The sequence below is a fragment of the Coffea arabica genome, chromosome 4e, assembly GCF_036785885.1.
Source record: "Coffea arabica cultivar ET-39 chromosome 4e, Coffea Arabica ET-39 HiFi, whole genome shotgun sequence".
Taxonomy (NCBI): domain Eukaryota; kingdom Viridiplantae; phylum Streptophyta; class Magnoliopsida; order Gentianales; family Rubiaceae; genus Coffea; species Coffea arabica.
In genome coordinates, this window is record NC_092317.1 from 45,831,130 (window position 1) to 45,903,218 (window position 72,089).

Below are 72,089 nucleotides of genomic sequence, written 5' to 3' on the forward strand. Positions count from 1 at the left end.
TGGGCTCTTCAATTATTCTTTGTTTTTTGTCCAGCCCAGATATTAGGTTTCAAGCAAATCCATGGGATGTTGGTACGAGCTTCGAAGTCCCGAATCCATAAACCTTGAGTTTTAGACCTTGGACGTTTTCCATTCCATCTAGAAGTACGCATTATTAGGCTTATACAAATTAGGTGTACTAGTTTAAAGGCGTACAAAACAAGAGATACAAACAAGTCGAGCTTAAACGACAAATTCGTGAGTTTGCTTTTGAGCTCGAACTCATGTTGATTCAGTTTGAACTTTTCTCAATATATCCTAAATTTCTTTTATAGTTATTAGTTTAAAATATCTATCATATCTTTTGTTTAAAATTAAGTAAGACATTAATTATATTATCTAAATTCAATTAAACTCGATTAAACTCGAATTCGAGTTCAAGTATAAATTAAAATTAGAACGAACTCAAGTTTAAGCTCTTCAAGCTCGCGGAACTTGACGAGTTTAAGTACAAGAATTTTCGGAGTCTAGTTCGTGCTCAACTTCGAGTGCATTTGATAACTTATCACTTAATTTTGGGATCAAGTTTTGTCTAAGAAATTCAGTGCCATTTAATTAATTCAGACGTTCAATTTTTTGTTATCAAACAATCTGAATATGTTAAAATTTGAATCTATTAAATAAAAATATAGAATTGAGTTATCAAACAGGAACTTCATTCGTTTACACGCTTATACAACATCTATATTCGACCCACACAAAACCCCTAGTTCCGACTCATATATGTGTAGTGTAATGATTCGTCGTGAGGTGGAAAAATGACAGACACGAGAGGGAGCTTAAAGCAACAATGCAGTTAGAAGCCCAAAAGAAAAACCCCCAATAAAAAAAAAAAAAGCTTTTAGAAGACGCAAAACATCTTTTTGATTCCTCTCTTCTGGTTCAAGAATACATATTAGAGCTAATAAATAAATATAGAAATCTAAAAAGTAAAGTAGCATTGTCTAGTCTGAAAAACATATAATACTGGTATTCCACATCATAAAGTCTTTCTAAAGCTACACCGTCAAGAATACAACTTTAGCCGACATTATGCACAAATATTAATGTGTTTAATCAACCAAACGACAGTAATGTTCTTTCTTTATCTAATTATCTTCTAGGCTGTGCATAAGGGAGTTGGCCAACTTTTTCGTACTACAGAAAATTTGGTTTGCTGGTTTTGCTTCAAAAAAAGAACACTAGCACGTGAAGCTTTTATCTAATGGCACCTGGTCTAAAGAGTAATGTCCTGTCCGCTATTATTACGTTTTGATTAGCAGACAAACTTCCACAAATTAAGGTTGGTAAAGAAAACCAAAATTTATGGCACATTTGAAGTTGTAAAATAATGTCCATCATAAAAAAGAGAAGAGAAACCAAAAAAGAAAATAAAAGAAAAACATTAACAATTGTTAGAACAAAAAATTACGCAGCGGAAGTAACATTAAAATTTTATAAATAATAAAGAAATATTAAAATTTTACGAATAATAAACAATAAAAAAGGCGCGAGAGGAAACAAAATATTCTGTTTCAATTCATTAATTTCTCTCAACTACAAACCTAGGATTCCAAGTGTTTAGATAGAGAAACATAACTACAAATTCTATTTTAATTATAATATCAAAATATGACTCAACTCTATTTTCTAAACAAACAATGATACCAAATCTAAGGGAAAATACCGGTTTTCATCCCCAAACTTTGGGCACAAGACACATTTCGTCCCTCGTCTTTCGGGCATGACACATTTGGTGTCTGAATTAACAATTTTTGACCAAATGTCATCCTCAGACGGCAATTTAGCCAACCTTTAACGGACCGTTAAGTAAATGTGGCTATCTGAAGCAAAATCAGGTGAAAAATGCCGTTGTCTTCACTTTCCCTTTTTCTTTCACTTCAACAACTTCCTCTGCAAATTTCCAAGACTAAGCTCCTACAGCAAATTTCTCTGAGAGTAAACCCCCTCTTCCAATTATAAATATATAATTATAATTATATAATACATATAAATATTACTTATACTAATATTTTATATAATTATAATGTATATTAGATATTAAATCTAATCATTATATAAACTTATATTCATAATAATAAATATAATTATAATTATCTAATTTATTAATATTATATACACATATATATTATAAGGGATAATTTCAGAAACCTCCCCTAAATTAGCTTATGGAAAAATGGGAAAATGGATAATTTATGGAGAAAGTCGTAAAGAGCTGGTGTTTTATTGGAGAACTGGTTTATTTTTATTTTATCCGATAAATAAATTTGTTTATGAAAAAATGGGTACTCTGTTCTTATAATAGAGGAAAGCCATCAAGAGCTGAAGTTTTATTGGAAAATGAGTTTATTTTTATTTTATTCGATAAATATATTTATTTATGAAAAAATTGGTACTCTGTTCTTATAATGGAGGAAAACCCTAAAGAGCTAGTCTTTTATGGAAAAGTGATACTTTATAGAAAGTGACCGCGATTTGGTTTATGAAATTATCCAAAAAAAATTAGAATGAATTTGTTTATTTAATTAAATAATTATTATATATATTTATATAATGCATTATATAATTATACTAATATTATTATAAAATATATTATTATAACTATATTATATATATAAATATTAATTATACTAATATATTATATGATTATAAAGTATATTATATATTAATTATAATTTTTAGTATATATTAGCATATTTATAATAATAAATATAATTATAATTATATAATATATTATTACTATATACACATATATATTATAAATATATGCACATACAATATACATTTATAAATATATATATATAAATATATTATAGTTATTACCCTAAATATATTAGAGTTATTAGGGTATAGTTATTATAGTTATTATAGTTATTACCCTAAATATATTATAGTTATTAGGGTATATACCCTAATAATATATTTATATATATTTATAAATGTATATTATATGTGCATATATTTTAATATATATGTGTATATAGTAATAATATATTATATAATTATATTTATATTTATTATGATAAATATACTAATATATACTAAAAATTATAATTAATATACAATATACTTTATACTCATAAAATATATTAGTATAATTATATAATGCATTATGTAAATATATATATAATAATTATTTAATTAAATAAACAAATTCATTCTAAATTGTTTTTTGGATAATTTCATAAACCAAATCGCGGTCACTTTCTGTAAAGTATCGCTTTCCCATAAAAGACTAGCTCTTTAAGGCTTTCCTCCATTATAAGAATAGAGTACCCATTTTTTCATAAATAAATTTATTTATCGAATAAAATAAAAATAAACTCGTTTTCCAATAAAACTTCAGCTCTTTATGGCTTTCCTCTATTATAAGAACAGAGTACCCATTTTTTCATAAACAAATTTATTTATCGGATAAAATAAAAATAAACCAGATCTCCAATAAAACACCAGCTCTTTATGGCTTTTCTCCATAAATTATCTATTTTCCCATTTTTCCATAAGCTAATTTAGGGGAGGTTTATGAAATTATCCCTTATAATATATATGTGTATATAATATCAATAAATTATATAATTATAATTATATTTATTATTATGAATATAAGGTTATATAATGATTAAATTTAATATCTAATATACATTATAATTATATAAAATATTAGTATAAGTAATATTTATATGTATTATATAATTATAATTATATATTTATAATTGAAAGAGGGGGTTTACTCTCGAAGAAATTTGCAGTAGGAGCTTAGTCTTGGAAATTTGCAGAGGAAGTGAACACAACGTCATTCTCCATCTGATTTTGCTTCGGTTAGCCACATTTACTTAACGGTCCGTTAAAGGTTGGTTAAATTGCAGTTTGAGGATGACATTTGGTCAAAAATTGTTAATTCAGACACCAAATGTGTCATGCCCAAAAGATGAGGGACGAAATGTGTCTTGTGCCCAAAGTTTGGGGATGAAAACCGGTATTTTCCCCCAAATCTAATATAGTTACCAAATAACAAATCAATTTCTAAAACTATTGAAATTCTAAATATGCTTGGTTTAAAATACGTCAACAACAATTTTGTCCGTGCTTTTTTTTTTTCCCCATTTGGAATCTCCAAACTTTACAAAGTGAAAGAGAAGATTTGAGAGTCGAATCCAAAGTCATGCTGCTATCTTGTATGTTTCTTTCTTCCAACATAGTTGGACATGAGGGAGATAGTATTGGTTCATCATTGCATATTTCATAGACTTTCTTTGATGTAAAACCAAAGGCACAAAAGTATTAGGAAACTGAAATGAGAAAAGATCTACTATTTAGATATTGAGCGGAACAATAAGTAGAAGTTCCTTGCCAAGTGCCAATTATCAACCCGAGTAAAATAGAGAACAATTAAAAAAAGGCACAAGAATTTCTTGTTAACTAATACTCATGAGAAATATACATACCGAACTCTTCTTTAATCAGAAACTTAAATCATACTTCACCACTCTAAAAAAAAACTTGTTGATTGGTTTTGCAAATCATTGTATCAACTTGTCATTGGGCCATGTTGTCTAGTACATTTTTACCACATTTAATTTTTTATCCAAATTTGGCTAAGGTTTCACCAAAGGCAACCTACAATAAGGACCATGCACTAAGTTTGCATTGAATTTCATAGAATAGTCCCCTTTCATAATCTTCAATGGCATATGCCATCCAGCCACCAAAGTACATTGTTGGGGTAACCACCTTGCTGATAAATGCAGACAAGTAATGCAAAATAATTTGTTTTGCAAAGCAAGTTGCTTTCCAAATTGTACATTGTGCCACAACTAATTATGTACCTTTGTTACATGACAATATTCACTGAACCTGGTATTGCCACTGACTACTGTCACAAATTAACACGGCCTTATTGGCTATATCCATGCAATTGAGAAGAGGCCATTTACTTCCTCTTGGAATCAAACATGTACTAATGCCCAGCATCACCTGATTCATTTATGAAGTTTCAACAAACTCAATTCTCGTACTAGTTGTCTAAGAAACCAACTTCCTCTAGAGGAGTTGACCACCACGTTAATTGTGGGGTGGGATCAAGGGTTCAAATCTTAACTCCCATCAATGTGTCTCAATATGACGTTTGTCCTAAATCCATACGGGTGTGTGGTGCACCCGTTTGGTCTGATAGTGGTTCAGTTCCCGTTAGATTCTCCCGACTTATTTGAACTCCCTATAGAGTAGATTTCCCCCTCCTCCGCCCACTTAGGAGTAGGAGTAGACTAGACATGTGCCGTTACGACAAAAAAAGTACTAGTTGTCTAAGATGTCAGTGTACTTACATGTGATTCGGAGGATTATATGTGACTTGTTTAGTCTAATAATGTAGTCTTTAATTATTTAACCCATGATTTGTGAGTGAGTTTGTAATATTACTGAGTTGTGGTTTGTCTGTGTTGATCCCATAATTGTGAGTTAGATGCAATCCTATATATATATAAAAAAGTATTCAATACATGAGAAAATTGGAGGCAGTCAAAATAGTTTTTATTTTTTTTCTTTTGGCAAATAATATTGCCGCAACTTAAATATTTTATGCATAGCAATTTTGATTAAAATGACAAAACTACCCCTTTCAAGTTCAACATGCATTTTAGCATAAGAAGGGCAAGTTTGAGTATTTACTACGAGAACAGCTACGGCAATAAAATTTGGCATTAGCAGTTGCCTCTTGTTTTTTTTTTTTCTTAAAAATTTATCCAAAGAAATATTTACTACAGGTTTTAAAGATTGAACTCAGGAGTAAAAGCAGAAACCTAATAGATTTATGCACGCGCATCGCTCGCATTAAGCTGGAAGATGCGCTGTCAAGTGATTCGAACAAAGCGTGCGCATGTCTTGACAGTTCAAACGAAAAGCGAGCAAAAGCCCACGATTCAAAAAACAAAAGGATATATCTTACCAAGCTAGCTTTTCTTCACAACTTAACATTTTAAAATCCTCCAACCAACTCATAATTACGTTGAAATCTCATAGAAAGGCAAAACCTCAAATGAATATAAAAATATGGAAAATACCATAGTTTTTTTTCTTGGTACTGTATTCAAAATTCTAATCCAATTATATCTTGTCGCGTCATCTGGTGAACAAAACTCTTAAAAATTATCTAAAAGTTGATAACTCTTATTTAACATCTAATGATGAATTAAATCTCATCAGTACAGTACCCAAAATAGATTATAAAACTCTCCAACAGGATCAATACACCTAACATGAAAGGCCTTCAATAATAGAACTCAAAAAAAACAATTTTGTGGCTGGTTGAGATTTGTTATTTAGGAAAAAAATTTTATTTATTTATTTTTAAATATATTTTCCATTCACGTTCCTATTGTGGTTGCTTAATTTCTGCCCCTTCGAAAAATTAAAAAGCAATTGAGAAATCACATTTTTCTACAAGATAAAAGTTTGATCTCTAGAGTGATAAATTTGGCCTAATTAGTGTTGGGATACTTTCAACTTTGGAGGCACATCAATCATCAAATCATGGGGACAAAGTCAGGTGTGTCTTTCCTGGTTGTTAGCTATTGATTGGTTTTGATTAAGAGTAATTATGCAAAATAGCCAGAATCATTGACAGCCATTTCAAAAGTAATTTTGATGCTGATAGGCAAGAAAGCTAAAGGAAGAAGAAGAACAAGTGTAACAAGTTTCTTTCTCTCTTTGTCATTTTTTCTGCTGGGAGAGGAAACAACTTTTCTATATTAACTCATGAAAATTTTCATCTTGTACCAAGTGTCAAGGTGTCCACCGTGACGGAAGGAACCATGTTTTCTTGATTGTCCCCAAATACGAAAAGAAAAAGAGGGTTCGTTCACTAGCAAAAGTCAAGCTAAGTACCACTAGCTAGCTTTCACATTCTATAATCTTTTGTTGGATTTTCTTCGTGGATTTGACGGTGACCAGAGCCTCAAAGCTCAAGGGTCATAATCCATAAGATGTACAATAATTCTAGTTTTTTTTTAAAAAAAAAAACCAAGTATAAATTCTAGCTTTAGTTTGAGAAAAGCCATTTGAATGTAACAAATTTCCTTCACTTTAAAACAATTTGAGTAGTCAAAGAGTGAAATTCTAGTAAGGGCTGATATTAAAGATTTGAATATATTACTGAAACTTAGTCTAGTAAATGTTGAGATCGTGACCTAAAGAAAAAAAAAAGCTTGATAACATGGCATGGAAATTAGGGTAATATGTTTATTCTATTGCTCCAATAAAATTCGGTCAAAAGAAAGTGTAAGACTCTTTCTTTTTCTGAGCAAATTCTTGAAAGCACACTTATTATTGGTTGAAAATTGAAATGTGAAGCGGGAACTGCTTTTACAGTAGTCATAGTGCGAGGGAATTGGTGAAACAGAATTCATGCAATTTTCCAATGTCTTGGTTCCGCCGTTCTATGGCCGTAATATAATACTCCCTCCGTCCCACTTTAATAGTTCTGATTTTTTTTTTCACACAGTTTAATAAAAAGTAGTTAATTTTGTTGGAACAATCAATTTAGGTATCTATTTTCCTAAAATACCCTTACATTAATTAGAGTACAACTTTATGAGAACTTGAATTGATGGTAAAAAAAAGAATCAACTCTCATTAAATGGGATAAGTTTATATTAACAACAACTTACATTGAATAAGGGTATTTTAGAAAAATTAAAATACAACTACATTCTTCAATTAGAAAGTGGACTACAATTTGGGACAGACAAAAAAGGAAAACAAGACTATAAAAGTGGGACGGAGGGAGTAAGATTCTTTTCGAAATAAAATTGCTCTTTACCAAGAAACAAAAACTAAAATGGACTAAAATAAAAGGAGTAAGTGTTTGTAAAGAAAACAAAAAAAAATTGATCATTTAGAGGTTACATTATTGGTGCACCATGCCCTAAGGGCCATTTATACATTTTATTCTATGCTAGTAAACCAAAACTAGTATAAAATAAAATGAAAGGAGTGAGTGTCTGTGAAGAAAACCAAAATAATATAGATTAATGTTTATTTTATAGGTTATATAATAGGTACTGCACCAAGGTCTAAGGACCATTTATTCAATTTTGGTTTTCTGAAAATGCCATTTATGTCTTCTTCGAGAGCTTTTTAAAAGTTTCCTTGTGTTGTTGGATCAATCACCTTCAGTCTTGTACACGACTTCCACTCTTTACACATAATATTGCATAGGTCGAACCATGCAATTAAGCTATTTCATGTATTTGAATAATCTAAATGGATCTTCCATTTCATATTTTATTAGTGAACTCAAAGTAGGATTTACATGTCATATTCCTACAATTTATTGCTTACAAAAAAATCCACGTTTCCATTAATACAAAAGTTTTTAAAAATTAGATGGTTCAATTTCTTGCATTACTTTTCCTTCTGGAAAAGTTTATTTGTGGTTGAGTTTGTCATTCTTAATTCTCAAAAACAAGTATGGAGTACTTACATGGTTATATCTCCATTCTTTGCGTGTCAGTAATAAAAAAAAGGGTAATTTACTTATTACTCCCTATAGTTTTACAGAATGTTAGATGGCTCCTAAGGTTTTAAAATAGCTACATAACCATCATATGGTTTCATGTAAAGTGAAAAATGAAAGAAATATACAATTTATTACGGTGTTTATACCAAACGCACTTTAAAAGCACGTGTGATAAAATCTTACTATCAATGCAATCCCTTTATAATTTGTATAGATATCCACTTTACTCCCTTGTGATTTTTGCATTTATCTATGTAATCTCCCTATACTTTAATACAAGGTGGTTAATCCATCGATTAATTTAGCGTTTAAGTAAGGGCACTATTGGTATTTCAACTAATAACGTTATATAGCTATTTTCCGTTAATTTTTCACTTTATGTAAAACTATAGGGGGATGAAGTAGATATTTTGAAATGTTAGGAGGGTCATGTGGCAATAAATAAAATCACAGGGAAGTTACATGTAATTTACCCTAAATAAAACTATGAGAATCCTTTTTTTTTTTTTTGGAAATAAACATTGCAAAATAAAAGGAGAACAAAAAATGTGTAGCAAATATTATTAATCAAGAGTAAAATGAAGTGGAATTTCCTCCAAATGATAATTAGCTGTCAAACTCTTTAATGAAACACATCAAAATTTAGTTTGTTTTAGTATACCGAGGAAAATAAACAACCATATTATACTATCCTGTAGTAATATTATAAACCTAAAAAGCAAATTAGAGTATAAACAATAATTTACCAGTCGTGAATTTCAAAATTCTTTCCTATAAGTCAATTGTTTGAAAAATATACTTGTATCATAAACACAGTTCACAACAACCGTAAAGATCAGTAGTTATTTACTAGGTTAGCATATAAAGCTGTTCGTATTACTTGAAAATTGAAAGTATTTTGTGCTTTCTATTTTTCCTTGATTATTTCTCATTATGTGGAAAACTTTTCTTACTTTTTGGTCCATTTTCTTATCAAATAAGTTTTGGTGGTAACCAACAGACCAAATGGCTGTTGGCAGTATTGGTAATAGTTTGTAATAAGTATGTAGAAATTCATTGTCCCACATTGAAAGAGGATAAAGTGCATGTTGCCTATATATGAGTCATTGTCCTATTCCTTTACAAACTTGTTCCAAGATATTAGTTTGGAGGGAAAGTTTGGTGGGAAACTTATTTCAAGATATATAAAATCTTGACAAGGGCACTTGGGCACTTGGGGCCTGATAGTGCCTTGAATAGGTGCTTCAATCCTTTTAAATAGTAGGATTTCGACAGAATTAAATCACTTTACTTTTCATTTGATAGTTCTTAGACTTTGTTGTATCCTAGAGGTAATTTGTCTAATAGAGGCAAATAACACCTTAAGGAAAGTGCTTTCACGCCTCAAAGTCTCTGTATTTGTCTAGTATAGTTTTATTATTTACTACAGTTTTCTAACAGGCAGAACTGATGGTAATCACAATCAGTAGATTAACACAATCTTGCAAAAGTTATGCACAACAGATTTTGGCCTAAGACCCCACTTGAAACTTGAAAACAGCCCTACAAATTTATATTTTTCAATACTGTAATTGTCATATCTTCAGAATTTGTCGTGTGCATTAACGTATGATTCTTTTCAATCGGTCGTTATCGGTTTTTTGCAAAATAAATAAAGGCCGAATAAATTTGGGAACAAAATGACAAAGTTGATAACATAGGCAACGGCCTACGTGCGATCCTATAAAAAACCATTTACGTTTTCAAGTTGGCTTTCTTGAAGCAAATCGACGTTGATGCTAGCTTTTTCCCATATAAGATTTTCACTTTCATTTTTTTAAAATGACGGGGAAGTATACTTTGAACTTGAGCTAATACTATTACTTTTCAAACGTTGGGGACAAGATCCAGATTGTTTTGTGGTTGTTAGCTATTGAGTGGTTTTCACGCATGCATATGAATTTTTATGGTTGCCAGATTGGGTATGGAAATTGAATTTTGTGACTTGAGGATTGCATTTTATTCAATTAAAACTTACAAGCTCCTGAGAGGCAGATTCATGCACACAAAATAGTAAAAGTATATGAAAAGAAGCTCATTTGAAATATTATTAGAAATAATTACTGTTGTGCTTTTTGTAGTAGATAAAACGTAATTGAAAAACATGTTTATAATTAGGATTGCTATTGAGTCGAATCGAGTTCGAATAATGCTCTATTCGAACTCGTCAAATTCTTCAAAGTTGAGTTCGGACTTGTACTCCATCAAATCAAGCTCAATTGAGCTTAATTGACTTCAATCAAGCTTTCAAACTCGATTTTTAGTAAATTTAATAAATTTAAAATAAATAATTAAAAATTATATTATAAACACACAACTTGAAAAAATATGACGAGTATTCGAGTATTAATTTTTTCTACTTGAACTCAACTTGATTATCTTATCAAGTCGCTTGAACTCAATCAACACCAAGTCCAATTAAGTCTTTGATTGAGCTACTCGCGAATCCGAGTCAAGTATTTTGGTCAATTCACATCCATCTTTATGATGCAAACAAAATAATACTTACGAAAAAATTTTGGTAGTTAGTTAGTGTCTCTATGTGCACGAATTATTTGAATTACATCAAGAAAAGATTTCAATTAAACGTTCACGTTTGTATTTTTATTTTACCATGAATAAATGTTGGCTCTTCCATAATGAAATACAATTGATACGATGAATCGAACATATTGTCATTCTACATAATGTACAAGCAATTCTTTTTTTTTTTTCGTCATATTGTTTACTGTTATTAGAGGTGGCAAAATGGGCGGGATGGGCGGGATTTGCTTGGGTTTGTGATGGAACCGAGTCATATGGGTTTGGGCCCAACCTTACCCATATGTGTTTTGGGACTAACTTGGGCGGAATCACTTTGGGATGGGTTTAGATTGATCCCGCCCAATACCCAAATCTATTTTCTACATATTTTTTTTCCTTTAATTCATTTTTATTTTTTATATAATTTTAATATTTTTGATTTATTAAATTTTTTTTAGTTTTATTAAATAAACATGCAAGTGCTTTATACTCAGGATTCCCATAAAAAATTGGATTAACAAATAAAGGAAAAAATAGATATACAGTCATATTCCAACATATATCAAGATGACCAAGGTACTTAAGGTGTTGAATATTTATCCTCATCATTGTCCAAAGATGACAGGTCTAAATTGACTGAAATGTTGAAAATTCTTGTGGATAATGACTAGGAAAACTACTAGATTATATTCTCTAGTATGACTATAAAAATTATTAAAGATAATTTTTTAATCTAAGACTCCGTTTGGATTGGCTATTTTTTCAAAAAATAAGTTTTTCAAATATAATGTTACAGTAATATACAATAACTAAAAAAACATCCCATCCATATTAGTATATCAAATATTTCAAAAAAAATTTATAGTAAAAATTTTTCATATACACTGCTATAATAAAATATTTCAAAAATACCCCCCAAAAATAGCTAAACCAAACAGAGCCCTTGTTATTTGAGCCCAATAGGTACCCAAGTATTTCCCAAGTATTCCCATCAATTAATGGGTACAATTGGGATTTGTCCCATTTTAAACCCAATATCAAAATCCAATACCCATCCCGCCCAAAGTCCCCATGGGCATGGATAACCCATTGGGACTTGGGACAAATTGCCACCTCTAACTGTTATTCCCTTTATTTTTTATTTTGTCGTTAGGACAAGCATGCACAATGGCACTTTGTACAATATTTATCATCATTGTTGAATTTTTAGCAAAGAAAAGCTCTAAATAGAGAGCAAATTAATGGGGAGAATGAATTGTCTACACTTTTAGTTAATGAATATTTACTTCATAGGAGTACATGAACAGAAAAAAGTTTATAATTAACCTACCAAATATCAAATGTAACTGACTGTAATTCAAAATAAAGTTTTATTAAACTAGTCACAAAATTAACATAGGTCCTTGCTCTAATTGTAACCACTGGATTAATTTGGAGTCATACTTACCCGAAACTATAAAAAATTACAATGAAAGTACGTTGCACATCCCAAAGATCTTTCATCAAAAACAATATTATAAAGGGAAAACAAAAACAACACAGAAATGAAATACAGTAAATAAAGAAAAGAAACAAAAGAATACAGCAATAAAAGAAAGTAATAAACCAAGAATATGGTAAAACCAAAAAGGTCCAAAAGATAGAAAAGAGAGAGGGAGGGAACAGCCCTGCCGAAGATGGCAAAAGAGATAGTGGCAGTAAAGCAGCAAAAAAGAGGCAGAGGCGGCAGCTCAAGTTGAGGCATGGGCGCCTAGCCGCTCATGCGGGAGGATATATGACCACTCATCATCACGAGCCGACTCTTTTCTTCTTCTTTTTTTAAACTTATTAGTTCTTTCTTTTGGCTTTTGGGGATTTGATATTCAAAATCATCACATGCCATGCACCATAGCTAAGGTTGCAGCCTTTTGGAAATGAAAAATATCAAAGTTGATATTCACATTCTAGACTCTACATAGTTCAGGCATCAGCAGTTAGTAACAAGTTAGCCACAATTTAAAACCCGAGAGCAGCTACTATTCTTTCTTTCAAACCCGCAAGTGGTCTATGCATGAAGGCCAGATTGGAGTTCTACTATAGTTTCAAAATTGACAATGTTAAAATTGCTAATCAGCATTTGTCACAAGAGCAACACATTATTAAAGAATACTGATTATGTTTTTCAAATACTAATTTTATACTTATAAATACTTATTATTAACTTTTCAGTATTGCTTGACAATTCGACCGACACATCCTTTTCATTAGGCTTGAAACTTGTCACTGAATATTTTCAGTTGAAATGGTGACGATTTTTGTCAAGTTTGCTGAGTAGGAATGAAAGGGAACGCAATTGTTACACTATTAATCAATCTACTCGACTTTAATTTTGTAAGATGTGTATCGAGAAGATGACTTTGCCAATTTCACAATCACAACATTTTCTTGATTAAAAATAAAAGAAACAAAAAAAAAAAAAAGAAGAGATGCTACATATCTTGGGTTTTCCTTCCAACTTATGACAACTAACAATGACAGCTCTCTTATCATTGATTAGTCATCCCATACATCACCCATGTGCTTGTTATCTTGCCTTGCCCTACCCTTTTTTGGTATATCTTCTACTTGTGACTTGTGCAGTGTGCTTTGGTTTTTGTTGGACTGGAATTGGAGGTGTAATGTACGTAACAGAGAGGAAATTAAATGGCAAGATCACTCCTGCAGATTTTTCTAGCGGAAATAAATGAGTCAAATTTGCTGCTACAACTAGTCTACTAGTATTAATGTCATTCCCTATTTCACACTTGCTGAGGTCTCAATAATCGGCTCAACAACCAAACATCGGAGTAAATGTGCTATACTTACTAGTACTACGACCGCTGGAGTGAGAGGGTTTTGGTCGGTCAGACTTGGGGAAATTCAATCTCTTGCTTTCATTCTATCTTGTTGAATGAGGAGACTAGAGGGGGCACTCTTAGTCAGCTTAAACTTGAATGCGTAGTTATAAAATTTGGCCTGGTTCAGTAGTCGAACCGATCAACCCAGTAAACTGACCATAGAATCGAGTTGGGATGCTAATTAAATCAGTGAAGCAACAAGTCTGTTGGCCAGTTAACGGCCCGACAGTTCAACTGATAAATCAAGAAAAAGTCGCCGATTGAACTGCCAACTTAAAAATTTTACTATTTTTATAATTTAAAATACATTATTATATTGTATAATATAACTATTGTGCAACCCACAGTTGAACTACTCAAGTTGCAGTTGAACCGGTGACTCGATCACTTTTTCGGGTTGAGTTCTGAGTTCGGTTTTATAACTATCTTTGAATGATAATTTTCAATAATTTTTTATATAAACCGCAAAGATAGCAACCCTAAAAAAAATAATGCAGTTGAGCAATATTAATTTCACTTGTGAAGTGTAATACTTGGGATTCTATAAGATTGATACAATTGTAATTTGATACCCATTATGTAGAGGTATCAAAATGGGTGCCTTGGTTTAGATTGGGCAGGTTATAATTTGGTAATGAGCATAATTGGGTCAACCCATTTAATAAATGGGTCAAAATGAGCCAGTCCATTTGCATCCATTTAATAAATGGGTATAGGCATACCCTATTACTCATTTATGTTTTCTTGAAATTTTACATTTTTTATTTTTTTGGCATTTTGTTTGACAAGAAATAATGATATTTTATTATTATCATATTGGTAAGAAATTTAATTTATTTGGTTAACACTAATTGAGTTTAAATATATAATTATTTTTAAATGGATTTAAATGAGTGAGTCGATTCAACTCACTATCCACCAATTAAATGGGTTTAATGAGTGCCTATTTAGACACATTTAAAGTTTATTGTATACCTAAATTCACTTATTAGTGAGCGAGTTTGGGTGAGTCAATATAATTGAGTTGTAATTGACATCTCTACTGTTATGAAAAGTGTGTATTTAATTATGAAAATAAAGATTTTGGGTTCAAGTCTCAATATATTTAAGTTTTTTCAAATGTAATGTTAATATTTGTCCCTCTATTTATAGGTTAAGTGGTAATATTATAGGCTAGTAATCTATTTGTGTTGCTTGGATCACGATTGTGGATTCGCTGTAGTGCATCACACAAAAATTGTAAAATTATTTGTCAATTATGTGGTCCATATTATGGTTTATCATTACAGGTGCTACGACCGCAAGAGTACTAAATGTGCTACACTTCTGGCATGACGACAACCAGGGTGCTAAGGATTGGTCGGTGAGACTGGGAGGAATGGAATCTCATGCTTTCTTTCTCTCTTGTGGAATGAGGGTTTATTCTTACTCAGTAATCTTGAGGGGTAATTAATTTCCAATTATCTAATATAATCCATTAAGAAAGGAACCCTGAAAAAAGAAATAATTAATAAGCAATTCAATCTACAAACTTTCATTTGTAGAATGTAACCCTGGGTATTCTACAAGATTGATACATGATTTGATATGCAGAATGGAAAGTATGCATTTAATTGTTAAAGGTTATGCATTCAAATCTCACTATATGTGAGTTTTTTCTAACATAATGTAAGGCTTTGTTTGGATTGCATTTTTCTGAATTTTTTTGTAGAAAAATTACTGTAACAATTTGATATATGTGAGATAAAAAGGTAATTGAAAAATATTTTTACGAAAAACGAAACAATTTTTCAAACAAGGCCTTAATTGCTGTCCAAACAAGGCCTTAATATTTGTCCCCGGTGCAAGTTAGTTTGTAAATATAAGCTACTAATCTGGTTGTGTTCTTCAATCATTGTGGGTTACTAATAATTTTATCCAAAAAAATTGTAAAATTATTTCTCAATTATTTGGTCCGTGTTATGGCTCTCTCTTCTAATGCAGCTGTTCACAGTTAGAGCATCCACAATGCTATTACACCTTGTGAAGTGTAATCCACATGCCACATCAGCATTCCACTTTCTCCTCTTTTATTACACTTTCACTCACAATGGATTATACTCCATAAGGTGTAATAGCGTGGGTCCACAATCAAATCAAATATTTATTTTAATAATGCATAACTCATATCCCATAAATAAATAAAGTAATTTTTAAAAATAATTTTGTTATTTTTAAAAAATAAAGTACTAACTTTCATTAAATTTTTTACATTTTGAATTTTTTATTTTCTAAAAATGATATTATTAATTTTTAAGTTTGAATAATATATCTTTTTCTATCTTTCAAAAATAATATATTGTTTTGTTTTCAAAAATAATTATGCAGGAAATTAAACAAATATTTGATACCTTAAATGCGAAGATATCATAATAATCCATACTTAATTAATAATTCGGAATGTAATTAGTTGAACTCCATAACATAATAGGATTACATTTAATCATGGATCCCACCTTCTAATGGGATTACACACATCATATCCATGATGCGTGTAATCTCCATGACACGGCTCCAATGGGAGACCGTGTCATGGAGTGGTGTAATGGCCCTCCATTGCACCCGCGCTGCTGTTGCTCTTAGTTGCAATACAGGGTGAGAGTTAGATTCATCTTGTGACCACTGAGCCTAGCATCATCATGCAATCCAATTGATTTTTTTTTTTTTTTGGCTTTAAACACCGAGTATCCCGACCTTCAGTTAGATTAATCCGAATTCAATCTGAAGAGCGCCTACAAAGTTCGACTCCTGCTCAGGAGTGAAGGTCTGACCCAGAGATTTTCAAAACGTTACAAACAAGAGTCGAACTGTGACGTTTCATTGGTATTAGTAACTCACTTATCAATTGCCCCGAACTCATGTGTTAATCCAATCGAATTTTACCATACAAAAGGAACAGTAAACAGTAATTGACAATAATGAGACAGCAATGACGAGGTTCCAAACCGCTTGGTTGTAAGTCAAAAAAGATGCCTAGAACACAAACAGAAATAACCGCTTGCACCCAGTTTTGAGTCCCCGCCGTACACAGTGTGAAGACTGAGGATTTTGGTCCTATTCAGCCAAGAAAAAGAAGGTAAACAAAAGCAAAAAGCTGAAAAAAGATAGACTATGATGTTAGCCATGCAATGCCCTGCCCCTGTTGCCCCCCTCTCCCCTCCAATGGTCTATATATATCCATTTCTCCCCAGCTCAATTTTCCTCACACACTCTTTCACTCTCCTCTCTTCTTTCAGAAAAAAGATAAGCAACTTAGCAAGCATCAAGGTTAATATTCTCTAATGAAAAAAAAGAAAAAAAAAACGTTTTTCTCTTTCTTGATTTTTATGTTGAGGGATCATAAATGCTCCTAACAACTCTCATTTGAATTGTTTTTTTTCTCTACAGAAAATGGAACTTCTTGGTTTTCTCATCATTGGCTATCTTTCCATTTCCTCGTTTGTTCATGGATATGACGAGGGGTGGACTGATGCTCATGCTACTTTCTATGGAGGTGGTGATGCTTCCGGCACAATGGGTAAGAATTCATCACATATTCCTCTTCAATCCTTCTCATAGTCCAATTATTAATAAACTTGTGGAGAATAATTAAATTCTTTCTTTATCTGCAGGAGGGGCTTGTGGCTATGGAAATCTATATAGCCAAGGTTATGGGACAAACACAGCTGCTCTGAGCACCGCATTGTTCAACAATGGACTGAGCTGTGGAGCTTGCTTTGAAATCAAATGTATGAATGACCCAAAAGCTTGCCTTCCTGGTTCCATTATTGTCACAGCTACCAACTTTTGCCCTCCTAACAATGCACTCCCAAACAATGATGGAGGCTGGTGCAATCCACCTCTGCAACATTTTGACCTCTCTCAGCCTGTTTTCCAGCGTATTGGTCAATACAGAGCTGGAATTGTCCCAGTCTCTTATAGAAGGTAGATTCTTGCACCTTTTCATTCCCTTTTTCTTCAGTTTCATGTAGGTAAATAAAGTTCTATCACCAGCACAACACTCAAGACTAATTTTCCTGTCAAAGATTGGATTCTGACAACATAAATATGAACATGTAACAACAGGGTGCCATGTCAAAGGAAGGGCGGCATCAGATTTACCATCAATGGCCATTCTTACTTCAACCTGGTCCTAATCACAAATGTTGGAGGTGCTGGTGATGTCCATGCCGTTTCAGTCAAAGGGTCAAGCAGTAATTGGCAACCAATGTCAAGAAATTGGGGACAGAACTGGCAAAGCAACTCTTTTCTTGATGGACAAAGCATCTCATTCAAGGTCACCACTAGTGATGGTCGAACCGTGGTCTGCAACAATGCTATGCCTGCTGGCTGGTCCTATGGCCAAACCTTCACTGGTGGACAATTCACTTAATTGAATCACTAGCGTTATGTATTAGTTTGGTAAATGAATTTTATAGGTGATGGATGAGTCACTAGAGATTGCAATTTTCGTGTCAAAAAAGAAAAAAAAAAAGAGAAAAATTGGGGTAGGGCTTGTTTTAAAGGGCCCCTAACCATTTTTCCTTAGTTGTGTCACATGAAGTTTGTTTCTGTCTAGGTCTTTTTAGGAAGGCAGAAATAGGGCAGTGGTAGGTTACGGTTCTAACCACCCGCCAATTAATACTTCATGGTACTATCTTTGGTTTGATTGGTTTAATGTCTTTAAGTTGATTAAGGCAAGAGTATTATTAAGGGTGAAGTTAATGTTATTGTACTCAGCTAAAGCTGATTTTTTTTTTTTTTTTTTTGTGGTGGTGTTGCCTTCTGGTAAAGGCGTGGTTATTGATAGTATCTGATTCTATCAGACTGCAAACCGTTAATGTTGTCTGCTTCCTTTTCTGACAATCGCCATCAATAAAAGGACTTGACACCTTGGGTGCTGAACCTTAAATTGAACTTGTGTCCCTATCTATCTCAATGTCTACATGTGAAATTTGTTTGGTTGTATTTGCTATTTAATTTTAATTTCAGCATTTTTTTTAAAATTTCTAAAACTCATGTAGTATAGTATTTCTTTTAATACTATTTGTTTTTTCACCTGAGCTTTTATGTCACAATAAGAAGAAGACCTATCCACAAGCATTAGTTCATATCCTTTTGGATAAGTATTCCCAGCCCAGACCTCTCATTGCATTTTTTGATACTGGTGCTGCTTATGACAATTTTAGTCTTGGCAGTAAAAGCTCCATCACACATATACAAAATTATATTCTGTTTTGGCAGAACAGAAATTAGTTTCTAGTAGAGTTATCTTTTGGACATTTTGAAAAGTGCTTCGACCCCAAAAAAAAAAATAATTAATTGGAAAATGTTTTAAAGCTTTTCTCACTAGAAAATCTAATAAAATTCCAATCTAAACGAGTTTGCACCACCAAAACCTGCTTGAAATTCTTTCCCCAAGAAGAAAAAATATAAACTAATAAAGTCCCATTGTGATACCGGTCTACAACGGAGTTGGAGGTCCTTGGCGAGCAGTAATTTGTGTGCCCCATTTGACTGGGAATTTGGGGTATGACACTTCAGGATTAATATACTAGGGAAAAAAAATATTAAAGGCTGATCTCCCAAAATCAAAGAGTGATAAATTAGGAGAAACCAAACACGAAGGAATTCTCTTTGTTTCTTCTCCAACAGCACGTCTACACAAAGATTGAGAGAACAGATGCTCACGCAACACAATGGGGCTATTCACTTTGAATCTTTAATACACTCACCAAACAAACCTTTTAAAACTAATGTGCTAATTAGTAGCGGTCAAACCATGGTCTCCGCTCGGTGGGATTAAGATTGTACACTTAAAATGAAATAAAAAATTTTGGGGGGTTTTTGTTCTACTTCCTACAAATTTTCTCATTCTAGTAATTAAATGTATCTTAATTAATAGCTTTCAATCAAGTGGATCATAGAAAAGATACTTAAAAGAAAGAAATTAGTCGTTTAGAGATGACTAGTTTTCAAATTACGGGGGGCAATGTCAAGATATAATAATTTGTTTAAAATTGAGAGCGGAACAATAGCGAGAAAAACTTAAAATTTTACAAAATTTTCAAATCGTAATTTTTGCAAAGTTTACGAAGGGGGTGGGGGCGCAATTGCCCACCTTCACATCAAGGTGGCTCCGCCCCTCGTTAGTAGTATAGTTTAAAAGCATTTGTTTCACGGAAAGGGCGCAGTTGTTGAATGACGACAATGCCAGAGGTTGGCGCCTTGGCGGCCGTGATCACAAGAACTCAAAACTTACATTTGCCAGAACAGTACTACCAATTTGGACACAATTAATATAATATATATAGATAATTTAATTCTGACACAATTAGTATAAAATATATAAATAATTTTGAATAGTAGTTTAAATTATATTTATATGATAATTCTGACACAATTAATATAATATATATAGATAATTTTGAATAGTATTTTAAATTATATTTATATGACAAAGCTGTACAAGTTATCTACATTGAGTCACAAGTTGCTCAAAACGTTTCAAAATGTTGTAAATCTTGTCCAGAACTAACCATTCGTGCTTCTTTCCCTTGTTGCACACCTCAAATAGCAACCGTGCCACTATTAGAAATAACACGAATGAATTTTTTTTTTTGAGGGAAATATGAAACAGCTAGACACTTGTAATGTCACCATTCAGGTCCAAGGGCTAGCCTAAATAACTTTTGGATCGAAATTCACTCGACCAAAATGGTTAATCGAAGTTACTATGTAGCCATTGGACCTAAACTTTTAAACCCATTCCATTCCCTTCCAACTTTTGATGTGGGATGTCTCATTTCTTGCAAAAGCCTGTTAGAATCCAGACTGTCTATTTGGTCGTATTCGGACTCTAGAGGTGATTCGTACAAACTCTAGAGGTGGCTCCAACCCGGCATGACACTTAGCTCCTTACACTTTCTTGCATAGTTGAAAGTAGAACCCACTGGCCTAGCCTTACTCCGCATAGATACCACGCGAGATTTAGACTGCCCACTTGGTCATGTTTGAACTCTAGAGGTAGCCCCCACCCTACATGACACTTAATTCCTAGAGGTGGCTCCCGCCCGATGTAGCACTTAACTTCTTACACTTTCTTGCATATCTGAAACATAGTTGAAACTATAACCTGCTAGCCTAGCTTTATCCAGCGTAGAGACCACGCAAGATTCAAACTATCCACTTGGTCATATTCGAACTCTAGATGTGGCCCCCACCCTACGTGGGACTTAATTCCTAGAGGGGCATCCGCCTAACATGGCACTTAATTCCTTATACTTTCTTGCATAGTTGAAACTATAACCCGCTGTCCTAGCCTTATCCAACATAGAGACCACGCGAGGTTCAAACTATCCACATGGTCATGTTCGAACTCTAGATGTGGCCCCACCTTACATGGTACTTAATTCTAGACTCTATGAACTCTAGAAATGACCCTCCACCCTACATGGCACTTAATTCCTCCTTGCACTTCCTTGTATAGTTGAAACTACAACATGCTGGCCCAACTGACATGGCACTTAAGTCCTCCTTGCACTTCCTTGTATAGTTGAAACTATAACTCTAATACCAACTATCACGACTCTTAATTCCTCCTTGCACTTCCTTGTATAGTTGAAACTATAACTCTGATATCAACTATCACGACTCAAGTCTAAGAGTTGGCCTAAGTAACTTTTGGGCCGAAATCCATTGGATCAAAATGGTTAAACCCATTCCATTGGACCCAAGTTTTTAAACCCATTCCATTCCCTTTCAACTTAGGAATGACCCAAGTTATGTATCCTTCAAATGGTATACATAACTATAAGCAACTTATATAGGAATGGGCTTAATGAACAGTAAATTGATGCAACTTCGCATGGTTTCTCCCACGTGTGTATATTCGTCTCTGTGCTTATAGAAAACATCAATCACACAAGCAAAGTGTAGAACTCGAAGGAGACAGCTTTGCAAGGTGCAAATTCAATTGCAGCAGAACTACTAGGTTTAAGCAGTTCTTGATTCAAGACCTTCCATGCAGATTCAATTTGTTGGTAAAGTTTATCGCGTGCTTGCTCCTCCATTATGCCATATTGCTTCAAGTAGCATTCCACTGCTGAAGGAATATGTTCCCCTTCCGTTCAAACTGCAAATATCACAAATTTCATTTTCACATTTGACATGGTAGAATGAAAAGATTCAGTTGTTTTCTTGCAATTGAATATTGCCTCAACACCTAGTAACAAATAATTTTTGGGTAAGTTACTATTTTTTCCCTTATGATTTTACACATCACCAGATCACTCATTTAACGTTCAAAAATATTCACATAACTCATTTATTATAACATAAAGTAAAAAATTGATGGAAGCAACTTTGATCATGACGATTGTAAAGTGGTTAGCTTATCTTATATTAAGTACTTAAATATGGACAATATTAATATTTCAACAACGCTATCGCAGCTATGCTTCTTAAGAGCGCAATGTGATTGCCTGTCAAACGTGGGTTTGGCATGAGTCTCGTTTTGGTAGAAATATGGGGCAAATTGGCCCAAAATTTGAATGGGGTCAAGATGCTATCAATGGAAGACGTTAGTGGCTTCCTTCAGATTACCCTTGGGCTGTCTCTCCATTCCCTGTCATATTTGTTATAAGTTCTTCCTTACGAATAGAAGCCAATGGACTCTGTCTTAGCCCAATGGAAAAGACAGACGGAGTCCATCTTTGCCCTTTTATTTATATGTTGGCCCATGTATTTGTAGCTGCTTCAAAATTGTGTTTGGTTTCAATTCAAACTTTGCAAAATACAAATGGTACCATTTTTATATGGGTTAATTGTAAATGACTCTCTTAAAGTATATCCTGATTCTCATTTTACTCTCTAATAATTGTTCCGTATCACTTAACCCCTTGAGAGTATCTCTACTGTGTAATTTTTTTCCCTTTTCTTCTCTCTTCTCTTCTTTATTCCAAATTAGTTTTCTTTATTCAAAATTTTATTTCTTAGAAAAATAATAAATTTCTCTAACAAAAAAAATTTAGGATGTCCACTCTCTGATTTACAAAAGTAAAAAAAAAAAATTACTCTCTCCGCCCGTAAAGATAGGTCTATTTCTTTTTTCACACTGATTAAGAAATTTAGTTAATGTAGTTACAACAATTATTTTTTGTTCATAGTTTCCTCAAATACCCCTTAATAATATTAGATCATTCATTCAAAGTAAGAGGCACATATTACTATAATATTTTTGGAACTTAGAGAGTACTTTAGTTTTTCAATGCAAGAGTCAGTCTAATTAATGTTACATGTTTGACTAAAATGGACAACAAAATAAAATTGTCAAACAATCAAACTTTTCAATTTGGAGTCATTAGAAGGCAACTAATGTATATTCACAAACTTCTAATAACTATGTACATTAAATATAGTGTTAGCCCCGATGCAACCAAATACAACCAAAATACTCAACCAGACAAGTAGTCAAGTAAATACAATGACAAAGAATATAAGCAATTTTAAAGCACAAAAATAGAGTAACAATAAAGTAAAAGAAATTCAAACCAATCAAACTCTCAAACTTCTTCCAAACTTGGAGTTGAATCCACCAAATAGCTTCTTCAATTGATGGTAGTGCTAACCAACTTGTATAAGTGAAGGCTCACTCCTTCCTCACCCCAAACATACTTTGGTTGAGCAAAGAAATTTTACTACTCTCCAAGTAAACCCTCAACTAGCTACAATTGAAAGCTTACCCACTCAATTAAGAACTACTTTATACAAGTGAGGCAACCTTTATCAAGGTTTTACCACTCCAAGTGATAGGTTCACCTTCACCAAGGTTTTACTCCTCCTAGAGAGTAACCTTCACTTGAGCAACCTCACAACCCAACTTTCCCAACCCCTTATACAACCAACAAAGAATATTTCTACTCAAAGATCTTACTTGTAAGTTTGTATTTAGTGTTGGCAAAAGTCTGTGTCTTCTTGTGTTTTGGGGTATTTATAGAAGGTGAGAAATGGCTCCAAAAGGCTCTCCAACGGTCAAATATTAAATGCTGTCGAAACTAGCCGTTGGCCTGTCGGACGTCCGAACCATTTGCTTTGCGTCCGAACCATGCGTCCGAACCACCTATCGGACGTCCGAACCATTTGTTCTGCGTCCGAACCCTGCATCCGATAGAAGTCAGAATGTTCAACTTTCATTCTTTTTGTGTCGGACGGCCGAAACAATGAATGAGCGTCCGATCCAAGCGTCCGAAGAGTATCGTCGTCTGTCGGACGTCCGATCCTCTATCGAGCGTCCGATCCTCTACGTCCGAACCTTCATATTTCTTAACTTCTCTTTGATTCAAATCTTTTCGATTCTCTTTTGGATCAATGACCTGTTCTAACAAATTTCTCACATAAAAACATTAGTCCAAATCTACATTTTGGTTTGTTAATCATCAAAACCAAGGACTGATCAACCAAGGTCAACATATAGATATGTTAGTAAACTAACAAACTAACTACTCTTTAAAAAAAGAAATAGGCCTATAATTTGGGACAGATACAAAAGAAAAGTGAGTCTATTTTTATAGGATGAAGGGAGTATATATATATTTTTACAAATCAATTTAATCTATTTTCCAATTTAAGAAATTAAGAAAAAATTTTTATTCCACTTCCTTTTAATTACACTATTTAAAGTCAATTACCCATTTTTACAATCACTTATTCATATGTCAATACTGTACCTTTTTTTTGTTGTTTTCCTATAATGAGATTATTATGATATTTTTTTTGCCAATTTTTAAAAATAATCAATTGTTAGTATACTCATGTTTTTATATTGATATTGATATTTATCTCATGTGAACTTTACCACCATTAATTAGAGTGGTCAAAGTCAAATGTAGGTTAAAGTTCAGTGATTAAAGGAAGTAGAGAGTTTGAAAATAAAAACTTAGCATAATAGAGGGGTATTCCTGTCTCTTAGGGGGTTAAATGACAAAAAAAAAAGTTTAGGGGATCAACTCCTCCCAGCTCTAATGTTTCTCCTCTTGAAAGTGATATTCTATACCTAGTCGTTGAATCGCATGGATCAATTGCAGCTGTTGTGAAGGATTATTAGCAGTTGCATGAAGCTCCGTCTTGATTTCTTCCTTTAGCTGTTCAAGCAACTACGTCTTCAATGTCCAGATTGCCTGCAAATCAAAGGACAAGTTAATGTATATCCCTGATGAAGTTAAGGTTTCTTTAAATCATTTATAAAGCTTCTTGTCTTAACAGTAATCATAAATGGTCGTGATAATGATGATGATGATAATGACTAAAAAAGCCTGATGGAAGTTAAGGTTTCTTTAAAACATGCAAGAAAGTTTCTTAAAAACCTGAGTACGTTTGATATATAATAGGGTTATCGGTAAGTTTGTTATCTTTTGAATAGGTTTTGTGTACCCTAGTTCTGGAAAAATTATCTTAGCACCTTGCCGGAATCAGGGGAGTAGATGAGGAATTGGGTTCTCCAAATATTGGGATGAAAATTTGTCAAAGGACGATGAACATCAGGAGGGCAATCATTTTGGATTGAAATGAAAACATCGAATCCATGACCTTCAACTTCCACTTTTTTATTTTTGGAGAACAAAGACTATAGTATCTAGCTTAGACTAGAGAATTGGAAAATGTTTGATATAATACTGTTAAAGAATGGATTTTTATAATCGCAACCGATTCTCAAATAAAAAATTACTGTTGTCACATTTTTCTTAGCTTGGGTATTGTGATGGACGCATGGTTTTTTTTTTAAACCTATTTTCTATTTTGGCATTTGAGAGGGTTGCTTGAGGAATGCTCTTGCGGCTCTATCCTAAAGAGGGCAGCCACTTATAAAGCCACATAAATTCAAGTAGAAATATTGCACTTGGAGAGTTCCACACCATTGATTATTGATAAGTGAATATTTAATGTACATTTTGTACAAATTTGGCATGAATTTTTGGTATGTTTTGAGAAGATTAAAGCCATATTTGAACTCTTTTGGTGATAATTGCTTAAATATTGTTTAAAGGTTAAAAAATTGATAAATTAGTGGATTAATGCGTTAATTTTGTGAAATTGTGAAGGTAATTGATGTATGAAATTCATGCACAAGCTGAAAGAAATGTAAGGGTCATCCAGAGGACAAAGTACACAAGAAATTGGGAGCAAAAATGTAGGAAAAGGGAAGAAGTGAAAAACTGGAAAATTGCTCAAAGTGGATCCGAGCTCGGATCCGTGTGTACAAGATAGATCCAATCCGTCGTCTATATTTCTGGCGGAGTGTATCCGAGGTCAGGAAGATCCGACCTCGGATCCATCATGGAAAGTCCTCGGATCCACAGATCCGAGCTCAGATCCATTTTCACTCCTCGGATCTGTGGCTCGGATCTGCCTCTCTCCTCAGCAAGTGGCACAGCCGTTTTTCTTTACCTTTCTCACAACTTTTCTAGCTATTTTGAGGGACAGAAATTGGTGGCACATGCTTCTGCAACAAAAGAGAAGACCAAATGAGTGTAGACAAAAAGAAATATCATATATTTGACTTCTTTTTACAAAATCTGAGTGGAGGAAATTATGAAGGGAAAAAAGTACGCTTTCTACCACCTTTTAAGCAGAAACACAAGGGAGAAGGAAGAGGGGGAATATACGTAGTTAGTTTTTCATCTTGTAACATTTTTTTTCTCTCTAGATAGGAGTTCTTGGAGAAGCATTGTTGGAGTTTTTCACTTGTAATCATATTGTGCAAGAGCATAGCAGGAATTGGAGCACTTCACCTTCAATTGGCTATGCTTTCTTTTATCTTTCTTATACTTGTACTCTATGATGTTTTGCATTAATAAACTTGTGAGTTTGATTGTTAAATCATTCATGAGTAGCTAATTTTCTTTGTCTAGGGAGTAGATGAAACTTATGGCTAAATAATATGAATTGAATGTGATTTACACTTGTTATATCTTGTATTAACTTGTCTACTTGTGTAGCTGTGATTACTTGTTGTTGATTGATCACCAATAGCTTGTTTATAGTTATTATTGTTCAATGAGAATTGGTAATAACAATGGAAACACATGAGTAGAGCTTGAGTTGTATGTTCATGAAAATAGAGATACACTTAGGTGGATTATTTAGCATTTCATGAAATAAAACGGAGTAGTAGTAGTATTTCACCATGAAAATTGGGAAATCTATATTGCTCTAGGCCATTTCATCATGAAAATGAGACTTGGTAATTTTGGAAATGAATCTCTAGTTAAACAAGAATAATAGCAAGAAGTAAATCCATTCATTTGTGTTGTTTATGCTATAAGTGGAATCTATATCCCTAGAATCTTCCTTAAGTGAAATTTCTCTATTTGCATTCAGGATTTGTTGAACTAGATTTGTATATCAGATTTGTAGACTACAGCATTATACTTTCTCTGCTCAAATTAATTGTAAGTCTAAATAATAGAGAAAACAAAGGCTTAGTAATTGTTTAAATTGCTCCTCGTGGGATCGACCCGATACACATCTTGTACTATAATTGCGACCTGTATACTTGCAGTCCAACGGGTGTAAAATCGGAATTAAACTTGCGTTGATATAAAAATCCCGTCAAGTTTTTGGCGCCGTTGCCGGGGAGCGGCAATATTAGGGCCTAATCATCTCTATTAATTTAGATATTTTCATTGTTTTTATTCAAGTTGTTGAATTAAAACTGCATAATTTCTCGTGTTTTTTTTGTTTGTAGTGTATGCACCGATCAAATCGAGAAGTTGCACATTTCGATCCTGAAATTGAAAGAACATTACACAGAAAAAGGAGGAGTACATCACATCAAGAGAAACAAGAGATTTGGCAGCCAATAGAAGATATCTTGATAGAATTACAATTTAAAGAAGAAATGGCAGAAAATGAATCAAATAGGAGAATTCTGCGAGATTTTGCTTTACCGGGAGCACAAGGTTCTCAGACTAGCATTGTAAGGCCAACGGTAAACGCTAATAACTTTGAGATAAAACCATCATTGATTCAAATGGTACAACAATCTCAATATGGAGGTAATGTTACCGAAGATCCAAATTTCCACTTGTCAACATTTCTTGAAATTTGTGATACAATTAAGTTTAATGGTGTTAGTGAAGATGCAATTAAACTTCGATTGTTTCCATTTTCACTAAGGGACAAGGCTAAAGTTTGGTTACAATCTCATCCTCCAAACACTTTTACCACTTGGGATGAATTAGCTAAGACTTTTCTTAATAAATTCTTTCCACCTGGAAAAACTGCTAAATTGAGAATGGATATAACTAGTTTCTCTCAACAGGAATGAGAGACATTGTATGAAACTTGAGAGTGTTATCGGGAATTGCAACGAAGATGCCCTCATCATGGTCTACCCGATTGGCTAGTAGTCCAAACATTTTATAATAGTCTCACCTATCCAACAAAGACGCATGTAGATGCTGTAGCGGGAGGAGCTTTGATGGGAAAGACAGCTGAGGAAGCTCAGCAATTGATTGAAGAAATGGCTGCTAACAACTACCAATGGGCAAACGAACGAGGTAATACAAGGAGAATCGCAGGTATGCTCGAAGTAGATACCTTGAATATGTTAAGTGCAAAAATGGATAATGTGGTCAAGATGCTTAATAGGCAAGTTGGTTCTAGTTCTAATCAAGGAGTAGTTGTTGCATCTTGTACCACTTGCAGCGGAGATCATGATGATTTTATGTGTTCTAGCAGTGAACAGGTTCAATATCTCAACAATTACAACCGTCCACCCCAAAACAATCCATATTCCAATACTTATAATTCAGGATGGCGTAATCACCCGAATTTTGGATGAAAAGATCAAGGGAGCCAACAAAAACCAGTTAATCCACCGGGTTTTCAACAAAAGCAACTACTGCATGAGTCCAAACCAGCTTGGGAATTGGCGATTGAAAAGCTAGCCAATGTATCAAATGATAAAATTGAAAAGTTAGCTAGTGCCACTACTCAACGGTTTGAAAGAATTGAGGGAAGAATGGACCAACTCACCAATATGTACAGGAATGTTGAGATCCAATTAGGCCAAATTGCTAATGCGGTTAATAATCGCAACCAAGGGGATTTATCTAGCAAGACTGAGGTGAACCCAAGGGAGCATGTGAAGGTTATAACCCTCCGTAGTGGTAAAGAATTAGTTGAGCCACCGATAGTTGGAAGTGGAAGAGAGTTTAAAAAAAGAGAAAATAAGAAATTGAGTGAGTTAGGAGAGGAAAGTAAGAAAGAAAAAGGGAAAGAAATGATGGAGGAAAATGAACCACAAATGGGAGATACAACACCAATTCCTCCACCGGTGCCATTCCCTCAAAGATTGAATCCTTCAAGAAATGACAAAGAATTTGAGAAATTTGTCAACATTTTTAAACAATTACATATTAACATTCCTTTTGTGGATGCTATTTTGCAGATTCCTTCATATGCAAAGTTTCTCAAGGAGTTAATGACCAAGAAAAGGAAGTTGGTAGATAGTGAAACAATTGCATTAACGGAAAAATGTAGTGCAATCATACAAAACAAATTGCCACCCAAGTTGAAAGATCCAGGAAGTTTCACAGTTCCTTGCACTATCGGTAATGTAGAATTTTCTAAAGCACTTTGTGACCTTGGTGCAAGTGTGTCATTGATCCCTTTAACTGTGGCTAGGCAATTGGGGTTGAAAAAGTTGAAGCGTACTAACATTTCCTTGCAATTGGCTGACAGGTCTATTAGACATCCAATGGGCATATTGGAGAATGTGCTCATTAAAGTGCAAAAATTCATTATTCCTGTCGATTTTGTTGTTTTAGATATGGAGGAAGATGTAAATGTACCTATTATACTTGGTAGACCATTTCTGGCCACTGCAGGTACAATAATAGATGTCAAACGAGATAAGTTTAAGTTTCAAATCGGTGAAAAGGAAGTGGAATTTGATTTGAGTAAAGTGGAGAAATATCCCTCTTTTACCGACCATGTTTATTCGGTTGATATATGTGATGAATTGGCATTAGAAATGAGTCAAGTTAATCTTGATAATGATTCTCTTGAACTTTGTCTTAATGGTATAGGTATACAAGAGGAACAAATTAAAAAAATGACTGACTTTTTGCAGGCACAGGTTTCTTATAAAAGGAGGAATGCATATGAGGAGTTAGGACTGAGCAAAGGGCTACCTCCACCATCATGTGAGCAAGCACCGCAGCTTGAGCTTAAGCCGCTGCCTAAGCACCTCAAATATGCGTTTCTTGGAAAAAAAGAGACACTGCCGGTGATTGTAAATTCAACATTAGATGAGGAACAATTAGACAAGATTTTACGTGTTTTAAGGAAGCATTTAAAGGCTATAGGATGGACAATTTCTGATATCAAAGGAATTAGTCCAACTATTTGTATGCACAGGATTTTATTGGAAGAGAATTCTAAACCAGTAGTTGAGACTCAAAGAAGGTTAAATCCAAATATAAAGGAAGTGGTAAGAGTAGAAATCCTTAAATGGTTGGATGCAGGTATAATTTTTCCAATTTCTGATAGTGTTTGGATTTCTCCTATTCATGTAGTGCCAAAGAATGGGAGGATAACCATAGTACATGGTAAAAATGATGAAATGATTCCCTCTAGAGTTGTGGTTGGTTGGCGAGTCTGTATTGGTTACAGAAAACTGAATGCAACTACTTGAAAGATCATTTTCCTCTTCCTTTTCTTGATCAAATGGTAGAAAGATTGACCGGATATGAATTTTATTGTTTCTTGGATGGTTTTTCAGGATACAATCAAATAGTCATTGCATCGAAAGATCAAGAGAAAACTACATTCACTTGTCCTTACGGTACTTTTGCATTTCGAAGGATACCTTTCGGACTGTGCAATGCACCGGCCACCTTCCAACAATGCATGATGGCAATTTTCTCTGATTTTAATGAGAAAATTATGGAAATCTTCATGGATGATTTTTCTGTATTTGGATCTATTTATGATGATTGTCTTAACAATTTAGATCTAATTTTGCAGAGATGTGAAGAAACAAACTTTGTACTCAATTGGGAAAAATGTCACTTCATGGTTTGTGAAGGTATTGTGTTAGGCCACAAAATTTCCTCAGAAGGTATTGAGGTTGATCAAGCCAAAATAGAGGTTATTGAGAGAATGCCTCCACCGATCAATATGAAAGGCATTCGCAGCTTTCTTGGACATGTTGGATTTTATCGACGATTTATTAAGGATTTCTCAAAGATTGTTAAGCCTTTATGTGAATTACTTGTAAAAGATGTTCCTTTTCACTTTAATAATGAGTGTTTACTTGCATTTAATAGGTTGAAAAAGGAACTTGTCTCCGCACCTATAATAGCATCACCGGATTGGAGCGTGCCATTCGAATTGATGTGTGATGCAAGTGATTTTGCAGTTGGGGCTGTTCTTGGACAAAAACATGATAAACGATTTCGTGTCATTTATTATGCAAGTAGAATCTTAAATGAAACCCAAATCAACTATGCAACAACAGAGAAGGAGTTGCTAGTAGTGATTTTTGCATTGGATAAATTTAGATCGTACTTAGTAGGATCTAAAGTTATAATTTATACTGACCATGCAGCACTCAAGTATTTGTTAAATAAGAAAGATGCAAAACCGCGACTAATTCGATGGATTTTATTGTTGCAGGAATTTGACTTGGAAATCAAAGATAAAAAAGGATCCGAGAATTTAGTTGCTGATCATCTTTCTAGACTGGAGAACATGCCGCAAGAAAACCATTCGTCCATTAAAGAAGAATTTTCAGATGAGTTTTTAATGGCAATTTATAAGTCACCATGGTATGCTGATCTAGTTAACTTTATAGCTAGTGGAATGATACCAAATGACTTGAATTCTCATCAAAGAAAAAAATTCTTAAATGATGCTAAACATTACTTTTGGGAGGAACCATTCTTTTATAAACATTGTGCAGATGGAATAATTAGAAGATGTGTTCCGGAGGAGGAGGTACATAGCATTTTAATGCAATCTGGATTTTATTGACCGTAGCAAAGATATGGCAATCTGGATTTTATTGGCCTACTATGTACCGAGACACTAAAAATTGGGTTAAAAGTTGTGATCAATGCCAAAGGACCGGTAATATCTCAAAAAAGAATGAAATGCCTTTGACTACATATTTGGAAGTTGAGTTATTTGATGTTTGGGGCATTGATTTTATGGGACCATTTCCTAATTCATATAATAATAAGTACATCCTTTTAGCAGTTGATTATGTTTCTAAATGGGTGGAGGCCATTCCTTCACAAACTAATGATGTTAAAGTTGTGCTTAAATTCCTTAAACGGAACATATTTTGCAGGTTTGGAGTCCCAAAGGCAATAATAAGCGACGAAGGTATGCATTTTTGTAATAAAATTATTGACACTTTGTTGCTTAAATATGGATGTAGGTATAAAAAGTCACTCCCCTATCATCCTCAAGCTAATGGACAAGCGGAGTTGGCCAACCGGGAAATTAAAATCATTTAGGAGAAAACGGTAAACCGATCAAGAAAGGATTGGTCGAACAAGCTTGAAGATGCTTTATGGGCGTATAGAACTGCATTTAAAATGCCGTTGGGAATATCTCCATATAAGCTTGTTTATGGGAAAGCGTATCATTTACCAGTGGAGATAGAACATAGAGCTTATTGGGCTGTTAAAGCAATTAATTTTGATTTTAAATCTGCAGGTGAAATGAGAATGCTTGAGTTAAGCGAATTGGAGGAATTGCGGTTGACTTCGTATGAGAATGTCAGGATTTACAAAGAAAAAGTGAAATTTTGGCATGATAAACACATTCTTCCTAAGCATTTTGAAGAAGGGCAAAAGGTTTTGTTGTTTAACTCAAGGCTCAAATTATTCCCTGGAAAACTTAAGTCTCGATGGTCCGGTCCATTTGCAGTGATTTGCATGTTTCCTTATGGAGCAGTGGAAATAAAAGGAGAAACTGGTGCTCCATTCAAAGTAAATGGCCAAAAATTGAAGCCCTATTTGGCCGGAGAAAAAGTTCCTAAAGGAGTAATTTACTCCTTAGGAAATGCAATGGAGAATTAAAGAAGTTATAGGAGAGTCGAGCCAACGACTATAAACAAAAGCGCTTGTTGGGAGGCAACCCAATAATAATAGTGTATTTATGTGTTTTTATGTGTTTCTTACATTTTGGTGTAATTTAATTGACTAATTAGATGTATTTCACTTGTTTGTAGGAGGTACGAGAGTTTTATCATCCATCTTGGAGGTGCACTTGAAGAACATGTGTAAAAAGGGAGTTTTTCTTACCAAATTGTGTTTTAAGTGCTTAAAATTCCCTTGCATATACATACATTGTGCATTTCAAGTATATTTAAGTGAGTTTTGGTGATATCACGGTTATAAAGGCTCATGGACTCATTTGATATGTATTTAATGTCCAAAAATGCCATTTGAGTGTAAAAGTGCAAAAATAATCAAAGAACCTCATCCCTCGATTTTCAATGCAAATGTGTTTGTTGTGTTTTGAAAGGTTGGATATTGTGTTTATGGTATATTACATGTGCGTGGGAGGTTAGAATTGATAAAAAGTTTGTCCAATGTGTGATTTGGAATTGGCCGGAAAAGGGAGAAAAAGTTTAAAAAATTGCAGTTTTTGCAATTAGTGCAGAGAAATAATGATCCGAGCTCGGATCCGAAAAAGCCCAGACAGATCCGACCGCAGATCCATTGATCCGCGCTCGGATCCATTCTAACCCAGATAGATCCGAGAGCTCGTCTGTGTTTCTGTTGGGACTGATCCGAGCCCTGTCGGATCTGAGGCCTTTCAGAAAAGATCCGACCTCGGATCGGTTCGCGGATATAATAGAAACGAGGCTTCGTTTCTGCACTTTTCAAAATTCTTCTTCCCTCTTCTCACCGAAACCCTACTCTCTTCCTCCAATCTTCCATTTCATCAAATAATCATTCAATTTTTTCACCATAAAAACACCTCCCAACCTTTGTTAATCATAAACCCTCAGTTTTCTCGAATCAAAAACATCAATTTGAGAGGTTTTGATCTTCAAAACTCAAAATAGGGCCGCACTGAATTTCATCAATTTGGGGCAGAATCTGGACTGTTGCTCTTTCATATTTGCATTACTATCATTCCCCATCATCAATCTACACATTTGAGGTAACAATTTGAAATTCTCTTTGAGATTTCATAACTTCTAATTTTGTATTTTTCTAGTTTTTGGGTATATTGTGATAAATAATTATTTGTTGGAATTCCTTGATACAATTATGCTACATTGTGCTTAAATAGATTATTACAACTATTTTCATGCTTATTTTTGAGAAAATTGTGGATTTGGTGATATTTTTGAGATTTCTTTCTCAATTTTTGGGTTTGAGCATTTTAGTGATTTAGACTTGTGAAGTTTGCTTTCATTGAATATATGAACTTGTTCCGAGAGGTAGAAATCACTGTCATATCAATTGAAAATGATATGCTATCATTAGAGCAATAACCCATTGGGTAAAAGAGTGTGTTCCCGATTAAGTTAAACACATTGAACCACTTTTACTTGAGATAATTAGTATTTTTTTGGATGAATTGGAACTCATGTGTATTTAAATTGAGTGTTATGAGTGTTATGAATTGGATTGGAGATATTCTCAAGTGTTTGAGTGTTCATTCTTGAACATTTCTATAATTCTCAAGTGTTTGGACTTACTGTGCATGATATGATTTTCTTATTGAGAATATAGTGTCTAAATGTTAAAGTTGAATTTAAGAATGTGTTAAGCAAAGTATGTTTGATTGTTGGCAGGGAGTTTAGCCCTTTTTCAAGGGAAAACTCTACCGAAATTTTCTTAAATTCTCATTTAACATGTTTGAGCAAGATTATATTGTTTATAATGCATATTCATCTTGTTTGTTTACAGGCATCATGGCTCGCACAAGAAGGGCTAGGACTCCCACTTCTTCGTCATCGTCAAGTGAGGAACACACATCCTCTTTGCATGAGGAGTCACCTGAGGAAGAATCTCCTTCGCCGGAGCCGCCACCTCGCTCTCGCCGGAAGACAGCGTCTACTAGCCGTGACGAGCCACCTCCAGACTACGATATCACACGATTCACATCGCTTGAAAACCAACAGTGGTATGACGCCGGACTGGACAAGGAGATCATAATTGAGAAACACTTGGCACCGGAGATGGATGCGCACTACCACATTTCGACGGTATTCAAGAGACTCGGATGGGAGAACATCCTTCAATTGCCCAAGCACTACTATCCCAACCTGGTCCGGGAGTTCTATGCCAATGTAGAAAACAAACAGAGCCACAGTGGCAACCTCATCATCTCGTGGGTTCGAGGCAGAAGAGTGGCTCTCAATCGAGATACACTGAGACAATTCGTCAAACTCAAAGACGAAGGCGAAGATGTCAAATTGACCAAGGAATTCAAGGCTCGAGACCCTTGGCAAGTGAGAGAGGCCGTGGGACGTTTAAAGGGTCAGTACCGTGAGTGAGGAAGTTCGAAAAAACTCATGGTATATGCCGACTCCTTCGAGCATCGGTACCACCTGATCTTCTATCTTTTTGCCTTTAATGTGGTGCTGAAAAGGAGTGGCAAATGGGAGATCCGAAATAGCGATCTCTATTTTCTGGATAAGATGATACATGGAGTGGGTAGGCAGTTGATCGGTATTCCTCTACCCAGCATTGTCATCAGTTATATGCGGACCACAGCTCGCATGAGGGCCGGCGAGACTTGCTTCGGATTTTCTCGACTGCTATCCCTCGTTTTTGAGAAGCTCAAAATTCCTCTTGGAACCGAGAGAGCGGTGGTAACTAGGTCGGCTGAGGAGGTAAATGTTTCGATACTCAAATCCTTGGATATTTCTACGAATTTTGGAGCTGCTTTGGTCCGGGACACAGTAGAAGCATCGACTTCCACTCAGCCTCCGCCTCACACTGAACCACAAGCGGAAACTCAAGACACGGAGGCGCAGCAGACTCTTCCTCCTCCGGTTCCGCGACCACCTCCTCAACCGCGCTCCAAGTGGCAAGAGCTTCTCAATGCTATTTGCTGTATGGAGACGCGAGTTGTCGAGCGCATTGACCAGACGGAGCGGATGATGACTGAGCGCCTCGACTGACATGATCGCCGTCTTCGTGCGATCGAGGATCATTTTCATATCCGACGGTCCCTTACTCCGACACCTCATCAGGAGGAGGGCCCTATTGGTACCTCACAGGGTCCTCATGGAGCCGAGGAGGCAGTAGACCCTCGTTCCGAGCAGTCATGACGCTACTTAGCAGATTGGATCTTTTATTTCTTTATTTTTCTTTTCTTTTGTTAAGACAAACTTTGTAGATTTTATTTTTCTTTTATTTGAATCATCTTGTGCTACTTATGGTGTTTGGTACCCTTGTTGTCTCATTTTGGATAGAAATTGGATGATCGTGATGATTAAGGGCTTCAAATTGCATCACCACCTATTTGAGGGAAGTTTCAGTTCTTTTACCTTCCTCTACAATGAGGACATTGTAGATTTTAAGTGTGGGGGAGGGATTACTTTATCTTATGGGTGATTGTGTCTTGAAATTCATGATTTTAGTTGTTTATGGCTTAAAAATGTTGGAATTATATCTGGAGATATTGTCATGAGGATAATTTTTGTGAAATTGAGGATGTTGGCAGGGAGTTTCACCCATTTTTATGGGAAAACTCTGTCAAAATTTTTCTAAAATATTTTTCAATATTTCATTGCAATTCTTCCAATTAAATGGCTAAAATGTTAAAATTTTAAGTGTCTAATTCTTCCTTTGGATAAAATGCTATGTGTATTTTGGAAAAGTTAGTTCTTATTTGGCTTGGAATGAGTTATTATGCAATTAGGATATTTACATTTTAGAAAGTATATTTGGTTAAATAAGAAAAATTATGCTTAGAATTTTGCAAGATTAATGATATTTCTCATTTTCACTTAATTTTATAAGTAAGTGATTGATATAGTCAAAGACAAGGTCAAATTCTTCCTTTAATTATACTTAGAGGGAAAAAGAAATTATACCTTTAAAAAAAGAAGAAGAAGAAGAGAATAATATTATTACTTTTCTACTCCAATGATTCACATACTGAGTAACCGGGGGTTGGCATTTACAAATGTCGACATTCGTGTAAAAAGGTATTGGAATTAAGAGTATGCTTAGCAATTTAAATAAGTGAAATGTTGAGTAACCGGAAATCTTCATCTAAAAGTGTTGATTTTCGCGTAAAAAGACGTTTTCACTATTTAAATAAGATGAAATGTGAATAAATCCCTTTAAATTGTTAAGTTTTAGGATGAGGAAGGCCATAAAATTGACTATGTGATTTACTTATTTGTGGAATTAGGATAGAATGAGAGAATTGATTTGAATTTGTTGAAATTAAGGCATAATTACTTTTATTTAATTGAATATTATAAGTATTTAGTGTAATCTGAGAAATGGCATAATGATTGGTTTCTAGGTTTTTGAGGAATTAAATTTGACAAAAGTACGTATATTGTTTTATCTATTGAACCTTTGAAGTAAGTTGTGTAAAATTGCTTGAAGACAAGCAATGATTCAAGTGTGGGGGAGTTTGATAAGTGAATATTTAACGTACATTTTGTACAAATTTGGCATGAATTTTTGGTATGTTTTGAGAAGATTAAATCCATATTTGAACTCTTTTGGTGATAATTGCTTAAATATTGTTTAAAGGTTCAAAAATTGATAAATGAGTGGATTAATGCGTTAATTTTGTGAAATTGTGAAGGTAATTGATATATGAAATTCATGCACAAGCTGAAAGAAATGTAAGGGTCATCCAGAGAACAAAGTATACAAGAAATTGGGAGCAAAAATGTAGGAAAAGGGAAGAAGTGAAAAACTGGAAAATTGCTCTAAATGGATCCAAGCTCGGATCCGTGTGTACAAGATAGATCCGATCCCTCGTCTGTACTTTTGGCGGAGTGTATCCGAGGTCAGGAAGATCCGACCTCGGATCCATCATGGAAAGTCCTCGGATCCACAGATCCGAGCTCGGATCCATTTTCACTCCTCGGATCTGCCTCTCTCCTCAGCAAGTGGCACAACCGTTTTTCTTTACCTTTCTCACAACTTTTTCAGCTATTTTGAGGGATAGAAATCGGTGGCACATGCTTCTACAACAAAAGAGAGACCAAATGAGTGTAGACAAAAAGAAACATCATATCTTTAACTTCTTTTTACAAAATCTGAGTGAAGGAATTATGAAGGGAAAATAGTAGGCTTTCTACCACCTTTTAAGCAGAAACACAAGGGAGAAGGAAGAGAGGGAATATACGTAACTAGTTTTTCATCTTGTAACATTTTTTTCCTCTCTAGATAGGAGTTCTTGGAGAAGCATTGTTGGAGTTTTTTACTTGTAATCATATTGTGCAAGAGCATAGCAGGAATTGGAGCACTTCACCTTCAATTGGCTAAGCTTTCTTTTATCTTTCTTATATTTGTACTCTATGATGTTTTGCATTAATAAACTTGTGAGTTTGATTGTTAAATCATTCATGAGTAGCTAATTTTCTTTATCTAGGGAGTAGATGAAACTTATGGCTAAATAATATGAATTGAATGTGATTTACACTTGTTATATCTTGTATTAACTTGTCTACTTGTGTAACTGTGATTACTTGTTGTTGATTGATCACCAATAGCTTGTTTATAGTTGTTATTGTTCAATGAGAATTGATAATAACAATGGAAACACATGAGTAGAGCTTGAGTTATATGTTCATTAAAATAGAGATACACTTAGGTGGATTATTTAGCATTTCATGAAATAAAACGGAGTAGTAGTAGTATTTCACCATGAAAATAGGGAAATCTATATTGCTCTAGGCCATTTCATCATGAAAATGAGACTTGGTAATTTTGAAAATGAATCTCTGGTTAAACAAGAATAATAGCAAGAAGTAAATCCATTCATTTGTGTTGTCAATAAGAATTGGTAATAACAATGGAAACACATGAGTAGAGCTTGAGTTGTATGTTCATGAAAATAGAGATACGCTTAGGTGGATTATTTAGCATTTCATAAAATAAAACGGAGTAGTAGTAGTATTTCACCATGAAAATAGGGAAATCTATATTGCTCTAGGTCATTTCATCATGAAAATGAGACTTGGTAATTTTGGAAATGAATCTCTGGTTAAACAAGAATAATAGCAAGAAGTAAATCCATTCATTTGTGTTGTTTATGCCATAAGTGGAATCTATATCCCTAGAATCTTCCTTAAGTGAAATTTCTCTATTTGCATTCAACATTTGTTGAACTAGATTTGTATATCAGATTTGTAGACTACAACATTATACTTTCTCTGCTCAAATTAATTGTAAGTCTAAATAATAGAGAAAACAAGGGCTTAGTAATTGTTTAAATTGCTCCTCGTGGGATCGACCCGATACACATCTTGTACTACAATTGCGACCTGTATACTTGCAGTCCAACGGGTGTAAAATCGGAATTAAACTTGCGTTGATATAAAAATCCCGTCAATTATGTGATACATTGATAATAGTAAGTCTACATTTTTTCCTTCAATCAGGAGATGGGGTTAGAACTATAAATTGTAAGATTAATTTACATGCAATTCCATATGGTACATAGAGACGATTTCATTCAACGACTTGATTTTCCATAAATGGTTATTGAGAGACATATGATACATAGACGATTCGATCCAACGAATTAATATGACAAATCCATGTACTGACAAATCCATGCAGTACACTTGTGTATGCATGGTTAGTGATCGTATCAGTGTCACATTATGCGTAGACTATTTGATACAATGAATTAATATTAAAAATTCATTTAGCAAAATTATTGACGAGCGCAGGATATGCATATAAAAATTAGCTCAATTTATTGTCAAGTTTTACATTTATAAATTTCTAAATACCACAAACGCGATTTTCTGCAAATATACAAGTCAAGATTGAGTATAGAAAATTAAGCGTCGAACCTATAAGGAAGAATGGACAACTACTGGTACTATTAAGGTTCTCTATTATTTAGACGATCAATAAATTGAAGGAAATAAAACTAAGTTAAAATGTGCAAGAAAATAGCAAATGAAAACTCCTTAGGTTATGGTATCCCAAACTACTCACACAAGTGCAATTTTTAGATCATTGAGTACCACTATCTTGGTTAGTTATGGCATAATTTCTTTATGTATGTGAAATCTACTCTTCTAGTGAATTAACTATACTTATGATTAATTCATACCTACTCTCGTGGTTATAAACTTAGTAACAAGTTCATTACCTTTATGAAATTACATGAAATAAATTACTAAATCTACAAAGGTGCACCTCTACTTTAGTGAGTGTATTTCCTAGGTTTAGCATTTTTTGAACTAGTGTTAAATCCCAATTTTTAATACTAACTTAACTCCTTAAAATTATCACAATTAATGGTCAGTTAATCATGATTAGATGAGCAAAAATGTTAAATAGTTTGCTCAAAATAAGAGTATCAAATAGCCAAGAAATCAACACAATACAATGATAGAAAGTTCAACCAAAACCCAAGGTATAAACTTTAGAAACACATAATAAACATAAAATCCAAACTTGTATATTAACTAAATTTAGAATCAATTATAAAAGATAAAGAGTTGGGAAGATAGAGTAACTCTTGTCACATGAGCCCTCTCTTTGCCTTCTTCATCCCCCAATTTCATTTTCATCTACCTAACACATAAGAAAGAATGAACTAGTTAAAACTAAATTATCCTACACCACCGAAACTTAGAGAGCTAAGAAACTATATTTTTGTGGTGTTCCTTGCCTCTCTCCAAGCTCTTTAAAATGAAATATACAAGATCCTATTTAGCAAAAAATCTTTCCTCTTTGTGTCTTCCTTCAAGTGTGAACATTGGATCTAAATGTCAACAATTTTGGCTCAAAACTAAAGTTCATCATTTTGGAAGAAATAAAGTCAAGATTTGTTGTTAGAATCTTCTTATAACTACAAATTTTCTACAAATTGTCTCTCAAAATTTGTGAAAATATAGAGGTGAAAACAAGTTGCGCAAGTAGTAGCCGTCATTGTTGACCAGAATCCCTTTAGGCAATCCCTCCAGAATCCAGCCGGATTCCTTGGGGGGATTCCTCCCCTGTTTTGATTCAAATTTTGATTATTCTCCTTGTCATGAATCCCTCCAAAAACTTGTTGGATCGTTTGGAGGGATTCTAGTCGACTTTCATTTTCGATACATTTCTTCGTTTTCTTCTTTTAACGACTTGAACCATCTTTGAAACTCACCATTCTTGTGACCTTTAGGACTTCAATCATCATAATGTAAACTTATTTCTTGTCCAAAATAAAGTCCATTTCTAACTCCTACAAAAAAATCCAAAATATATACGTAAAAAGGACATATTTCTTGTGAGGACTCGAAAATTCCTTTAGAATTTTCTCCTATTTTTTTTTCAAAAAGTTAATTTATATATCCTTCTATGTTTCTTTACTTGATTATTTAACTATTTACTAGCCCTAAATTTCATGGTGATTTCATTAGTTGAGCCAAGAGTTTTACTTTAACTTTTCAAGTTAGAGTAAGTTAGGGTTTTGGTGTATTTTGGTAGTGTGATTAGTTGGTGAGGTGTGTGTACTAAATTTGGTGGATAAGAGTGAGAGTTAGGTAAGAGGAAGTGTGTGATTAGAAGTGTTAATAATAAGTTAGTGAATCATAAGTTAAAACAAAAGTATAAGGGAGCTATTCCAATTCGACCAACTAGTGGGATGTGTGGTATAAATTGTGAGGAAATGAGGGAGTTTTGTACAAAGGGGACTTTGTAAAAAGGAGTATTAGGAAATATTTGAGGAAAAGAAAGATATTTTGGTAGAAATATTGGTGATCTTGCCATTTGTCAAAAATCCATCCAAGGTCTTGACCAAGACTACTCTTAGTCTTCATCTTGTAAAAAAATTGAACCAAAAACACTTCACTTCTTGCTAAGCTTGGCCGAGAAAGATAGGAGAGAAAAAGGAAAAAACTCCTTCAAGTTTCATCTTGATTTCTAGCAAGATTTTGTGGGAAAATTAGCCTCAAACCCTAAGTCCATCCATAGAAGGTTGCAACAAGGAAGGAAGGAGCTTGGTGTGGTGTGACTTTGGAAAAGAAAGTTGTGATTTGATACTTTCCTTAGGAATTGAAGGTATTCTTGGCAAGAAACTACTTTTTCCCTTTAATCTTACATTTAAGTGGATATATTACTTGAATATGGAAGTTTTACGAAAGATTTCATGGGTTGTGAAGTTGGTGAAACTTTTCTAGTTTTGATTCATATTTTCCAGCCATGAGATGATTATATCTAGCTTTGCTATAGACTTGAGGGAGATGATATGAAGATTTCTAGTTTTAATATGACTTTTAGCTTCCAAATAAGGATTTTCCAGCTTTAGTTCCATATTCCAGCTTTGGTTGAGAATTTTCAGCCTTGCTATGAAACTTTAGTCTTGCCATGAAGATTTTCCAACCTGAACATGTTTGAGTCGGCAGCAAATCCGGCCGTATATCCGGCCAGATATTGGCCGGATACATGGCCGAATTGATAGGGGAAGATGAAAGGATTTCTTTCGTTCACTGCCTCGAATCCGACTGGCAATCTGGCCAAATGTTAGGCAGATTCTGACATGGCTTTCGTTTCATTCGTTTTCCGTTGGAGTTGTTAAACACTTTTGAACCTGGTTTTATGATTGGATGGGGAAATTCTTGGTTACTCATGTCCTTGAGTCTAAATGTTTTCTTTTCACTCGAAAATCATATTTACACTTTGTACTAGTAATTACTCGGATTTTCTTTGGGTTCACCTAAACTTTGGATGGTTGAACCATAATATTTTTTTCTTGGTTATTCTTAGGATTTTTCGGTGATCAAGGGCATAATCCGGACGGAAACTTTTGACGTTATTTTGCTTAAACTGGTGGGTGTTCTTTGTATGTTGTACTATGTGGATTGTTGTGAATGTTTGCTTGAATGTTAAATGTTTTCAATGATTATTAAATGAATTCTTGATAGACGAGTGTGTATTTTATCACACTCGACCTAAGTTAACGTGAAATTTTCAATGATTAAATGATTGAATGCTACTTGTGCATGAATGTAAGCCTTTTGGCTGAACTGGACCCTTACCCTTCATTGCCAGCCGACTCGAGCCAGAAGCTGATTTGATCGAGCGGCTGGTGACCCTGGGACAGTGTTTTGGTATACTCGAGTATGACCACAAAGGTTGGTAGAGAACTGGCCAGTGAATTGGCTAGTGGCGAGAAATGAAATCAATGAATGAATGTCAAGAACACTGGAGAAGTTTTCACTTGCAAATATTTTTCTAATAATTGGAGGGATAAGGAAAATGGTTGGCGAATGAATGAACGAATGGTTCCACATGAGCATGTATCCTTTTAATGAGTGTGTTCTCATTGCTTGTATATTGTGAATGTTTTCTTGATTAATTGTTCTTCAATGAATAATGTCCTTGTTTAAATTGCTTGATTACTTGTATGGAAATCTCACTGGACTTTTAGCTCATTCCTTTAGTTTTTGTTTTCTTTACAAGGGATACGAGCAATGGCGTGAGACTGGTACAGGCTAGCATAGTATAGTTTTTGAATTTTTGCGATTGTACTCGCATTAGTGCTCGGTTAGGGTTGAATATATCTAGAATTCATAACTTTTGTTATATTTGGGATTATATGAATGTTTGAAATAAAAATTAATGTAAGTATACGTTCCAAGTTTGGGAACTGTTATTTCACTTATTCTTCAGGTTATACTTTATTTTATTTGAAGAGAGTGAACGAGTCCTGGCAAGAGTTGGGCAAGCGGTCCTCTAAAATCCTGGGGTACGCCCTAGGGAGAGGTGGGGTTGTCACAGGTGGTATCAGAGCCATTTTGCGTGGTCTCTGCGCAGGGTGAGCTTGAGTTGGTGTTATGGGAATGAGTAAAAACTTAAGTACTCTTCTAGAGTGTAAGCTATGAATCATGAATGTGATAGGTATAAACCCTTTATCTTGATACTTGGGAAAAATTAGATATGTATGTCGGATAGGAATCTCAAATATGGTGATTTACTCTTGGGACCGGCCGGCTCGAATTGTGAATTATCTTATTTCGGATTCTTGTACCCGAGTACTCAAGAGTTAACCGAGTATGAGACAATATCGGCTAGAGAGAAGTAGAATCAGCTGGTTTAGTGATGACCTAAGCTAGAGACGTAAGAACTTAAGGTTGTAGGAAGTAAGTTAGGGTGGTTGGGAAGGCATGTCGTATTTTTCTTCTTATTTTGCCACTGCATGTATTTTGCTCGTGACATGTCAATGGTCACATGTATAGTACTTGTTGCACTTAATTTTGTTCAGCTTGATATGTATCTTTGTGAACTTGGTGTATTATAGATATGCTAAGCATGTTTCTTTATTCTTGGTTTTATGGTTTAAAATTGTCTTTATCTTGCCGCTTTAGCCAATTTATTTTGTTTACGTACTATATCACCTTTTGAAAAAAAAAAGAGAGAAAAGGGTATGGAAGGGAGACGTAGTCGCAGACGTGGAGCTAGTCGTGGCCGTGGGGTTAGACAATTACAAGAACCAAGGAATGAAAGAGAAACAGCAGCCGAGTAAGATTGTGGACTGAGCGTTGAAGCAGGGGACCAAGTGGCGACAGTGATACAACAAATGACCAATATTTTAGCGCGATTGGTAGAACAACAAGACCAAACTCCAGTGAATCAACCTCGGAACCCTGAAATAGGAGAGGATAGGGCCCTAGAGCGGTTTCAAAAGTTTGTTCCTCCTAAATTCCTTGGAAGGCTTGATCCAGAGACAGCTAAGCAGTGGTTAGAAGTGATGATTAATATCTTTGTAGCTTTGAACTACACGGAGCAAAAACAGGTGAATTTTGCTATATTTCAATTCGAAAGACCAGTCCGGGCATGGTGGAATGTTATTAGGGCAAAGTGGGAGAGAGAACAGACTGCATGGACGTGGGTAAACTTTATAAGGGAGTTTAATGAGAAATACCTCCTACCTTTGGTCCAAGAAAAGTAAGAGGATGAGTTTATTAGGTTGCGTCAGAGAATCTAGAGTGTGGCTGAATATGAAACGCAATTCACTAAACTGTATAAATTTGCTTCTGAATTGGTGGTTACGGAGCAAAGGAGAGTGAGACGGTTTATACAAGGATTGAATTTGGAGATCCAGGAAGCTTTAGCAGTGGTTCAAGTTAATATTTTTACGGAATCTCTTGAGAAAGGTTAAAGAATTGAGAATGCGAAGGCACAGGTAAAAACTTTTCAAGCACGAAAAAGGAGTGCATCTAATAGTACATATTAGGAGTCTAGAGAAAAGATAATGCCTTTCAAAGTGCAAAAAATGAACCATTCACCTTACCCACCATGGACACTAGGAGTACTAGATGAAGGGTCTACAAAAAAAAGTTAAATAGGATAGGAGAAAATTTCTCGAGAAGGCCAAAAAGTGGCTTCTTGCTTAGCCTGTGAATATTGTAAGAAGACAAATCACACTGATGATGATTGTTGGAGGAAGGGGCGAAAGTGTTTGATTTGTGGGAGTAGCGACTATCAAATTAGCAACTGCCCAAAGATTTCACTAACCTAATTTCAACAAATTAAAATTAATCTCTTACCCTAATCTAATTTGACAGCAAGCAAATCACATAGTCAATTTATAACTATCCTCCTCCTATAATTATCTTTTTCTCAAATTTCACAACTAAGAGGGACTTATTCATACTAATTTTTACTCAAATAGTGAAATGTCTTTTGACGCAAAAATCGATACTTTTAGGTGAAAACTCCCGACTATTCAATACTTCACTTATTCAAGTTGCTATGCATACTCTTAATTCAAGTACCTTTTTTATGCGAATGTTGACATTTGTAAATACTAACTCTCGGTTACTCAATACAAGAATCATTGGAGTAAAATAAAAACTCTTATGCTCTTTTTTTTTTTTTCATTTTTTAAGGCAAAAAACGATAAAAAGGCATTCCCTCTTAGCAAATACAGAAGAATAATCAAAGGAAGAGTATAGTTTTTATTGACTATATCAATCACTTATAAAATTAAGCAAAGAGAAGAAATCTCATTGAACATGCAAAGTTATAAGCATAATTCTCCCTACTTTACAAGATATTCTTTTTAAAATGCAAAATTCTAATTGCATAATAACCATTTCTACATATAGAGTTTCAACAAATGAAAGAAGCACAATGCTTAAGGTTGGAACAAATTGGTCTTTTTTAAACAAAATTGCAAAATTGCGAAAATTTTGAGGCCATAGTGAAATTTTGGAAAAGATGCTGAAAAATTTTGACAGAATTTTTCCTTATAACTAGACGAAACTCCCTGCCAACAAACCCAATTTCAAGAAATTTTGACATATGACAATATTTTCAAGCACAATTTTAACATTTCTAATGCATTTAAATCCACAAAATATCATCACATGGCATAAAATAGCAAGTCATCTATTCCCCTCCCCTGTTCTTAAATATTATATATAATTATATACATATATATTTTATATATTTATTTTTTTAAAGTGGGTGGCGGGGCGGGGGATGGGGCAGGGGTACACTCCCCCATCCCCTGCCCCGTTTCTAAGCGGAGGGAAAAAAATCCCCCTAGCCCCCGCCCCAACCCCCTCACCCGCCCCCATTGCCATCCCTAGCCACTTAGCCTCAACAAAGTAGGCACGAATCAGCATCTTCATCTGCAAATTAGTAGAAGGCAACTAAATCGGCTATTTCAATTACAAGAAAGACAAACTATTACATGATTGTTGAATTAGGACAATAAATTCTATATTTGGTGCTGATCTCTTTCCAATATCTCTTCTATTTTTTTGATTATGTGTAATTCACATGAAATACTATTACGAATTTCTATTCTACTCTCTATTTTCTCATCATGTGTAATTTCACATGCAATATTATTGTTTGCATGATAGGTGGAAGAGGTATTAATTGACACAGAAATAAAAAGTTAATGAGCATTGACATAGGAAGTCATAGAGAGGATCGTGAGCCATTATTGTTCTATGAAGAAATGTAGAATTCAAAAAATTCCACCAAAAAGTTGTAGGAGATATAATTCATAAAATTAATGTTTATGGAAAAGCAATTTACACACATACAAGTATGTGTGGAAGAAAAGGAATAATACTAACAATGATATAAACTAGAATAATACGACTCCCTAATTATAAACTAGACTATACCATAAGAAATTTTCTAATAAAATACTAATTTTAAAAAAATAAAACTACCCTAAGTTGACTCCAATAGAATTATTAAAACTCTAACTTAACTTAAACACTATTAAATAATGATGTGAAAAATTTCTACCGTTGAATCTTGATTTAATATGCCAACAAGAAAGGTGTTTTATATATAACAAAAAATTGAGCATGTTCTTACTGCTTCCTTCGCATAATATGATTGATATGATCTTCCTGTTTTGACCATAGCTTGCTCAATTTCTTCAAACACATCTAAGAGTGTTTGGTAACAAATCTTCATGTAATCTGGGAGTTGTTTTATGCAGCCAACATCCCATCTGCAGAAGTTGTAAGACATCAATTAAAACAAATTCCACTGGAAAAGTATTATATCAAAGTCAAGTTTAATATTTGAACAAATCAAACCTTTCGATCGCTTCTGTGAAGATTTCAAGTTCTTTGTAAGTCCCGTAAACATCATAGACATCATCAATTACGGATGCCATTGCGATAACTTTTGACAGAATCTTTCTGGGAAGACCATATTGAGGCTCAAAATAGACTCCCACAATCCATAAGTAGTCCACAACAATTCGATCTCTAGCAAATGGAAGTTTTCGGGCAAAGTCTAATTCTTTCCACCACCTGAATTACGCTAGCTTGCATTAATTGATTACTGATTTAAATAATCTGAAGAACAGAAATAAGTTTCACTATTGGTTTATTTTTAGAGAGAATTGTTTTCAAGAAACTTACAGGGATATTTCATGTAGCTCCTCCTTGTGCAGAGATTGTAGCATGTTAAAATCCAGCTTAGCCAGCTTTAGTAAAGTTGTCTTATGTGAATGATCTTTTTCATAAACAGATATGTAATTCCTGGCCTCTAATCTTGGTAAACCCCTCCAATTAGGCTGCATTAGTGCGTGACTTACTAGCTCATCAAGTGGACTGTTTAACTTGTTAGGTAATGACTGAAGATGATTACTACTAAAAGCCAAAGCAGAATCTAAAATGGTGTTGTCTCGAAATCTGAGACAAGAATGCCTGGCACATCATTAACCAAATCTTCTCTAAATTTACCTTCATCATCCAGGAATTTCTTGAATATGTCTGCATAGTGGAAAAACGGTAAAAGGACGTATGTTTTGATAACAAAAAATGACATGAAAATGTTTCTTTTTCATGCCTTTTGTGATAACATGGAAATGTTTCTCTTTCATGCCTTTTGTTATAAAGGACGGGGAAAGAAAGTCAACAATTGAGGATTTTATGATTTAATGTTAATGGTATAAACCATTTTACTCTTTGGCTCTTACCTGATGAAACTCTGAACCCTTCTTGTCTTAGAATGCGGAAATAGAGAGCAGCAGTATAAATGTGGTCAATGTCCTCCCAGTTCTGATGTTTCTCATGCATTTTGCGTAAAGCCTGACCGATCTCCTCTTGAAAATGATATTCTACACCTAGTCGTTGAATCACATCGATCAATTGCAGCTGTTGTGAAGGATTTTTTGCAGTTGCATGAAGCTCCGTCCTGACTTCTTCCTTCAGTTGTTCAAGTTGCCATTTCTTAGAAGCCCATGTTGCCTGTAGATCACAAATATATATCCTCGATGAAGCTAAATCATGTACCTATTTGCTTATCTCGAGAATAAAAATTATAATTCGATGGTGATGATAGAAGAGCCGCTTAAAACATGCAAGAACATTAATTTCTCAGAAGCTTTGTATATTTGATAAATCTCCAACTTTGCTTTCCTTGACTAGGGTTTTTGTATTTTTGAATTGCTAGGTTGCTTGGTGTGATGCTGTTGCAAATTGCATATTTATAGGTAGACCCCATTATCAAATCAGGAATATCTATCGTCACACGTTTCCTTGGTATTGGGATGCGCGCACACGTATTTTTTTTCCTATTTGAGGAGGTTGTTTGAGGAGTAGAAATGAATAACTCATTACTCTCGTGGGTCTATGCTAAAGAAAGGCAGCCATGCACAGCCACAAATGACAAAACAAATTGAAGTAGGAACCTTGCGCTTTCGCAAATTGATGGCATCAGATGATTATGTTATAGATTAACATTAGTAAGTGGACTGATTCTATTGGTAAATGGGAGCTGATCTGACAATTTGGATGCTATCATAGACGGTTTGATCTAATGAATTGATATGACAAATTCATGGAGCACAAATTTTTGTGTATATTTAATTGCCTGTATGACTCAAAAATGATGCGGTCAATTCTGCGATATTGAGGTTTAGTTAGTGGAGGATCAATTTATTTCGAGGGAGGCGAATAATTTGGGGTGTTATGGAGAGCTTTGCCCATTTTGATGTCAGTGGGTGCCTGATCACGACTTCGTTTCTTTCTCCTTTCTCCTTTAAAAAAAAAAAAAAAAAAATGCAAGGTCGAAATTTCTAGCAAGCGTCGTCACGTGATTCCATCCCGATGAGAATAGAAAAATATCAATTAATTGTTCTAAATATGCTTCAAACTGGAAACATTAAGAGCCAGATTTATTTTAGCCCAGACTTTGGTGACAAGAATATCTCCTGTGCCAAATTTCTTGGATCAAAACTACATTTTTTCCCTTTTTGCTTGATTAAAGGATCATATTTCAAATTTTTATATTGTTAAACAACGTGAATGCAACTGAAAATTGCAATATCTTTTCATGACAAATTAAGGACGTTTATTAAATAATTAGATATAAAAAAAAAAGAGAATGTTAATAAGTTTGGTTACGGTACTTGCAAATAATATATTACTGGACAAATTTTAAAAAGTGCAAATTACACTTTATCTCCCTATAGTTTAGCACTATTTTGTATAATTTACTTGTGATTTGAAAAATTATACATAATTAAGCCTCTTGTGATTTAGATTAAAGTGTCAAAGTAATCGAATTTGCATTCCATAGCATAGTCAACTAAAATGTTAAAAGTACACTAATATAAAGTTGAAAATTATTTATTAACTATAGAGGAGTTATGTATATATTTTAAAAATCATAAGGGATTATATGATAAAACACTAAATCACAAGGGGAATATACGGTAAAGCACAAAATCATAACGGGTTAAGTGTCATGCATAATATATTTATAGATTTTGGGCACTTCATTCATTCTACTTTCTAAACAAGGGCAATCTCAATGTTTCTATAGATTTTGTTACAGATGATCATTTTCGTCTCATTGACACTTTAATTCAAATCAAAAGGAGATTATGTATAGCTTTTGAAACGATAAGGAAATTATGTGAAAAAATGCAAAACTACAAGGAGGTAAAATGTAATTTACCCTTCAAAAATTACAAGACTTTGAACTAACTTCTCTAACTCTTAAGGACTCAATATTGATGGTTAAATACTAGATCAAAATCTCCGTAGAGTTTTTTAGAAAAAAAAGAAAAGGAAGACATCAAAAATATGTTTTAGTCATTTTGTTTTTATTCAAAGCTTTCTTGAAAGAGAAATGAAAATGAAAAATCACAAAAAAAAGAAAGGAGAAAAGAAAATTAAAGGAAAAGGAAAAATAGGCTTTAGTTGGATTGGAAAATGAAAAAAAAGAGAAAAAAGAAAAAAGGAAAATTTGTTCACAAAAATATGTTTATTTCTTTAAATTCAATCTTTGGGCACTTTAGTTATTTTTATTAAGTTATTTTGAGAAAAGAAAAGGATGAAAAGTAAAAATTGAAAAAAATTAAAAGTGGCCATTTTTGTTTAGTTTTTTGTTTTTAAATTATTTTCATTATTATTATTATTATTATTACCTGGTTTTTGGCAATTTGTTATTATTATTATTATTTATATTTTATCATTTCTGCATTTATTAAGTTATTAAGTTCAAAAAAAAAAAAAAAAAGTGTAATGCGGCATGCAAGCTGCGTTTTGTCGCAGCTTGCAAAGAAGGCTCTTGGGCAGCTCCTTGGCAGCAAATATGGAAGAAAGGACTGGAGGTTTTAGGGTGAGGGAGGTTCCATATAAATAGAAAGAGAGCCAGTAGCCGCAAAGGGGGAAGGAACGAACGAACGGCAAAAGAAAAAACTAGAGAAGAAAGTGGTGCGGCGGCGGAAAAAACTGAAAAGAAAGGATCAAGGAAAAAAAACGCAAGAGTGGTAGGGCTGGAGAAAACAAAAACAGGTTGAATTGAGGGAGAGGAATCAAGAAAAGTGACGGTTGGACATCTGAGGAGAGGGGGAGGAGATAGAAAACGCAGCTTTTGAAGGAGGTTGAGAGAGTTTCTGGGCAGGAAAAATCTGGAGAGCTAACAAACGGGATGAGGGGAAATCTGGGAGGTTGAGAGACTTGGTCGGCGAACCCACAGAAAGTTTTGAGGGAGCCACGGTGCAAGGTTACGAAGGAACAACGCAAGGAAAGCCTGTCCAGGCAACCACCAGTCTGCGTCTGCCACTGCTGCTGTTTGCCATCGGCACCATCGCGCGCGAGCTGCTGCCTTGCGTCTCCAGCTCCATCACAGCATGACCACCAGGTGCATGAGCATTCGACTCCTCCTTGTTCATCGGATCCCATAAGGCGCTAGAGGTAATATCTCTCACCCTCTTCCTTGTCACATAGGCATAGATTTGCACCACAATTCATGAAACTTTTGCCGTATTTTTCCTACCTTCTGTCGTAGTTTCGTTTCCCTTGTTCTTTAAGGGCATTGATTGAGTTTTTCTATCCTCATCTCGTGGTTGAATGTGATGTTTGCATCAAGGGGACCCGGATGTTGTTGGGGGTTTCAAGGGTTTCTCAATTTGCTTCTGGGTTTGCATATTTAGAGGAGTTTCTTGCCGAAAAATGAAATCTTAGCAAAAGTCGTCTGCTTTGATCAGCGAATCTGGTGGGAAAGGGGATTGCTTAATCTTTGATCTTGAGTAATGTCTTGGTGGGTTGAGGTTCTTGGGGGTTTGGCTAATGGATCCGCAAGTTCCACTAAGATTCATTGCTGTTTACCTTCGTAAAAATCAATTTCTGAAGTTGTAGGAAATGGTCGATTCGTTGAGTTCCATAGTCTAGACTTGTTGTTTGCAGTAGTGTTAGCAAATTGCATTCCTTTCTTCGATTGCAGGGGTTTCAGCTTGTGTGTGGTTCTTGATTTGCTTGTTGTTGATTGGGATGGCTTGTCTATGTTTACCGCAAGTCTCATTTCTTTCTTTGCTGCATTTCTGGTCCAGTTCCATCATCTACTTTGTTATTTAATCTTGCGTTGGAAAGAGAGAACCGGATGAGTGAGTTGAGTTTGCATGTGTAAGTCTGAAACATCTGAATCATGTTAGAACATTTTGGTTGGAACATAAACAATCAGTCTCGGTTGAGGGAGGAGTGCAGCAGATTTTCTTTCTCGGTTGGTAGAATACATGAAGAAAGCTGCGCTCCATCGTTACGTTTGTTGTCTTCCATGCTCCCCGCAGCACTTCACCAAAACTGGTTTAGCCATCTGTCCTGCTAGCTTTCAGTTTTGCAGCATGAATTAGGAAGAACAAACCAAAGTTGCTGGATTTTGTTTTAGCATTTGAATGTTCTTGTTTTTTCTGATTTTTGTGTTCCGAAGAGGGGGGGGAAGAATGTTTGATCCCCTTACAAATTTCCTTGCTTGTTTGGATTGTGTTAGCTTAGGTGTTTCATTGCTTGGCCTGGAAATATGAAAATGCATCGAGTTTGTTGCAGAAATGTTTTGAAAGCTTGGCATGAAGTTGTTTGAGTTGTTCAGATTTGCATCTACGAGTTTCATTATGCAAAGTGAGAGGGTTGTGTGATTTTTTGCTTGGATTTAATTATGTTTAAAAGCTGATTTTGGTGAAGTGCGGATTGCAGAAGCCTTGTCTGTCTAAAATTGCAGAAGTTAAAACTCCTACGTATGCATGCATGAAACTATTTTCTAAAATTGCATTTTGACCCCTTGGCTTCTAACCAATGCTACTAGGACCCAACTAACTGAATAATGTCCTCAATTGGGTCCTTCGTAGTTTTAATTTTTGCAATTTCATTGCTCGCTTTGCTTCAATTAACTACCATGCTTAGTTTAAATTGCACTTAAGTTATGACTAAGTGAGCCTTGTTTTGCCCATTTCTTTTAATTTTTCTTAAATAAAGTGATGCCTTGACCTTTTTATTATTTTGGAGGGTAATTGAATAATTTCACTTCATTGGGGCGTCAATTCGAGGGAGGTACACTCTATCCCTCATTTGCACTACATTTGACCCTATGTGCTCCTACGTGTTATGTGAATATGCCTGTCTACTTCGCTTTCCTTACCTCTTTGCATGCATTTACTTACTTTTACTGTTATTTAAGTTTTATGGGGTATGTGTACACCTCTTGGCTTGTAATAGATAGGGCTCGGAGAGCATCTGGTCCATTTCCCCTTTCCCTTTATGCTTTTATGGGGTATGTGTACACCTCTTGGCTTGTAATAGATAGGGCTCGGAGAGCATCTGGTCCACTTCCCCTTTCCCTTGGTTGCTTGCTTTTGTTGTTACATGTTAAATTGCTTTAGTAGGCTCTTGCATCTAGTCGAGCATGCTAAGTGCTACGTGCTACGTGTTTACGAGCGTTTTGGCATGTCTACTTGCTTTCTTAGCCATGAATGAATGGATTGGATGAATGTACATCTCCGCTAGTCCAACGCTAGTCGGAATTCGTAGAATGGGCTAGTCCAATGCTAGACCCTTAGGGATTTTCCCTCATTAGCATATCATTTGTTTGTTCACTACATATCACGCATTTTCCCTAGTTTTATCACTTGGCATGCTCCTCAAACCCCCTTTCCCTTCATTTTAGGATTTTTGCATATCATGATAGTTGTAGGGTACATTTGCCTGAAGAGTCCCCTTAAATATGGGATATAGACGAGTGTGGCTTTTCCTAAAGCCTTAGCACGCTTGTATCCTCTCTATAAAAGGGCAAATTGAGTCACAATTTAGGTCTCCCCGTACCCAACATGCATGAATTCCCTAGGCTCATGCATTTTCAATCCACTCTATCATCACACTTTCACTTTTTCTCACTTTCACTTGCACACGAACACTTTTTATCTTCACTTGCACACGAACACTTTTATCTTCACTTGCACACGCACACTTTTATCTTCACTCGCACACGAGTACTTTCATTTTCTTTGCACACTTCCACTCGCACTATTGTTTTTATTACTTTTTCACACAAACTCACATTTTTCATGGCATGCATTCCACTCATTTTTCACGTCATTTAGGTTTAGGTGTGACCTCTCCAAAAGGATCATTATTGGGCTTCACAATTAATGTGATTGGCACCACTCAACCTTTGAAGAGAAATTTCCCCCAATCCCCCTAGGTCTAGGTTTTTGCATTCATATAGACATATCCAATACGCGATACATACCTTGGGTAGAAAAATTAGGAAAAATTGGTTTGAGTCGCGCAACTAGCCTTGGCTAGGTCAAAGGGGTGCCTTGGATTCTATCCTTGCCTTCCCCTTTGTCAAACGTGACCCCCGAACCTTTTTCTTTGGCTTACGTGGACTAGGAGTCGTTTTAAAAAGGGTTTTCACTACTTTGTCTTTAAAAACACTTTTTGGGTGACTTGGTACACCCCAAATCTATATCAAGTGGCGACTCCATTTTCATATTTAAAAAACCCTTTTTAAAATTTCATTTGGCCAAATCGTCGCATTATCAAGTCCCATGGCCTTTTCACATGTATATCACACACACTCACACACCATCACATTCACACCATTCACATTCGATTCGAAAAGTGGGGCGCGACAGTTGGCGACTCCACTGGGGACTTCCTAAGTGGGTCCAAGCATTTGGCTTAGCCATTCATTTCCTTTTTCTACCCTTTTTATGCATTGCATTTGGATATTAGGGTTGCATTTTCTATTTTAGGACTTTTTCGCCTCGCGCACGTATCAAACTATTCCCTCACTCACGTGTGTATGATTGGTTGATTGGATGTATGTATCTCGCGCTTGCATTGCATTTGGGGGGGGTGTGTGTCACCTTTAGAGCCTCGCGTGGTTCTCACCCCTTTCCCTCAAAATAGGGAGCACTTCATACGTGCACGTCTATTTACTGTTATCCCATTTTATTTTATTTTTCGTGGGCGTTTCCCACACCGCCTTATAGGATTAGGATCGATTGCCTTGGGTAGGCGGCTGGTGTGCTCTGCGCCCATAGCGCTACCTAAGGGATCACTCGAGCCACCGATCAAAGGCCCTGGGAGTGATGACCCTTCGCCTTTAGGTCTGAAGGCTTGGGAGCCGAAGCTTTATCGAGTCTAGGCATTAGTGAGCCCCAGCCTCATGCATCCATGTTAGAGTTTGCCTAAGTTAGAGTCAGCCTCACCCTATTTTAAGCACATTAGGCACGAGGGAAGGGGTTCCACCCCTTTTACTTGCTTTATTGTATTTCTTTTCTTAATTGCTCCCAATGTGTTATGTGTATTATCAATTGCACTAACCATTCTTGTGTTTTCTTGGCTTGCATTCATATGCCTTAGCAATAAGAGGCCTCTTTGGTACTCTTTTAGTGACTTACCCACTAGATAGCTCACATGTTTAAATTTCAGTCATTACATTGAATTTTCGATAAGTACATGTCATTTTAGACCTTTTTCCCCCGATGCATTATTTATGTCCTTTAGACCATATTTGTCACATATTTACATCGCTTTAATAAATGGCATCATGCATAAACCATAGAAAGGGAATGCCACATAGGGAATCCCGTGTTTAGGAATAAAACCACCTTGTGTCTCGGATACTTAATCCAATGAGACTTGCACGTTTACATTTTTGTACCATCCAAAGGGGTAGTGCACAAGGTAAGGTAGGATCCGATCATTTTCATAGAGTGATCTTTGGAATATGAGCATCTAATAATCACTTTTTGGCCATTTTATCAAAATTGGTAAAAATCCCTTGCGCGAAGGACATTAATTTGAAGAAATTCACAAATGATTCCTCCTGTTGAGACGATAAATAAATTGAGGCCAAAATTTGATTTTTAGAAGCTCATAGGCTAATGCATCTCAATAATTTTGAAATAACCAATGGCCAGACAATTCAACCAATCCATTTTGCCAATTCATTCAATAAATCATCATTTCATTTGGCCAATTCACCCTTTTTAGGGTTACCTAGTCGATTTTGAATAAATCATCAATTCATTTAACCAATTTACCCTTTTAGGGTCATTCGGTCAATTTTGAATAAATCGTCAATTCATTTGACCAATTTACCCTTTTTAGGGTCATTTGACCAATTTACCCTTTTAGGGTCATTCGGTCGCTTTTGAATAAATTATCAATTCAATTGACCAAATTACCCTTTTTAGGGTCTTTTGACCAATTTACCCTTTTTAGGGTCGTTCGGCCGATTTTTGAATAAATCCCTAATTCAATTTCATTCATTTGACCAATTTACCCATTTTTAGGGCAACCGAGCCGATTTTGAATAAATCAAATTTCGTTCAATCTGTTTGATCAATTTACCCTTTTTTAGGGTGATCTGATTAATTTTGGATAAATTTCATTCAATTCATTTGACCTGTTTCCCTTTTTAGGGTAATTTGGTCGATTTTAAATAAATTGTCGCCCTATTGGGGTTTCATTGTCAAATTCCAAATTGGGAAATCTAGTCACTTTTGAAGAAAACCGTCCATTGCATCCAATCAACGAATTCCAATCTCTTTGATAGGAAGTTCGTCAAGGTAAAACCCGTGCGTTTTTGCAAAATCTTGTACCGATCAAAGGTGATCAATCTATTCGGACTGTTCCCTCATTTTAGGACAAATGTCTCTTTTCACTCCAATGGACCAAATTCTTTCAAATTATTTTTCACTCCATAAGCTGATTGGATCCATCAGGTATTGTATAGTGCCTGCTCTGGAGGATTGCATTTTCATGCTAGGCCTACCCTTGGCATAAAAAGGGTTCCCCCATAGGGCATGCATACCGATTTTATAGTCTTGATTACTAACTCGGGGTATTTTCTTTTGTTTTCCCCTCCCCTGCATTCATAAAAATGTTTCAATAAGATGAAAATATTCTTCTATATCTGATGATAATTTTAGTCCAATAAAGTTTGAAGAGTACAAGTGTTATTTGATTCTTGGGCGGATCCTACGATGAAAACCCTCTGAGAGATGTTGTAATTGTTTTCCAAAGGGAAATTTTGTATATTTGAAAAGGAGACAAAAAGTGTATATGTGGAGCTCTTTACAAGTTTCTCTCTTCTCACTTGTATCGTAATTGAATGAGAAAATTTGTTTCAAACTTTTTCAGCAATAAACTTTTTGGACAATCATTGTTTTGTGTATATTTATGTACATTTCATTCTTTATTCTTATTCATTGGAGATTTCATGATGAATTTTAAGAAATAAGACTAAATTGGGATTTTTTCAACCTCCGGCCTGAAAATTCATAATAAGAGTGTTCAGAATTAAAAGATGTCACTCAAAAGGCCCTATGAGATTCCTTTTCTCCTTCATTTGACCCCAAAATAAAATCAGTCACATTGATTGATAAATTGTAAATTGGGGCAACTTTTGCTTGAAAATGTCCGCGGTAACTAATCCGATTCAATCACATCTAAGTGAAAGCAAAAATGTGCATTATTCTTATTTGTTTGAAAATTTGGAATGATACTTCAAGCATTCGTTTCACTACCTATACAGATTTTTATCATTTGCTCTCCCATTTGAGCCTATAGAAGAATAATTTCCTTCCAAATAAACGCCTTAATGATCTCTACCCTACATTGGAAAACTTTCAAAAGGGAATGGATTGTCAATGAGCATTTCGTTACTCTGGTTGTCATGAAGTGTAAGAATGATACTTTGGCCATCATTTCTTCAATCTAAACACCATTTATCCCTTGCGTCCTCATTTGAGCTAAAATTGGTGGTTCTTTTCGAATGCACTTATGATCGTACCTCGCATTGGGGAAGGAGATTGGGAAATTTTAAAAAGGAAAAGAAAAGGGGAAAAGCAAAAATGCTCGAATAAGGAGGGAACCGCAAATTGGGGAAATTTGACTCCACTTGGGTTCCGAATTTTGGAAAAAAGAGAAAAGGAAGAGATTTGTCCGCGTGGATCACCTATGTTTCACAAATATGGATGAACAAGGGTCTTCCCCAATCAGTTAATTCAGATACATGCCAAAAATTTCCCATTAATGAAAATTTCCTTTCAGAGTTATTGTAAGGAACGGAATACAAGTCAGGCCATCTTCTTTTCCAATCAAACATTCTATCCCTAGTTATCCCTTTTGAGCCTTCAGAATAAAATACTTCATTTGGCAACCCCTGAGAATTGCAAACCCCACACTGGGGCAAGTTGGGTTGAAAAAGAAAATTTCAAGAAGCGAAAAAGTGAAAACCCACAAAATCAAAAGGCAAAAGAAGAAAAGAGAACCTCAGTTCAAAAGTAAACTGGGGCAACTTTTGTGAAATTTCAAAGAATGGCAAAAAGGCCGAAACGTCAAAAGGAAAAAGAAAAATGAAAGTGAAAAGCCTCAATTGAGCAAAAACTGAGGCAGATTTTGATTTAACCCTGAAATAGGGTTGGCGCAACAATGCGATCTCAGATTTTTCAAACCACTTTGAAATCCGTTTTCAAGGCTTAACTTTTCTAAGCACCCCACCTGACCCCATTACAAAGCCGAAAGTCCTGACTTCTGTTCTTTACAATGGCCTTGTCAAGAAAATTTCTGATGCCGGAAGTTTTAGCTGTATTTCTGAATTGTTTGAGTATGGGGTTGGCGCTACTCACCATGTGAAAATCCACCAAGAAAAGAAAGAAAAAACGAGCAAAATGAATGCAAAAGAAAGGTGAAAAAAAAGAAAAAAAAGAAAAAAAGATTTGATGCTGAAAGACCCTGTTGGGTGATGATAAAAGTTAAACAAAGTCCAAGAATCTGGAGTCCAGATGGGGGCAATGTTGAAATGCGATCTTCGGTGCAATGTCCTTGAAAGACTTATCCTTTAACTATCATTTCAAGCCACATTACAAGCTAATAAAGTCCATTGTTGACTTATTCCTTCATGACAATCCAAAGTGAGAATTATGCTCGTAAAAATCCATCGATCACTCATGATCATAAGGATATAACCAGATGTCACATGTTTAGCTATCATTTCTACCCAAAATTTTGCAAGCCCATGAAGCTCATATGTGGACTATGTTTTCCTAAGAAATAAGGATGATAAACTCTTTGCTTTCACCAAGATGTGGAATAGAAAGGGTTACACACAATTTGGGCACAAAATGAGGCAAATCTTGACCTCCCATTTTCCTTTAGCCATTTCCAAATCAAAAATAAAGTCGCTTGATTGGTCCTGAAAGATGAGCCAACAAGAAGTGGTGATCCGTTACCCTGAACACCGATGCCAAAGTGAGGAAGAGATCTTCTTGAATTTGGTGTTATCTTGAGAAAATTCATCATGAAATTTGCTATATGAGTTTAAGCAAGACATTTCAATTTTCTTCACATGCTGTGCTTACTTTGTTCAAACAAATGGAGCGTCATCCAAGCAAAATTTTTGAAGTCAAGTGGGCCCATGCTGGGGCAAATTTTTGTTTATAGAATTTCGTGAAATAGGCCCACACTGGGGCAAATTTTTGTTTATGAGATTTCACAAAATAAGCCCACACTGGGACAGATTTTTTATATTCCATTTGAGGATTTCGTCAAAGACTCAAGCAAGACTTTCAAATCAATCACGCTGCCTTTTTCTTGAAAATTTGAGTGCATGTAAGCCCCTGTGCAGGTATTCACAGTTGAAGTCGACGAAAAGCATCTGGCGATGTGGAAGGCCGATGCCGAAGAAAGAAAAGAAAGAAGGGAAAAGGGCCCTACACTAGGGCAAATTATTTTCTGGAAAAAATTCTCTCGAAAAATCAGGAAAAGTTCAAAAGTCAAAAATCAAAAATCAAAATCAAATTCTTGTTACTTGGAAAATCAAATTTCTTGATTCTTGACAAATCAAATTCAAGATCTTGACCAATTGGATGGTAGGACTGGGTCTTATCCCGCTGACCATTCACTTTATCACGTTAGGCCTGGATTTCGTGCCGCCAACATTTCATCATCACGTTGGGCCTGGACTTGGTGCCGCCAACACCACATCATCACGTTGGGCCTGGACTTGGTGCCGCCAACACCACATCATCACGTTGGGCCTGGATTTTGTGCCGCCAACTTCACGAAAGTCATGTTGGGATTGGTTTTAATTCAACCACCGTTAGCATCGAGTCTGTCTCACTAGCGTGTGCGTTTCATTCAACCACCGTTAGCATCGAGTCTATCTCACTAGCGTGTGCGTTTCATTCAACCACCGTTAGCATCGAGTCTATCTCACTAGCGTGTGCGTTTCATTCAACCACCGTTAGCATCGAGTCTATCTCACTAGCGTGGGTGTTTTCTACTCACTAGCGTGGGTGTTTTACTTCAACCGCCATTAGCATCGAGTTTATCTCACTAATGTGCGTGTTTTCATTCTACCGCCATTAGCATCGAGTTTATCTCACTAACGTGCGTGTTTTCATTCTACCGCCGTTAGCATCGAGTCTATCTCACTAATGTGCGTGTTTACTTCAACCGCCGTTAGCATCGAGTCTATCTCACTAACGTGCGTGTTTTCATTCTACCGCCGTTAGCATCGAGTCTATCTCACTAATGTGCGTGTTTTACTTCAACCGCAGTTAGCATCGAGTTTATCTCACTAACGTGCGTGTTTTACTTCAACCGCCGTTAGCATCGAGTCTATCTCACTAATGTGCGTGTTTTCATCCTACTGCCGTTAGCATCGAGTCTATCTCACTAACGTGCGTGTTTTACTTCAACCGCCGTTAGCATCGAGTCTATCTCACTAATGTGCGTGTTTTCATCCTACCGCCGTTAGCATTGAGTCTATCTCACTAACGTGCGTGTTTCATTATACCGCCGTTAGCATCGAGTCTATCTCACTAACGTGCGCGTTTTCATCCTACCGCCGTTAGCATCGAGCCTATCTCACTAATGTGCGTGTTTTCATCCCACCAACACTCCATCTCACTTCAATTCATCTAATTTAAATTTCTGTTCGGGTCTATCCCGTGGGTCTATCCCAACTTAAATTTCAGTCCGGGTCTATCCCGTGGGTCTATCCCAAATTTTAAATTTCTATCCGGGTCTATCCCAATTTTGCATTTTCTGTTCGGGTCTATCCCGTGGGTCTATCCCAATTTTACATTTCTGTCCGGGTCTATCCCGTGGGTCTATCCCAAATTTTAAATTTCTGTTCGGGTCTATCCCGTGGGTCTATCCCAGTTTTACATTTCTATCCGGGTCTATCCCGTGGGTCTATCCCCGATTTCAAAATTCCTGTTCGGGTCAGTCCCACGGTTCAAAGCTTATTCGGGTCAGTCCCGTGATTAAAGCTTGTTCGGGCCAGTCCCATGATTTGAATTTCCTATCTCTAGTCAAATCCCAATTTTATATTTCTGTCCGGGTCTATCCCGTGGGTCTATCCCAATTTTATATTTCTGTCCGGGTCTATCCCGTGGGTCTATCCCAATTTACATTTCTGTCCGGGTCTATCCCGTGGGTCTATCCCAATTTGAAATTTCTGTTCGGGTAAGTCCCGTTTTATTTTTCATGTTCGGGTCAGTCCCGTATTAGAATTCCTGTTCGTTGGAATCTTTCGCAGCCGAATAACACAGGTAAGTATTTGGTGTCTACTTCTTTGTCTCAAGTTTTTTCAAAACTCAGACAAAGAGGGGCAAACTGTAGACACCAAATTTTGAATAATTTTATGTGGCATCTATTTCATGATTTTCATTTTAGATTGCTTGCATTCGTTGTTTACTTTTAGTTTTAATTTTTGGTTTTAGCTTTTAAGTTTAAAGTTAGCGTAGAGTTTTTTAGAAAAAAAAGAAAAGGAAGACATCAAAAATATGTTTTAGTCATTTTGTTTTTATTCAAAGCTTTCTTGAAAGAGAAATGAAAATGAAAAATCACAAAAAAAAGAAAGGAGAAAAGAAAATTAAAGGAAAAGGAAAAATAGGCTTTAGTTGGATTGGAAAATGAAAAAAAAGAGAAAAAAGAAAAAAGGAAAATTTGTTCACAAAAATATGTTTATTTCTTTAAATTCAATCTTTGGGCACTTTAGTTATTTTTATTAAGTTATTTTGAGAAAAGAAAAGGATGAAAAGTAAAAATTGAAAAAAATTAAAAGTGGCCATTTTTGTTTAGTTTTTTGTTTTTAAATTATTTTCATTATTATTATTATTATTATTACCTGGTTTTTGGCAATTTGTTATTATTATTATTATTTATATTTTATCATTTCTGCATTTATTAAGTTATTAAGTTCAAAAAAAAAAAAAAAAAAAGTGTAATGCGGCATGCAAGCTGCGTTTTGTCGCAGCTTGCAAAGAAGGCTCTTGGGCAGCTCCTTGGCAGCAAATATGGAAGAAAGGACTGGAGGTTTTAGGGTGAGGGAGGTTCCATATAAATAGAAAGAGAGCCAGTAGCCGCAAAGGGGGAAGGAACGAACGAACGGCAAAAGAAAAAACTAGAGAAGAAAGTGGTGCGGCGGCGGAAAAAACTGAAAAGAAAGGATCAAGGAAAAAAAACGCAAGAGTGGTAGGGCTGGAGAAAACAAAAACAGGTTGAATTGAGGGAGAGGAATCAAGAAAAGTGACGGTTGGACATCTGAGGAGAGGGGGAGGAGATAGAAAACGCAGCTTTTGAAGGAGGTTGAGAGAGTTTCTGGGCAGGAAAAATCTGGAGAGCTAACAAACGGGATGAGGGGAAATCTGGGAGGTTGAGAGACTTGGTCGGCGAACCCACAGAAAGTTTTGAGGGAGCCACGGTGCAAGGTTACGAAGGAACAACGCAAGGAAAGCCTGTCCAGGCAACCACCAGTCTGCGTCTGCCACTGCTGCTGTTTGCCATCGGCACCATCGCGCGCGAGCTGCTGCCTTGCGTCTCCAGCTCCATCACAGCATGACCACCAGGTGCATGAGCATTCGACTCCTCCTTGTTCATCGGATCCCATAAGGCGCTAGAGGTAATATCTCTCACCCTCTTCCTTGTCACATAGGCATAGATTTGCACCACAATTCATGAAACTTTTGCCGTATTTTTCCTACCTTCTGTCGTAGTTTCGTTTCCCTTGTTCTTTAAGGGCATTGATTGAGTTTTTCTATCCTCATCTCGTGGTTGAATGTGATGTTTGCATCAAGGGGACCCGGATGTTGTTGGGGGTTTCAAGGGTTTCTCAATTTGCTTCTGGGTTTGCATATTTAGAGGAGTTTCTTGCCGAAAAATGAAATCTTAGCAAAAGTCGTCTGCTTTGATCAGCGAATCTGGTGGGAAAGGGGATTGCTTAATCTTTGATCTTGAGTAATGTCTTGGTGGGTTGAGGTTCTTGGGGGTTTGGCTAATGGATCCGCAAGTTCCACTAAGATTCATTGCTGTTTACCTTCGTAAAAATCAATTTCTGAAGTTGTAGGAAATGGTCGATTCGTTGAGTTCCATAGTCTAGACTTGTTGTTTGCAGTAGTGTTAGCAAATTGCATTCCTTTCTTCGATTGCAGGGGTTTCAGCTTGTGTGTGGTTCTTGATTTGCTTGTTGTTGATTGGGATGGCTTGTCTATGTTTACCGCAAGTCTCATTTCTTTCTTTGCTGCATTTCTGGTCCAGTTCCATCATCTACTTTGTTATTTAATCTTGCGTTGGAAAGAGAGAACCGGATGAGTGAGTTGAGTTTGCATGTGTAAGTCTGAAACATCTGAATCATGTTAGAACATTTTGGTTGGAACATAAACAATCAGTCTCGGTTGAGGGAGGAGTGCAGCAGATTTTCTTTCTCGGTTGGTAGAATACATGAAGAAAGCTGCGCTCCATCGTTACGTTTGTTGTCTTCCATGCTCCCCGCAGCACTTCACCAAAACTGGTTTAGCCATCTGTCCTGCTAGCTTTCAGTTTTGCAGCATGAATTAGGAAGAACAAACCAAAGTTGCTGGATTTTGTTTTAGCATTTGAATGTTCTTGTTTTTTCTGATTTTTGTGTTCCGAAGAGGGGGGGGAAGAATGTTTGATCCCCTTACAAATTTCCTTGCTTGTTTGGATTGTGTTAGCTTAGGTGTTTCATTGCTTGGCCTGGAAATATGAAAATGCATCGAGTTTGTTGCAGAAATGTTTTGAAAGCTTGGCATGAAGTTGTTTGAGTTGTTCAGATTTGCATCTACGAGTTTCATTATGCAAAGTGAGAGGGTTGTGTGATTTTTTGCTTGGATTTAATTATGTTTAAAAGCTGATTTTGGTGAAGTGCGGATTGCAGAAGCCTTGTCTGTCTAAAATTGCAGAAGTTAAAACTCCTACGTATGCATGCATGAAACTATTTTCTAAAATTGCATTTTGACCCCTTGGCTTCTAACCAATGCTACTAGGACCCAACTAACTGAATAATGTCCTCAATTGGGTCCTTCGTAGTTTTAATTTTTGCAATTTCATTGCTCGCTTTGCTTCAATTAACTACCATGCTTAGTTTAAATTGCACTTAAGTTATGACTAAGTGAGCCTTGTTTTGCCCATTTCTTTTAATTTTTCTTAAATAAAGTGATGCCTTGACCTTTTTATTATTTTGGAGGGTAATTGAATAATTTCACTTCATTGGGGCGTCAATTCGAGGGAGGTACACTCTATCCCTCATTTGCACTACATTTGACCCTATGTGCTCCTACGTGTTATGTGAATATGCCTGTCTACTTCGCTTTCCTTACCTCTTTGCATGCATTTACTTACTTTTACTGTTATTTAAGTTTTATGGGGTATGTGTACACCTCTTGGCTTGTAATAGATAGGGCTCGGAGAGCATCTGGTCCATTTCCCCTTTCCCTTTATGCTTTTATGGGGTATGTGTACACCTCTTGGCTTGTAATAGATAGGGCTCGGAGAGCATCTGGTCCACTTCCCCTTTCCCTTGGTTGCTTGCTTTTGTTGTTACATGTTAAATTGCTTTAGTAGGCTCTTGCATCTAGTCGAGCATGCTAAGTGCTACGTGCTACGTGTTTACGAGCGTTTTGGCATGTCTACTTGCTTTCTTAGCCATGAATGAATGGATTGGATGAATGTACATCTCCGCTAGTCCAACGCTAGTCGGAATTCGTAGAATGGGCTAGTCCAATGCTAGACCCTTAGGGATTTTCCCTCATTAGCATATCATTTGTTTGTTCACTACATATCACGCATTTTCCCTAGTTTTATCACTTGGCATGCTCCTCAAACCCCCTTTCCCTTCATTTTAGGATTTTTGCATATCATGATAGTTGTAGGGTACATTTGCCTGAAGAGTCCCCTTAAATATGGGATATAGACGAGTGTGGCTTTTCCTAAAGCCTTAGCACGCTTGTATCCTCTCTATAAAAGGGCAAATTGAGTCACAATTTAGGTCTCCCCGTACCCAACATGCATGAATTCCCTAGGCTCATGCATTTTCAATCCACTCTATCATCACACTTTCACTTTTTCTCACTTTCACTTGCACACGAACACTTTTTATCTTCACTTGCACACGAACACTTTTATCTTCACTTGCACACGCACACTTTTATCTTCACTCGCACACGAGTACTTTCATTTTCTTTGCACACTTCCACTCGCACTATTGTTTTTATTACTTTTTCACACAAACTCACATTTTTCATGGCATGCATTCCACTCATTTTTCACGTCATTTAGGTTTAGGTGTGACCTCTCCAAAAGGATCATTATTGGGCTTCACAATTAATGTGATTGGCACCACTCAACCTTTGAAGAGAAATTTCCCCCAATCCCCCTAGGTCTAGGTTTTTGCATTCATATAGACATATCCAATACGCGATACATACCTTGGGTAGAAAAATTAGGAAAAATTGGTTTGAGTCGCGCAACTAGCCTTGGCTAGGTCAAAGGGGTGCCTTGGATTCTATCCTTGCCTTCCCCTTTGTCAAACGTGACCCCCGAACCTTTTTCTTTGGCTTACGTGGACTAGGAGTCGTTTTAAAAAGGGTTTTCACTACTTTGTCTTTAAAAACACTTTTTGGGTGACTTGGTACACCCCAAATCTATATCAAGTGGCGACTCCATTTTCATATTTAAAAAACCCTTTTTAAAATTTCATTTGGCCAAATCGTCGCATTATCAAGTCCCATGGCCTTTTCACATGTATATCACACACACTCACACACCATCACATTCACACCATTCACATTCGATTCGAAAAGTGGGGCGCGACAGTTGGCGACTCCACTGGGGACTTCCTAAGTGGGTCCAAGCATTTGGCTTAGCCATTCATTTCCTTTTTCTACCCTTTTTATGCATTGCATTTGGATATTAGGGTTGCATTTTCTATTTTAGGACTTTTTCGCCTCGCGCACGTATCAAACTATTCCCTCACTCACGTGTGTATGATTGGTTGATTGGATGTATGTATCTCGCGCTTGCATTGCATTTGGGGGGGGTGTGTGTCACCTTTAGAGCCTCGCGTGGTTCTCACCCCTTTCCCTCAAAATAGGGAGCACTTCATACGTGCACGTCTATTTACTGTTATCCCATTTTATTTTATTTTTCGTGGGCGTTTCCCACACCGCCTTATAGGATTAGGATCGATTGCCTTGGGTAGGCGGCTGGTGTGCTCTGCGCCCATAGCGCTACCTAAGGGATCACTCGAGCCACCGATCAAAGGCCCTGGGAGTGATGACCCTTCGCCTTTAGGTCTGAAGGCTTGGGAGCCGAAGCTTTATCGAGTCTAGGCATTAGTGAGCCCCAGCCTCATGCATCCATGTTAGAGTTTGCCTAAGTTAGAGTCAGCCTCACCCTATTTTAAGCACATTAGGCACGAGGGAAGGGGTTCCACCCCTTTTACTTGCTTTATTGTATTTCTTTTCTTAATTGCTCCCAATGTGTTATGTGTATTATCAATTGCACTAACCATTCTTGTGTTTTCTTGGCTTGCATTCATATGCCTTAGCAATAAGAGGCCTCTTTGGTACTCTTTTAGTGACTTACCCACTAGATAGCTCACATGTTTAAATTTCAGTCATTACATTGAATTTTCGATAAGTACATGTCATTTTAGACCTTTTTCCCCCGATGCATTATTTATGTCCTTTAGACCATATTTGTCACATATTTACATCGCTTTAATAAATGGCATCATGCATAAACCATAGAAAGGGAATGCCACATAGGGAATCCCGTGTTTAGGAATAAAACCACCTTGTGTCTCGGATACTTAATCCAATGAGACTTGCACGTTTACATTTTTGTACCATCCAAAGGGGTAGTGCACAAGGTAAGGTAGGATCCGATCATTTTCATAGAGTGATCTTTGGAATATGAGCATCTAATAATCACTTTTTGGCCATTTTATCAAAATTGGTAAAAATCCCTTGCGCGAAGGACATTAATTTGAAGAAATTCACAAATGATTCCTCCTGTTGAGACGATAAATAAATTGAGGCCAAAATTTGATTTTTAGAAGCTCATAGGCTAATGCATCTCAATAATTTTGAAATAACCAATGGCCAGACAATTCAACCAATCCATTTTGCCAATTCATTCAATAAATCATCATTTCATTTGGCCAATTCACCCTTTTTAGGGTTACCTAGTCGATTTTGAATAAATCATCAATTCATTTAACCAATTTACCCTTTTAGGGTCATTCGGTCAATTTTGAATAAATCGTCAATTCATTTGACCAATTTACCCTTTTTAGGGTCATTTGACCAATTTACCCTTTTAGGGTCATTCGGTCGCTTTTGAATAAATTATCAATTCAATTGACCAAATTACCCTTTTTAGGGTCTTTTGACCAATTTACCCTTTTTAGGGTCGTTCGGCCGATTTTTGAATAAATCCCTAATTCAATTTCATTCATTTGACCAATTTACCCATTTTTAGGGCAACCGAGCCGATTTTGAATAAATCAAATTTCGTTCAATCTGTTTGATCAATTTACCCTTTTTTAGGGTGATCTGATTAATTTTGGATAAATTTCATTCAATTCATTTGACCTGTTTCCCTTTTTAGGGTAATTTGGTCGATTTTAAATAAATTGTCGCCCTATTGGGGTTTCATTGTCAAATTCCAAATTGGGAAATCTAGTCACTTTTGAAGAAAACCGTCCATTGCATCCAATCAACGAATTCCAATCTCTTTGATAGGAAGTTCGTCAAGGTAAAACCCGTGCGTTTTTGCAAAATCTTGTACCGATCAAAGGTGATCAATCTATTCGGACTGTTCCCTCATTTTAGGACAAATGTCTCTTTTCACTCCAATGGACCAAATTCTTTCAAATTATTTTTCACTCCATAAGCTGATTGGATCCATCAGGTATTGTATAGTGCCTGCTCTGGAGGATTGCATTTTCATGCTAGGCCTACCCTTGGCATAAAAAGGGTTCCCCCATAGGGCATGCATACCGATTTTATAGTCTTGATTACTAACTCGGGGTATTTTCTTTTGTTTTCCCCTCCCCTGCATTCATAAAAATGTTTCAATAAGATGAAAATATTCTTCTATATCTGATGATAATTTTAGTCCAATAAAGTTTGAAGAGTACAAGTGTTATTTGATTCTTGGGCGGATCCTACGATGAAAACCCTCTGAGAGATGTTGTAATTGTTTTCCAAAGGGAAATTTTGTATATTTGAAAAGGAGACAAAAAGTGTATATGTGGAGCTCTTTACAAGTTTCTCTCTTCTCACTTGTATCGTAATTGAATGAGAAAATTTGTTTCAAACTTTTTCAGCAATAAACTTTTTGGACAATCATTGTTTTGTGTATATTTATGTACATTTCATTCTTTATTCTTATTCATTGGAGATTTCATGATGAATTTTAAGAAATAAGACTAAATTGGGATTTTTTCAACCTCCGGCCTGAAAATTCATAATAAGAGTGTTCAGAATTAAAAGATGTCACTCAAAAGGCCCTATGAGATTCCTTTTCTCCTTCATTTGACCCCAAAATAAAATCAGTCACATTGATTGATAAATTGTAAATTGGGGCAACTTTTGCTTGAAAATGTCCGCGGTAACTAATCCGATTCAATCACATCTAAGTGAAAGCAAAAATGTGCATTATTCTTATTTGTTTGAAAATTTGGAATGATACTTCAAGCATTCGTTTCACTACCTATACAGATTTTTATCATTTGCTCTCCCATTTGAGCCTATAGAAGAATAATTTCCTTCCAAATAAACGCCTTAATGATCTCTACCCTACATTGGAAAACTTTCAAAAGGGAATGGATTGTCAATGAGCATTTCGTTACTCTGGTTGTCATGAAGTGTAAGAATGATACTTTGGCCATCATTTCTTCAATCTAAACACCATTTATCCCTTGCGTCCTCATTTGAGCTAAAATTGGTGGTTCTTTTCGAATGCACTTATGATCGTACCTCGCATTGGGGAAGGAGATTGGGAAATTTTAAAAAGGAAAAGAAAAGGGGAAAAGCAAAAATGCTCGAATAAGGAGGGAACCGCAAATTGGGGAAATTTGACTCCACTTGGGTTCCGAATTTTGGAAAAAAGAGAAAAGGAAGAGATTTGTCCGCGTGGATCACCTATGTTTCACAAATATGGATGAACAAGGGTCTTCCCCAATCAGTTAATTCAGATACATGCCAAAAATTTCCCATTAATGAAAATTTCCTTTCAGAGTTATTGTAAGGAACGGAATACAAGTCAGGCCATCTTCTTTTCCAATCAAACATTCTATCCCTAGTTATCCCTTTTGAGCCTTCAGAATAAAATACTTCATTTGGCAACCCCTGAGAATTGCAAACCCCACACTGGGGCAAGTTGGGTTGAAAAAGAAAATTTCAAGAAGCGAAAAAGTGAAAACCCACAAAATCAAAAGGCAAAAGAAGAAAAGAGAACCTCAGTTCAAAAGTAAACTGGGGCAACTTTTGTGAAATTTCAAAGAATGGCAAAAAGGCCGAAACGTCAAAAGGAAAAAGAAAAATGAAAGTGAAAAGCCTCAATTGAGCAAAAACTGAGGCAGATTTTGATTTAACCCTGAAATAGGGTTGGCGCAACAATGCGATCTCAGATTTTTCAAACCACTTTGAAATCCGTTTTCAAGGCTTAACTTTTCTAAGCACCCCACCTGACCCCATTACAAAGCCGAAAGTCCTGACTTCTGTTCTTTACAATGGCCTTGTCAAGAAAATTTCTGATGCCGGAAGTTTTAGCTGTATTTCTGAATTGTTTGAGTATGGGGTTGGCGCTACTCACCATGTGAAAATCCACCAAGAAAAGAAAGAAAAAACGAGCAAAATGAATGCAAAAGAAAGGTGAAAAAAAAGAAAAAAAAGAAAAAAAGATTTGATGCTGAAAGACCCTGTTGGGTGATGATAAAAGTTAAACAAAGTCCAAGAATCTGGAGTCCAGATGGGGGCAATGTTGAAATGCGATCTTCGGTGCAATGTCCTTGAAAGACTTATCCTTTAACTATCATTTCAAGCCACATTACAAGCTAATAAAGTCCATTGTTGACTTATTCCTTCATGACAATCCAAAGTGAGAATTATGCTCGTAAAAATCCATCGATCACTCATGATCATAAGGATATAACCAGATGTCACATGTTTAGCTATCATTTCTACCCAAAATTTTGCAAGCCCATGAAGCTCATATGTGGACTATGTTTTCCTAAGAAATAAGGATGATAAACTCTTTGCTTTCACCAAGATGTGGAATAGAAAGGGTTACACACAATTTGGGCACAAAATGAGGCAAATCTTGACCTCCCATTTTCCTTTAGCCATTTCCAAATCAAAAATAAAGTCGCTTGATTGGTCCTGAAAGATGAGCCAACAAGAAGTGGTGATCCGTTACCCTGAACACCGATGCCAAAGTGAGGAAGAGATCTTCTTGAATTTGGTGTTATCTTGAGAAAATTCATCATGAAATTTGCTATATGAGTTTAAGCAAGACATTTCAATTTTCTTCACATGCTGTGCTTACTTTGTTCAAACAAATGGAGCGTCATCCAAGCAAAATTTTTGAAGTCAAGTGGGCCCATGCTGGGGCAAATTTTTGTTTATAGAATTTCGTGAAATAGGCCCACACTGGGGCAAATTTTTGTTTATGAGATTTCACAAAATAAGCCCACACTGGGACAGATTTTTTATATTCCATTTGAGGATTTCGTCAAAGACTCAAGCAAGACTTTCAAATCAATCACGCTGCCTTTTTCTTGAAAATTTGAGTGCATGTAAGCCCCTGTGCAGGTATTCACAGTTGAAGTCGACGAAAAGCATCTGGCGATGTGGAAGGCCGATGCCGAAGAAAGAAAAGAAAGAAGGGAAAAGGGCCCTACACTAGGGCAAATTATTTTCTGGAAAAAATTCTCTCGAAAAATCAGGAAAAGTTCAAAAGTCAAAAATCAAAAATCAAAATCAAATTCTTGTTACTTGGAAAATCAAATTTCTTGATTCTTGACAAATCAAATTCAAGATCTTGACCAATTGGATGGTAGGACTGGGTCTTATCCCGCTGACCATTCACTTTATCACGTTAGGCCTGGATTTCGTGCCGCCAACATTTCATCATCACGTTGGGCCTGGACTTGGTGCCGCCAACACCACATCATCACGTTGGGCCTGGACTTGGTGCCGCCAACACCACATCATCACGTTGGGCCTGGATTTTGTGCCGCCAACTTCACGAAAGTCATGTTGGGATTGGTTTTAATTCAACCACCGTTAGCATCGAGTCT

General features: G+C 35.6%; 2 protein-coding genes and 1 non-coding gene across 3 annotated transcripts; 1 reads left to right on the forward strand and 2 right to left on the reverse strand.

Moving 5' to 3' along the window:
* Positions 1-17,127: 17,127 nt before the first annotated feature.
* LOC113741287 (expansin-A10-like) lies at positions 17,128-18,735 on the forward strand. The gene is made up of 4 exons (XM_027268782.2): positions 17,128-17,298; positions 17,419-17,548; positions 17,643-17,955; positions 18,097-18,735. The coding sequence occupies exons 1-4, from the start codon at positions 17,143-17,145 to the stop codon at positions 18,401-18,403; spliced, it is 906 nt and encodes a 301-aa protein (XP_027124583.2). The 5' UTR covers positions 17,128-17,142; the 3' UTR covers positions 18,404-18,735.
* A 9,559-nt stretch (positions 18,736-28,294) lies between these two features.
* LOC113743111 (small nucleolar RNA R71) lies at positions 28,295-28,401 on the reverse strand. Its single transcript, XR_003460997.1, has one exon. It is a non-coding gene; the product is annotated as a small nucleolar RNA R71 (small nucleolar RNA).
* Positions 28,402-46,447: 18,046 nt separating this feature from the next.
* LOC113741068 ((-)-germacrene D synthase-like) lies at positions 46,448-48,252 on the reverse strand. The gene is made up of 5 exons (XM_027268553.1): positions 48,092-48,252; positions 47,762-47,980; positions 47,535-47,673; positions 46,765-46,828; positions 46,448-46,461 (listed from the first exon to the last, which is right to left on the reverse strand). The coding sequence occupies exons 1-5, from the start codon at positions 48,250-48,252 to the stop codon at positions 46,448-46,450; spliced, it is 597 nt and encodes a 198-aa protein (XP_027124354.1).
* Between the last annotated feature and the right edge of the window lie 23,837 nt (positions 48,253-72,089).

Bases quoted from the DNA above. Each gene is read 5' to 3' on its own strand.
- LOC113741287 (XM_027268782.2), top strand. From the start codon at position 17,143: ATGATGTTAGCCATGCAATGCCCTGCCCCTGTTGCCCCCCTCTCCCCT. The intron at 17,299-17,418 runs GTTAATATTCTC...TTTTCTCTACAG, and splicing joins GCAACTTAGCAAGCATCAAG to AAAATGGAACTTCTTGGTTT. The intron at 17,956-18,096 runs GTAGATTCTTGC...ATGTAACAACAG, and splicing joins GTCCCAGTCTCTTATAGAAG to GGTGCCATGTCAAAGGAAGG.
- LOC113741068 (XM_027268553.1), bottom strand. From the start codon at position 48,252: ATGCAGCCTAATTGGAGGGGTTTACCAAGATTAGAGGCCAGGAATTAC. The intron at 47,981-48,091 runs GTAAGTTTCTTG...AGCGTAATTCAG, and splicing joins GAGCTACATGAAATATCCCT to GTGGTGGAAAGAATTAGACT. The intron at 46,829-47,534 runs GTAAGAACATGC...ACTAATTTGCAG, and splicing joins CATATTATGCGAAGGAAGCA to ATGAAGATGCTGATTCGTGC.